The 51,937-nt window shown below is 44.0% G+C and overlaps 1 long non-coding RNA gene across 1 annotated transcript; it reads right to left on the bottom strand.

Annotated features, from left to right (window-relative positions):
• Window positions 1–18,319: 18,319 nt before the first annotated feature.
• Window positions 18,320–32,434, bottom strand: LOC143958940 (uncharacterized). Its single transcript, XR_013270148.1, has 2 exons — window positions 32,365–32,434; window positions 18,320–23,334 (listed from the first exon to the last, which is right to left on the bottom strand). It is a non-coding gene; the product is annotated as an uncharacterized LOC143958940 (long non-coding RNA).
• Window positions 32,435–51,937: the final 19,503 nt, after the last annotated feature.

The raw sequence follows: 51,937 nt of genomic DNA, 5'->3' as shown, positions 1-51,937 counted from the left end.
TAGGGGAATCTGCAGCTATATGTGACTTTAACTGGTTAATCCAGTATTCTAAATTTCTGGCTACACACGCTGTGGCCATTGCTGGTTTTAAATTGCTCATAACTGATTGCCATGATCTCTTGAGCAAAAGATCCATGCGTTTGTCCATCGGATCTTTCAAAACTCCCATATCCTCAAAGGACAGATCTGTGGACCTTGAAACCTGGGAAAAGGCGGCATCCAGTCTGGGCACCTTGTTCCATACTGCTGCAGGGTCCTCCTCGAAAGGAAAACGCCTTTTGTGGGCTTTGGAGAAAAAGGGCTTTTTCTCTGGATCCTGCCATTCTTTCCTAATGGCCTCAGAGATGACCGGATGAACTGGGAATGTTCTGCCCTTAGGCTCATCCAACCCAGCATACATGCGGTCATGGAGTGATAATTCCTTTTTCTCCTCACTTAAACCAAGCGTAGCATGAATGGCTTTAAGGAGCCCATCGACCTCTTCAAGGGACAGTTTGAATTTAGAGGGGGCTACCTCAGAATCCTCCAACTCCTCTTCCGAATCTTTAACGGAAAGAGCAGTGGACTGCTTTTCCCTATCTGAAGGGTCTTCAGGCAGAGATTCTAACACCGGGATTGAGAGAGACACCTGGGAAGACTCTGAAGTGGAAGGCTGACTAGCAGCCGGGTTTGCTAGTGAGTCACGAAAATTCTGGATCGTGGCGTACAGCTCCTTCTTTACAGAGGCCACCAGATCCTCACATACAGAGGCAGATTCCTCTTTAACTAAAGAAGTAATGCAGGGACTGCATAAGGTTTTCTTCCAATTTTCTCCCAGCTTGGCCCTGCAAGAAGGACATCTTTTCTTTGGGTCAGAGCTCTTAGCCTATGAAGGAAAAGACAAAAAAGGGAAAAAAACCAGGGAACCCTTAGTGAGACCCAGTCTCAGCTTTGATAGGGATCACCACACAGGTGCACTGAGAAGAAACCAGTCAGCTTCTAGTGCCCAGACAGGCCCCTTGCCACCAGGGGGGAAAAAAGAAAGGAGAGAGCGAGACCAAACGCCAGGAAATAGAAAAAGAAAGGCAGACTTTAACTGCTGCCTCTTACCTGGGCCTTGCTGGTGCCTGTGCCTGTCCCCACCGCTGCAGACGCTGAATCTTCCATAATCAGCTGTGCAGAGATCCACTTGTGGCTAAACGCCGCCTCCGGAGTCACGCCGTGCAGCTGCACCGGACCGGAAGCGGAAATAGGCACCAGCACCTGTCCTCCCTCCTCCCCCCTGCGTCCACGCCGGAAACGACGTTTCAGCTGACCCGATGACCCGCTCTGTCACTTCCGGCGCGACCGCCGAAAGTGCGGGCCACCGAGTCTTCGGCTCTCTCCGAGCACAAGAGGGGAAGAGGAGCCCGCTTGCTACCGCTGACGAGGCGTGGGTAGGTCGGGAGGACAGCGGGTCTCTAAAGGAGGAAAAAAAGGGAAAGAAGCCTAGTCCCTCAGGAACACCTAAGAGAAACAGACTCCTTCCCAAAAGGTGTTCCCTCCGGGCCGGAGGAAACACAAAAACTGATGTGTGGTAGGGAGGCGCCTCCCTTTAAAGTCTGGAGGAAGAAGGTGTTTCCTAACGAGGAGGGTGGAGTCGCTATCTCTCAGGTGCTGTCCTGAAAGACGCCTTGGGAAAAGTTCGATTTTGGTTTCATCTGACCAGAGCACCTTCTTCCACATCTTTGGTGTGTCTCCCAGGTGGCTTGTGGCAAACTTTAGATGAGACTTTTTATGGATATCTTTGAGAAATGGCTTTCTTCTTGCCACTCTTCCATAAAGGCCCGATTTGTGCAGTGTACAATATGATTGTTGTCCTATAGACAGACTCTCCCACCTCAGCTGTAGTTTTCTGCAGTTCATCCAGAGTGATCATGGGCCTCTTGGCTGCATCTCTGATCAGTCTTCTCCTTGTCTGAGCTGAAAGTTTAGAGGGACGGCCAGGTCTTGGTAGATTTGCAGTGGTCTGATACTCCTTCCATTTCAAAATGATCGCTTGCACAGTGCTCCTTGGGATGTTTAAAGCTTGGGAAATCTTTTTGTAGCCAAATCTGGCTTTAAAACTTCTACACAACAGTATTACCGACCTGCCTGGTGTGTTCCTTGGTCTTCATGATGCTCTCTGTGCTTTCAACAGAACCCTGAGACTATCACAGAGCAGGTGCATTTATACAGAGACTTGATTACACACAGGTGGATTCTATTTATCACCATCAGTCATTTAGGACAACATTGGATCATTCAGAGATCCTCGCTGAACTTCTGGAGTGAGTTTGCTGCACTGAAAGTAAAGGGGCCGAATAATTTTGCACGCACCACTTTTCCGTTTTTTATTTGCTAAAAAAGTTTAAATTATCCAATAGATTTCGTTCCACTTCACAATTGTGTCCCACTTGTTGGTGATTCTTCACAAAAAATTTAAATTTTATATCTTTATGTTTGAAGCCTGAAATGTGGCAAAAGGTTGAAAAGTTCAAGGGGGCCGAATACTTTTGCAAGACACTGTAAATGAGAGGTGCTTTTCATTCTGTCTTTTTATGCATCCACCACAGAACCGGCTTTGCTCCGGAGAAAAACCTTCGCCCCGAGTACACAAGCATTACAGACTTCCACCTGTGGCCCTTTCCTCCCACATTGGTCCTGCATTACATTTAATTGAACTACATATGGACCCTGTTGGATATCATATCCACTTTTGCAAAACTTTATGATAAGTACTTGGACTTGTTTATACACAGCCCTTTACAGGGGTTCCCCCTGAGCGCATGTTATATTTGTTTATTCGTCCTGTGGAGATGTTTTTTCAGAACTGGGAGAAAAGTCAGGATCGAGGGAAAGATGAATGCAGCAATGTAAGGAGACATCCTTGATGAAAACATGCTCTTGAGCACTCTGAACCTCAGACTGTGGTGAAGGTTCATCTTCCAACAGGACAACTACCCTAAGCACATAGCCAAAATAACAAAGGAGTGGCTACGGGACCAATGCTGAGTGTCCTTGAGTGGCCCAGCCAGGGCCCAGACTTAAACCCAATTGAACATCTCTAGGGAGATCTGAAAAGGGCTGCGCACCAATGCTCCCCCATTCAACCTGATGAAGTTTCATAGGTCCTGCAAAGAAGAATGGGATAAAGTGCACAAAAATAGATGTGCTAAACTTGTAGCATCATACAAAAAATTACTCGAGGCTGTAATTGGTGCCAACGTTTTGAGCAAAGGCTATGAATACTTATGTACATGTGATTTTTTTGAATTTTTAATAAATTTGCAAAGATTTCAAACAAACTTCTTTCGTGTTGTCCTTACGGGGTATTGTTTGTAGAATTTTGAGGGAAAATAAAGGCTGCAACATATCAAAATGTGGAAAAAGTGAAGCGCTATGAATACTTTCCGGATGCACTGTATATCACGTCCACAGCCACCCATCTAAGGTTTTAGTTACCTCCTCATAAAAAGAAATCAGATTTGTTTGGCAACGTCTGTCTTTCATCTGGCCGTGGTAATTTCTTTACATATCTGTGTTTCAATCCACCACAGAGGTACCTTCACTGAAACAATTACTACTACTGTTAAAACTATCAAACCATCTAATTTCTCATTTGCAATAACTGGAGATAAAAAAAAAAAATGATTTACTGTCTTTTTTCTGTCATCTGTGAACTGCCTTCTGTATTCTACTGTTATGGGGGCCTATAAGTCCTTTCATTTATTTCTTTTAACTATCGATACAACGGAAATGGCTTAATTTCAACCCACCTTACTGAAGAAGGGGAAACATTCCATAGAAACATCTGTGCCTACTTGGTGACAAAGTAGTATTTTTGGAAGATGGGCAGGCTAAATTCTTGTAATTTAGATTGCACTAGGATAGTTCTCTTTATTCTTTGTTCCTCCCTGCTACACAAAATTAGTTATGTGATTTTAGTTCTTTTTGATTTTTACATTTTTTTTTATTTATTTTGTTTTAACTATTTTACTTTAGTTGAGGGGACAGGAATAGGTATAGAACAGGGATATGCAATTAGCAGACCTCCAGTTGTTGCAGAACTACAAGTCCCATGAGGCATAGCAAGACTGATAGCCACAAGCATGACACCCAGAGGCATGATGGGACTTGTACTTTTACAACAGCTGGAGGTCTGCTAATTGCATATCCCTGGAATAGAATACCATTTATAATATCTTGGGGTAAAATCTTTTTATTTTAATAGATTTTATCATGCTCAAAGGGGAAATTTTATATTTGTGGCCCTCTGTAAGCTTTAAATTAATTTACTTTAGTAAAGGGGGCATAACTAGAGGAGAACAGATATTTTGGGTTTGGATTAAATAGAAATGTTATGCTGTATGGTTTCCACAGAAATTTAAGGCGTTCCTTCTGGGCAGCCTGTTGCACAGTATATAAAAATGGGAATGTATACCTCCTGTGTAACCTATAGGACGGAATACCCTGGCAGAATTTATGATTTCTTCGCCATTTTTTCAGAGAATATGAATGATAACACAAAAAACTTTTTTCACTCATGTCATTTATTATCAATCAACTGCGTTTACGCTTTTTAAATCTTAATGGCAACAGAAACTACTCCAATGATCCTGATCAAAAGTTTACATACCTCAGTTCAGCTCAATACCCCCCTTTAACATCAATGACAGCTTGATGTCTTTTGTGGTATTTCTGGATGAGGCTCTTTATCTTCTCAGATGGTAAAGTTGCCCATTCCTCTTGGCAAAAAGCCTCCAGTTCCTGTAAATTCTTGGGCTGTCTCGCATGAACTGCAAACGTTTGAGATCTCCCCAGAGTGGCTCAATGATATTGAGGTCAGGAAAATGATATGGCCACTCCAGAACCTTCCCTTATTCTGTGTAGCCAATGACAGGTTGACTTGACCTTGTGTTTTGGATCATTGTCATGTTAAAAAATCCAAGTGTGTCCCATGTGCAACTTCCTGGCTGATGAATGCAAATCCAGTATTTTTTGATAACATACTGCATTCATCTTGCCATCAATTTTGACCAAATTTCCTGTGCCTTTGTAGCTCACACATCCCAAAACATCAGTGATCCACCTCAAGGTTTCACAGTAGGAATGGTGTACCTTTCATCATAGGCCTTGTTGACTCCTCTCCAAATGTAGTGTTTATGGTTGTGGCCAAAATGCTCAATTTTGGTCTCGTCACTCCAAATGACCTTGTGCCAGAAGGTTTGAGGCTTGCCTCTGTTTGGCATATTGTAAGCGTGATACTTTGGGGCATTTGCATAGTAATGCCTTTCTTCTGGCCACTCGACCGTGCCTACTTATTGTGCATCTTGAAACAGCCACACCACATGTTTACAGAGAGTCCTGTATTCACCTGAAGTTATTTGTGGGTTTTTCTTGGCATCCCAAACAATTTTACCTGGCAGAAATGTTAGTTGGTCTACCTGCCTTTGGTTTGGTTTCAACAGAACCCCTCATTTCCACTTCTTTTTTTGATCAAAACGGATTTTATTAACAAACAAAATCATACACAGGTCATCACATAAATCACAAAAAGAAATACATAGTCAAACAACTCACACAGAAAAACATCTGTTACATAACATGGTCACATATCCCAGGAGGTAGTAAATATCCCATTACTCAATCATGATACCACAAAAATAGGGCAAAATCTTAACTAAGCAACCGTCCCATAACCAGCTCCAGGGGCGACAGCCCGGGGGTATCAAGCCATGGTCCCCACAATCTCTCAAAGCGTCCCGCCCGGCCTCGGTGTTGGTAAATATACTTTTCCATACTCAATACATTTCCCATCTGAGTTATCCATTCCTTCAGCCTCGGAGGGTCACTCGCTCTCCAGTGTTGAAGTATGAGTTTGCGCGCCTGAAAAAGGGCTCTCCCCAGGGCCTCCCTAACCGGCGCCCCCAATGAGGGATCGTCCAGCACACCCAAAAGGCACACCTTCGGATCCTGTGGAATCCGCACCTGGAAGGCCCCGTTAAGAGTTGCAATGACCCCCGACCAATATAAGTGTAGTTTGGGACAACGCCAAAGTAGATGTATGAGGTCCCCCCTATCCCTGGCACATCTGGTGCAGAGGTCACCCTCCCCAATCCCCATCCTATACAGTCTAGCTGGTGTTCGGTGCACCCTCATAATAATATATAGTTGCGATAAGCGCTGTGCCGTGTTCAGTGAGCAGCCTTGTATTGCCTGTAAGGCTTCCGCCCATTGGTCCTCCTCAAACACTCCCACATCCCTCTCCCAGGAGGCAATCACCCTGGCGGGGAAACCCGGCATAGATGCATTCAGTAACATATTATAAGAACTGGATATAAAACCTTTAAAACTGGTAACTTCAGTCACAAACCGAAAAATTGGGGTAGGAGATTGCCTCCAGGGATTGTTTCCAGCTTGAGCCTTAACAGCGTGGCTCAATTGCAAATAATAATAGTACATACCCTGAGGGACGCCATATCTTTCCCTTAATTCTGCAAAAGAGAGCAGTGTTCCCCCAGAAAAAATTTGAGACATAAGAGTCACTCCACAGCGCCTCCAACGTTCAGCACAAGTCAAATCGACCATCTCCCCATAGTACCGATTATGCCATATCGGGCTATACTCCGTAAAGCCCTCCACATTCTGCAGTTGACGTGTTTTATTCCATATTTTTTGAATTAGGGCAAACGTTGGAAAGAGTCTATTAGACTTGGCGAACGAAAGAGTCTCCAAACCCGCCACCACTCCATCCGACCCCGTGCCATGGCTCAGAAGGGCAGCGGCTGGGTTCTCCACCCCCTCCCCCCCCTCCCGGCCATCCACCACGGAGCGGGCAATATGCTGCAATTGCGCCGCTATGTAATACAGCCATGGGTTGGGCAGAGCCAGCCCCCCCGCCTCCTTCGGCTTCTGAAGCTGCTCCAAACTTATCCTAGGAGGTTTGTTAAGCCAGATAAATGATCTGAATAGGGAGTTAATAATTCTAAATAATTTAAGCGGGATCACCATGGGAGTATTATGTAAGATATACAGTAATTGTGGCATAAAAATCATTTTAATAAGATTCACCCTGCCCACCAGTGACATCTTCAATTTAGCCCACACTTTCGCTTTATCTCTGATCCTGCCCAGCAACGGGGAAAGGTTCAGTGACAAATAATCACAAGGTCGCGGGGTGACCCATATCCCCAAGTATTTAAATTTATCAGCGACTGGAATATCATACCGCGTAGGATCCCGAGGGGAGGGAGCATCCAGCAACATAAGATGTGATTTGGTCCAATTAATCACCAGACCCGAAAAAGACCCGAAGTGCCGAACCACTCTCATAGCCTCAACCAGAGAACCTGAAGTATCCCCTAGGAACAACATAGCGTCATCTGCATAAAGCATCAGTTTTTCATGTAACTGCCCATATTTAAAACCCGTTATCAAGGGGTTGCTTCTCACCAGAACAGCCATAGGCTCTATGGCAAGAGCAAACAGCAGAGGTGACAGAGGGCACCCCTGCCTGGTTCCCCTAAATAAAGGAAAAGGAGTTGACACCCTCCCCGCCTCTCTAATGACCACCGATGGGGAATTATACAGTAGCTGTACCCAGGATAAAAAGCCAGGCCCAAACCCAAACCGCTCGAGCGTTGCCCACAGATATCCCCATTCAATGCTATCGAAAGCCTTATGGGCGTCGAGCGACAGCAATGCCCTGTCCCCCATATTATCCGCCCGGGACTGCACATTAAGAAACAGACGACGAAGGTTAATTGCCGTAGACCGCTCAGGTATAAAGCCCGATTGGTCCGGGTGAATGAGGGAGGCGATCACCGTGTTCAATCTCCGAGCCAGCACTTTAGCAAGGATCTTGATATCATTCTGTAGCAACGATATCGGCCTATACGAACCGGGGTCAAGCGGATCTTTCCCTGGCTTAAGAAGCAGCACAATACTGGCTCTTCTCATGGACTCCGGAAGGCAGCGGGATTCCCTGGCCAAATTCAGGGTACGAAGCAGTTGAGGCAGTAGTACTTCCCCAAACTGTTTATACACCTCTATTGGGATACCGTCATCCCCCGGGGCTTTAGAGTTAGGGAACGAGTTGGCAGCCAACAACATCTCCTCTAGTGTAATAGGCTCCTCAAGAAACTCCACTTGGGAATCCGCCAAACTCGGTAGCTCTATCCCCCGTAGAAATTCCCGAACTTCAGCCAGATTACGTGTCGACTTGGACTCATAGAGTTCCGAGTAGAAACCTACCAACTCGCTCATCACCAAATCCGGAGTGTTAACCAGCCTGCCCAACCTGCCACGTACAGCCCCAATAGATGGGGAGGACCGTTGAGAGTGCACCAACGTCGCCAGCAGCTTGCCCGTCTGCTCCCCCTCCTCAAAAAAAGCCAGCCTATTAAAAAATCTCTTTTGGGTCGCCTTGGAGGCATCCATTCTATTAATAGCATCCTGTGCAGCTACCCAGGCCTCCCGGGTGGTCCCTCCCGAGCCAGCAATATATTCCGCCTCCAGTCGTCTAACCAACTGGTCCGCTTGATCCCTCTGGGCAGACGTAGCACTTTTAATGGCGTTGACCTCGGTTATGAACAGCCCCCGTAGGAAGGCTTTAAAAGCATCCCAAACAACGTTGGTGTCTACAAATGCCTCATGTCTCTGCCAGTAGGCTTCTATATCCGCTTCAAGAGTGTTAGTGGGAGAAAGAAGATGTAACCAAAAAGCATTAAGTTTCCATGGGGCCCTCTGCAAAGTAGAAGCCGGGTTGACCGTTATATGTACTAACAAGGGGGAATGATCAGAGATACTTCTAGTCAAATACTGCACTTTTTCCACATGTTGGAACGCTGCATCCGAGCACAGACACATGTCAATCCTAGACAAAGAAAAATGCGTCTTGGAAAAGCATGAGAATTGCCGCTCGGTAGGGTTCCTGAGCCTCCACGGGTCCAACCAGCCCACCTCCCCCAGGAATCTAGCCAAGGACGTGGAATGCACACCCCCCACCCCCCGGAGGGGGGGGGTGTCTATCCAAGCCAAGGTCTAGGACACCATTAAGATCACCCACCAACACCATAGGGGTCCCCGGGTTAGCTAGCAAAAAAGTCAATAGGGCACGGAGAACCGGGGGACTAAACGGAGGGGGCACATAAACCGCAGCAAGAATGAATTGTAAACGTGACACTCTACACATCAAAAATACATATTTCCCCTCTTGATCAACCTCCAATGCCATCAGCTGGAAATCGAGGGCACGATGCACCAGCACACTCACCCCCCTGGAATAGGAGGTGTGTGTGGAGTGATGCGCCCAGCCCACCCATGCAAACCCCAGGCACGACACCGTTCCCGGGGTCAGGTGGGTCTCCTGCAACACACAGATACCCGGCATATGCTTTCTGATGGCCGTGGATACCATAGTACGTTTCAGGGGATCCCCAAGGCCCCTCACATTCCAGGACAATATAGGAATAGCTGTCATCCTGGCACATCAGTTAAATGGACTATACAGAATAATTCTTCCATAGATACAGTATACTGCATTCGGCATACCCAGCTCCCACACCTCCCAAGACCACCCACACCTCCATGGAAGGAATACCACAATATACAGTCCCGAATAAGTGCATAAACCAGGCAGCATCCCCAATGACAAACCCCATCCAGGCCCCCCCTCCCCCCCCCAGGGACCATGTGGCAGTCTGTCTGCTGGGCTTGACCCGGTGCATTCCTCTGTGTGATTCTTCCGCAATAATATAATGATGACCCCTCGCCCCCCTCAGGAGCGAGAATAATGCTAGAAAGAAAAAAACCAAACTGGAAAAACAACAAAAAAAGTTTAAGGGTATAAACATAACCCCTCACCGGTCCATGTTGCAACAGGCATACCACGGCCGGTGGTTTCGTATCAAAAGTGCACTCCTGCAACGAAGGCACCTTCTTCAATAACATCAATAGCGCTTCCAAGTGTTCATTTCTGTATAAACTGCTCCCGGCCGATCATGTTACCGGCCCCTAATCAGCCAATAATTGCAAAAGTCCTCAGTCAGAATAATCACTGATTTGTAATCCAGAAAAATGTCCAGCACAGGCCATAGCCAGAAATGCCACAGGATCAATCCACCCCCTCCTCGTTCGCTCCATCCTGACGAAAAAGATGCTCATTCACCTCAAGCCACGCAGAGGCCTCTGTAGCGGACTCAAAGAATTGAGCCTGCCCTCCTGCAATCACACGGAGCTTGGCGGGATACAGCATGGCGTACTTGGCGCCTAATCGTTGCAGCCTCCTTTTCACATCCCCAAATTTCGCTCTGCGCCTCTGAACTTCCGCTGAAAAATCAGGGTAAAAAGAGACCCTTGCCCCGTTGTATTGAACACCCCTCTTCTCCCTGGCCAAACGCAGTATGATTTCCTTGTCCTTGTAATGAAGTAACTTGGCCAGCATGGTGCGGGGGGGATTGCCCGGAGGTAAAGGCCTAGGAGGGACCCAATGAGCCCTTTCGATGGAATAAAAAGGGGAAAACGCCTCACGGCCAAAAACTTCCACCAACCAGTTCTCCACAAATTCGGTAGGATCCCTACCCTCCGTTTTTTCTGGTAATCCAACAATGCGGATATTACTCCTTCTCAAGCGGTTCTCAATGTCCTCATGCTTAAGCTCATTAGCATTCGCGGCCCTGGCCGTGATCTGTAATTCCCTGACCATGGGCACCATTCTATCTTCCACTTCACTAATCCGGCCCTCCACCGCCGTTGTGCGCTCCCTCACTTTCTGCATGTCATGTCTGATCAGCCCAACCTCCTCTTTCAGGCTTCCAAAGTGTTCCTGCAGAGTCTGTACCGTTGCTGTGCATTTCTGCACCGCTCGCAAAATTTCGGCCAGCGTGGGTTGTTCCACAGTGTCTTCCTCCTCCAACACCTCCATCTCAGGGGTATAGTGCTCCCCCTCAGCCTGCTGGGCCCGCTCAGAGGGTTCCCCCGTTTGTTGTGCCCGAAAACCAGCGGGGGTGGCGTCCAGCTCTGCATCTTCCCGGGGCCTCTCCGCCCCCTTCAACTTCTGGGCATAATAAAGGATATCTTTCCCCTGGGCTTTAGGGGTCTTAGGGAGCGCCTTACCCTTCTCTTTGCTGTCCCCTCGTGCGCGCTGTGATGACGCGGCGCCATCTTGGATATTCAGCACAGGGCCTTCGTCTCCCCTCGGCGGCTTGCGGGCCGGCATGGCAGCTCCGGAGCCGGCAACTGAGCCAGATGATGCCCGCAGGATTCCCCGAGGCGGTGGAACGGTTCCTCGCCCGGTACGAGCCCCGGTTCGGCCGGGAGAAGGATCGTGTTCAGGATGAACTCAGGGAGCTCTGTGAGACACGTCCGCTCACATGCCGCTCTTGGCCACGCCCCCCTCATTTCCACTTCTTGATTAGTTTGAACCCTGCTGATTGGCATCCTCGAAACCTTGGATATCTTTTTATATACCTTTTCTGTTTGATACAGTTCAGCTACCTTTTCCCACAGATCCTTTGACAATTATTTTCATTCCCCATGACTGAGAATCCAGAAACATCAGTGCAGCATTGGATGAAAGATGCAAGGGTTTATCAGTAGTCCAGAAACTCATTGACCTTTTACAAGCAAACAGATCACAGGTGAGCATGGTTACCTTTAATAGCCATTCAAACCCCTTTGTGTTAACTTGTGTGCATGTTATCAGGCCAAAATCCCCAGGGTATGTAAACTTTTAAACAGGGTCATTTGGGTAGTTTCTGTTGCCGTTATGATTTAAAAAGAGTAAACACAGTTGATTAATAAATGGCTTCAGCCAAACACTAACCATGAGCGAAAGAAAAGTTTTTGTGTCATTTATATTCTCTGAAAAATGGCCAAGAAATCATGAATTCTGCCATGCCTTATGGACACAACTGTATAGCTACTTGGGAACGAACAAAATGAAATAAAAATAAATCATTAGGAGCACCTGCTATTCCTGTGAAAATGTTTAGAAAAACCTGCTGCTGCTAATATACCAATTTGTGTTCCCACAAAATTCTACAAAATAAATAAATAGATATGCGGTGAAGCACTGCCAAAACAATAAATAAACCTATGTGAAGTGTAAGTGTAAAGATACACAATATGTGATACCAAAACAAATATTCAAGATAAATTCACACATCATACACCGATGAAGTCATGTGACTGATGTTTGCTTTTAGGCCAAAAAGTGACATTTTGGTCTCATCTGACCAGAGCACCTTCTTTCACATGTTTGCTGTGTCCCCCCCACAAGGCTTCTCACAAACTGCAAATGGGACTTCTTATGGCTTTCTTTCAACAATGGCCTTCTTGCTGCACCATAAAAGCCAGATTTGTGGAGAGCATGGCTAATTGTCGTCTTGTGGACAGATTCTCCCACCTGAGCTGTGGATCTCTGCAGCTCCTACAGAGTTACCATGGGCCGCTTGACTGCTTCTCTGATTAGTACTCTCCTTGCCCGGCCTGTCAGTTTAGATGGACACGTGACCAAAGTCCCCAGGTCATAATATTTTGGTGATAATTTCTCTTTAATGAGACATCAGGGGGTTTGAAACACCCCTGATGTCTCACCAGTCCTACAATGAAGCTGATGGAATGCAAATATTGCATTCCATTAGCTGTTTCTCAGCCATACTGACTGGAGAATGAAACACAGGGACCCAGTCGTGACATTTTACACAGTTGCTTCAGGTCAATAATACTTGATCTCCAGTATCTGCACTGCTTGTGTGGTCTATTTTAGCCAGTTGAGACAGGTAGGGGTGCCTGACAGAAATGAAAGTAAGCTCACTAATACATTTCTTGGGTTCTACATCATTTCATTACAAGGCTTACTGTGTTCTTATTACACATACATAGTGTTTTTTTGGGCTCCACCTACTCAGTATCCATTCTGGTTTGTGGGTATTCTCTACATGGTTTTCATGTTATGACATTTAATCAATCTGCCACTGAAATGATTTAAAACTAGAAGCAAGAAATAAATGTTGATGGTAAAAAGAGGAATCTGTGATTATGGCCTTAGAGACAGAGTTTCAGAGGTAAAAAAGCCAAATAAAAAAAGAAAGGTTGAAATAGAAAAACAGACCCTTAGCCGTAGAGGAGTCCAAGTTTGAGGTGTTGCATCAAAAAGACAAACTTTAGATGTAGAGCAAATTAAGGAATGCGGGAGTAGTGACCAATGCCTTCAAACAAACATAGGGCGAGAAATTTAGTTTCCGATAGGACTAGTGGAATAATAAACAAAAAAGGTTATCACTTCGTTTTAAATCATTCTGGTTTGCTAACATGCAGCAGGACAAACACCTGTTTGGTGAAGAAACAGAAAGCCAGACTACCACCTTTAACCTCCCTAGCGGGAGGTTGGGATTTCAGCACCACGAGCGGTAACCCCGAGCCAGACTCGGGATCGCATCGCTGGATGCAGGGAGGACACAGGGAGATTTACTTACCTTGTCCCCTGGATCCAGCGATGTCCTCCGCTCGATTCACACAGTGCCGAATGCCGCCGAGCTCCGTTCCCTGCGACGTTACAGCGCAGGGGAGCGGAGATCGGCGCCAAATTCAAAAAAGTAAATGTACACAAAACACACACAGCACTGTAATCTTACAGATTACAGTACTGTATAAAAATTACACACCCCCTTTGTCCCTAGTGATCTGTGGAGTGCCCTGCATGCACTTTTATATTATACATAGTTACATAGTAAGGTTGAATAAAGACACCAGTCCATCCAGTTCAACCTGAGCGAGTGCCTACAATTGTCCCTATCCCTTGCACACTCACATTGGTCCATACCCTCAAGGAGCCCACTGTTTATTATGCCTGGAATTTGGAGATTGTCCATAGCAACCAGAAAGTGTCCCTTTTTCAGTGTTTTAGGATTTGATTACATTATTGAACAATTTTTATTATTATTTATTATATTATAAACTTTATCATACCCGGGATGTCTGCTAGACTCTGGTTTGAACAGATTTAAGAGAGTTATTCCTAAGAATTACAGGACTACAATATAAAATGCCAAATTTCCATGCAAAATAATTGTACTGCTTTCAGCACCTAAATCCAGAATGAATCATACCGCCAGGGAGGTTAATGGACTGGCCACCACAGTATTCATAACTTAACCCTGACAAGCTCTTGTAGGAAAAGCATCACTGTAAGGTCAAACAAAAAAACGTTGTACAAGCCAGCAGCAATTTTAAAGAAATGAAGGAATGGTGTCAAGATTTCACCAAAAAAAATGTCAACACCTGACAATATTTTAGCAAAAGTTCTGCAAAGTTGTAATCGCTGTAAATGGATTTACATGTATGAACATTTACACAAAACAGAAAAAACAAAAAACACCACCACAGAATTAGAGCTTTAAATCTGTTGCTACTGATAAATGTAACCATTTGCTGGCAGTCACCTTATAAGGCAATTCGGCATTGCGCCGCTTTAACAGACAATTGCATGGTCATGTGACGTTGTACCCAAACAAAATCGACGTCTTTTTATTCCCACAAATAGAGCTTTCTTTTGGTGGTATTCGATCACTCCTGCGTTTTTTATTTTTTGACCTATATACGAAAAAAGAGCACCAATTTTGAAAAACAAAAGAAGAGTGACAATTTTGAAAGAAAAAGCATTTTTTTTACATTTTGCTATAATAAATATCGCCCAAAAATATATATAAAAAAAATTTTTTTTTTCCTCAGTTTAGGCCGATACATATTCTACATATTTTTGGTATAAAAAATAAATAAGCGTTTGATTGGTTTGCGCAAAAGTTATAGCGTTTACAAAATAGGGGATAGTTTTATGGCATTTTTATTAATAATTTCTTTTTTTACTAGTAATGGTGGCGATCTGCGAATTTTATCGCGACTGCGACATTATGGCGGACACGTCGGGCATTTTTGGGACCAGTTATTTATACAGCAATCAGTGCTATACAAATGCACCGATTCCTGTGTAAATGACACTGGCAGTGAAGGGGTTAACCACTAGGGGGCAGGGTAAGGGTTAAGTGTGTCCTGGGGCGTGTTTCTGTGGTGGGGGGGGGGGACGTGGCTACATGTGACATGTCACTGATCTCTGCTACCAATCACAGGGAGCAGAGATCAGCGACACTGTCACTAGGCAGAACGGGGAGATGCTGGTTTACATTAGCATCTCCCCATTCTTCCTCCCTGTCAGACGATCGTGGGTATTCCCGCAGCGATCGAGTCCGTGGGACCCGCGACCCGACTCATGGAGGTCCCAGCCAGCGGCGCGCACGCAAATTTAAAGGGACATACCTGTATGCCCCATTTGCCTTTCTGTGCCATTCTGCCGACGTACATCACCATGCGCTGATCGGGAATTTGTTAATGAGTGGCCACGTCTTATTAAACTCCCTTCTGTGGAAAAGTTTTATCTTTTTGTGGAGTCACCAGTATGGGATTTGTAAATTGAAGTCATATCCCTTCTCTCAAGCGTCTCTTACTAAAGACGAATATGTCCCTACTGAGACATAGCTTGTGGCTTTGGATATCAAAGCATTATATAGGATATTTCCACATAGGAAAGGATTGGAGGTAGTTGAAAGATTTCTGTTGCAGTTAGGTCAATAGCAATAGAAATATAATTTTGTTTTGGACTTGAGTATCATTTTCGCACATAATGTATGCGTTTGGTGGCTCCCATTACCTCCAGGTGCATGCTGTGCACTGTCCTATGCCATTCTTTATCTAAGGGAGTGGGAGAACAGTTTTTTTTCGTGGTGAATCTGTGCTGCGTGGTACAGGAACATTGACAACATCTTTATGTTGTAGGATGGCACCCAGAAACAACTGGATGCATTTGTGGAATTATTGAACCACAACTATGACCTTCAATTCCCGCAGATCTTTTTTTGGATGTACATATCTTCAAAATGTAGATGGCACCCTTGCTAGTACAGTCTTTAGGAAACTGACAGCAGTTAACACTGTTACATGGAAGCAATGCACATTTGACTCCTTTAGTCAGGAGCATACCGTAAAGCCAATACTGGTGTCTATGATGCAACTTCTCAGATTTGGTGGATTTTTAAAGAGAATGTCTGCTGCAAAAGGGATATAGTCAGGGTTTCCTTATGAAAGCATATAACAGAGCCAAACTAAGATCTAGGGAATCTGTTACATGTAAGCACAAATCCCAAAGACTTAGAACAACATAACCAGTTAAGTAAAATCATAAAATACTGGCATTTGCTCAACGTAGAACCAAAAATTTTGAGTTGCATCATGGAAGCCCCTGAATATTTATATAAATGTGTTTCGTCAATTAAAAGATAACTAAAAGTGATTGTAAACCCTTACAACCAACTTTGACCTACAGGTAAGCCTAGATTAAGGCTTACCTGTAGGTCCAAGAAACATCTCCTAAACCTACACGGTTTAGGAGATATTTTCCGAAAGACAGGCACTGCTGTCTACGGCGCATGCGCCATAGACAGCTGCGCGCAGGCGCACTGAGCGCGCCGCGGTCAGCGGTGATATGCCGCGAGTGGCGGCTCCCGTGCGCATGCGCGGAAATGACGTCATCGTGGCCTCGCCAAATGACAGCGGTGGAGCAGCAAGATGGATGCGCCGGACTACAGGGGACAGCAGTGACTTTGCTGGCTCCTGTGTCAGGTAAGTGACACATAATGGACTACTATGCGATGCATAGTAGTCCATTATGCTTTACCTTTGCAGGGAATGAAAGAGGAAGTAAACTCATCAGGGTTTACTTCCTCTTAAATAACTTAGTAAAGAGTCACTATCTGAAAAGTAAATGGGGTCAGCTATGTTTAAAAACAGTCACATACAAGTGTGGGTCATACAAATACATTAACTGACAACATGAAATATGCAGCTGCTCCTGTGGCTGTTTTATTACTCTGCAAGTCTAGCCTGTCATTCGAAGTTAGGAAGTGCCAGTAAGAGTCAGGAAAGGGGGTGGACTGAAAGAGGGGGCGTGGCATGGGACAGGGGTTTGGGTGAAGTCTTGTGAATGTGTGTTAGACAGATAAAATCCACGGTGCTACATGGATAAAGTTGATACTGCCAATGTTTATAGGTGATATAAAAGAACAGAGAACAGGACAAGCAAAAGAGAAATACTGTAGACTTGTGGATTCAATCAGCAGCCATTCAATTGCCTCATCAAATTCACAAAGCTGTGCAGGGGGATCTGCTCTACAGCCTCCAAGTTTACACATCGTTTAGATGCAATTCTCAAGTCATTTACCTGTTGATCACATCAATTCAGTAAAATACAAAAAGTCATGTGCAATTTGAGTAAGCTCATGGTCGCTGAAGCGACCATGAGTTTAAGGCTTGGGAAATTCAGCTGAAGTAAGGGTTACCACTTTGACCAGCTGCAGGCAGTTCTTACTTTGGGGGCAGCAAATGGGTCAATGTTTCTTTACATCACGTCAGCAGCTGAGCTTCTGATCATGTGACCACTGTGATTAGCTGAGATTGTAAGCAGTGACTGGGAGTTGCTGGTCGCAGTTTTTTCACAATGCTGGAGTCACCAAGGGCACTGCCAGTATAGAACAGCTGTACGCATATATGTGGCAGCATGGTTTTAAAGCCACAACAATTGTATACGGCTTGTGGTATCAAGTTAACATGAAATTTATGGCCCCCTCTTATGTAACCTTCATAGGCATATGATCAGAGAATCATGCAGTCATACGAGACGGTTTGCTATTACATTTAACTTAGTAGTTTAGTCCACATGGCGTTGCTGTGTTTAATCTATTTAACAATAAACCAACTCCTAAAAAATAATTGCTGTTGATTTTGCATATACGTTTTTTTGCATTCCTCTGGTTTACCTGTGGTTTTGTTCCTGGAGATTGCCTGTTTTCCCCTTTTTGTGTGGGTCGTCTCAGGATGATTTGGTTGCCTTTATATGATGGGAGGAACATAAAAAGTGTAACGTCCTTTTAAGTCAGGTAATTCTGTGAATAATTCAATGCTCTCTGGAAGTTATTGTAAAGAATATGTTGCCAACATAAATTGCTATTGTACTAAAACTATATAAAAGCAAAAGTTAACTTTCTGTCTGAAGACTGACAGGCCCCAACATTTTTGAACAGCTCTCAGCTACCAAAATGCCTGTACAAAATGGCTACAGACTACTTAATTAGCATTTTTTGAGTGGACTAAATTTGTTGGAAACATTACAAGTTTTGTTGCGTTCTAAAGGGTTAGGTAATGGATACAACCCATATAGCCAACAAGCATATCATAGATTAAAAGCATTAAAAAGGAAAAATACACACTGTTTTACATGTAAATCAATATTTATTTTAGACTTGCTTTTTGCTCCATGATGAAAAACAAAACAAAAAAAGGCAACAAAAAACCTACATACAGAATCAAAAACAAAAAACTTGCAACATACTAATGAAATTTAGATTTATACTAAATGGAAACAATTTGTGAATGAAAAATGGCAGCAGCGTTAAAATATTTTGTACACATATTGAATGGGTAATTAACACTTGAAGACAACGTAAATATTTTATTATCTTATATAAAAACTGTGGAGCATGTCACATCTGGCTTCCTCACAATCATTACCAACCTTGCAATTAAAAAGAATCTGCCATAAAGCACAGGCACCTATATTAAAAAGTCACTAATGGAAGCTCCAAACCACACAGTGGTTTCAGGGTAGTGACTTCACAGGGAGTAAAGCTGAAGAGAATACTCTTGGAAGAAAAAAACATTGCTATCATATAATGTTTTAACAAAGCATCATTAGGAAACTGATAAAAAAGAATGCAAATTAAAAAGTAATTATTTTGTGAAACTACTAAAAAGGAAAGAAAATTAGAGTATCCACGGTACAACTAAAATGTTTACTATTGCACGAATTGAGCTGCAGATATTCTACAAAACAGTTAATCTATGTGAAATATGTTTCATTCAGCTTTTAGCGCATTTCATATCCAAAGTATACCTGCAACTGTAAATTAATAAGTGACCAAGCAACATACCATTACTAAATATTCCCTTTAACTGAAATTACATAACCATGTACAGCATAGTTTAAACACATTGGTGTTAAAACAATTATGTTCCCTTGTATTTTATTATAAAAGTGCTGTGCAAAGTTTACTTTTATATTAGTATTCATTTTTCTACTTGCCATGGGATACCACTGTAGTCTTCTGTAGTATATAAAGCTGAATATGATAACTGCTCTGTTTGGAAACATTAAATTCATAATGTTATCAGTTTTGTATGTATATAATGAAAATATGAAGTTTATTCTAACCACTGCTAATGACTGAATAATAAAACTATGGAGTCAAATTCCCTGTAAGTGCAAAAATGTTGTACAATTACATAACAGAAAAAAAGATCCAATTTAGCCCTGCTTAGTTGGCAGTGGAAGAACTGCTTAATATTTCCAGTGTGCTATGTTTTTCTGTAAATGTATGCTCTTATATTCAGGGTAATACTGTGTGTGTCTCCAATGTACAAGGATTGGTTAGAATTACTCGGGATATAAACATCAAATGACTGTTGACTGGGACGGGTGACCATCTCATGTCTGCAGTGGCAGGTAAACACTCAGCAGCTGACAGTTCTCAGTGGGAACATTGACAGAAGATGCTGGAAAACCGCTAGTCTCTAGTTGAGTAACGAAGTTTAATCTGTTTTTTCTGACCACCACGCACTTCTCAACATGATCTACTGTCACATAGCAAATTGGAAACTCCTACTGCATAATTAAACAATATTTTTATTCCTGCTTAGCCATGTCATGAGAGCAATGGTCGTGGATTTTTCCCTTACCACATGAATGGCATGAATAACCAGGTTTTATCCTTCAAAGTACAGAAAAGTACTAGTTTATCTGACAGAAATGCACTCCGCTCCTAATACATACATAGCAGTGCATTTTCTGATCTGAAAGCGCAGGAAATGGATTTAGCCCTGCTCATTTGTCTCCTGGTAAACTACAGAACACCTCCTACTTATCTCTACCACAAAGGAATTCAGTGTTTTGTAGTCCACAATATGAACTAAATAGGACATAAAACAGTTATGAATTATTAATATATATAATAAAATCCTTCCAATGGTATGACAGACCAAAAGGGAGCAAATAGAGGTAAAATTTGTATATTAGCATGTACATACATTTTATTACCAGGCTTAGAGGTTACCTTTAGTAAAAGTAATATGGCAAAAAAAAATTAAATACAGGCAGCTGACAGTACATGTCAGTCAAGCTTGGACTTGCCCTCCCTTTATATTACAACAGGATCACAGCCTGCCAAAAGCAAGAACTCCCATTAAATTATGTGATACATGGTAAGTATACTTTCACAATTGTACTGTTACCCTGATTGCCCTAGACCTAGCCTAACAAAAAAAAAAAAAAAAAAAGACTCGACTCAGAACGTGAAGATGGTGGCAGGCCTTTGGAATTGGAGTTGTAAGTATGCATCTAGCTGCCTTTTGCCATTATCTTTTTAAATACAGACATAATAGTCCAATCTTGTTAAGATACAGTTAATTAGGTCTATAAAAGTGTACTCTATTAGAAAGGTGAAAGATTTAAAGTAGAAATCTATCAATCAGAGAAAACAAGTTGTCAATGTAAACAATATGAACCAACTCAATATCTATGTCCTTATATAACAAATGATACTGGGGATAAGATGTGTCTAATGTAGAAAAATGCATGACAATATAGCATAAAATACACATCGTCCCACCCTATTGATCAATGTTAATGCATTAGTCGTCTAAAAATATGTTCTAGTTATTAAAGAGTAAAAATAACACTGTGCATTCAGGAGTCTTCCCTTAACATGATAAATAAAAAAACACAACTCTCAAACTTTGAAACATGCACAAGTGCAACATATTGGCCTAAATACTGTCCGACAGTACATTATAAATTGTATGAAGTAGAAACTGTTAGACCCCTTTTCAAACTGAAGCTCTGCTAAAACGGGCACTAAAGCTTGGTCGTTTTTGCAGAACTTTTTGGGCGCTAGTGGGTCGCTTTTTTTTTTTTTTTTTAAGGTCACGAGGACAGTACTGAATCCACTGAAGGTGGATTTTGTATAATATACACTAACCCAAAATTACTAATAACAGGCCAGCAGAAACCATATTTTTTATCAGAACAGCATTACTGTGTACCTCTTGCCACAGCAGACAGCTTTTAGGCTGAATAGATTGCAAATGGCGGTAATCAATTCTTTTTACGGAATGTCTGGGTCTTCTTAGCTCCGGCTGTTTGGGACCCAGGCCTGGACTGGACTGGGACAAAAATTTGGCCCTGTACTATATCCAGACCAGCCCACTTTAATTTAGCGAACGCACAAAAATAAGTGAACAAGTGAAGTGGGAGGGCCAACATCATGTACGAACATTGCTACAGCTTCATTGGCTGAAATTTCAGAAACCAGCATTGCCAACCCGGATGGCCACCCAAGTCCCCCTTCACTGGCCATTAGCCGTTCTACTTTATTTCTCTTATAGGCAGGGCTGGCCCAAGACATTGTGCTGTCTGGGTCCAAGACTAAAATGCTGCCCCCCACCCCCCAAAAAATAAAAATCACGCCCACCAAAAGGGCCCCCACATCCATTATTGTATATCATGAGAGGGTGAGAGAGGGAGTGAGAGAGATGGGAGAAAGGGGGGGGGGTGGGTTGAGGGAAAGGGGGTGAGAGAGAAGAACTGAAAGACTGCGAGAGGGGGCTGAGGGAAAGAGGGGAGAGCTGAGAGACCACATAGCACTGTCCCTGGGGTGCTCTTGCTGCTATACTCCTTCCAGTGGTTCAAGGGGGCTAAAAGACAGAGGGGGATGGGCTGAAAGACCACATAGCACTGTCCCTGTGGTGCTCTCGCTGCTCTGCTCCTTCCAGTGGTTTCTTGCCAGCCTCTGCCTCTCGCCTGTCCTCTCCCAGTCAGCCTGTCCTCCAGCCTCGAGATTCTGGGAGCACCGGGGTGGCCTTGCCCGCTCTTGTTCGCCTCTTTGGTGGTCAGGGAGGGTGTGGAGCTCTTCTCCCTCTCGGGCTCTCACATCTAACTGCCCTTTTCGCTGGACCCCTTGCCCGAATCCCCGCCACTGTTTGCTGCCATGCTCCTGCCGAACTCTGCATAAAAACCGGGCCACTTAGCCATTGGACCCCTGTGAAACTGCCAGCAGTCCTGATGGCCAGTGCATAGCTGTTGGGACAAAATAGTAAATCAAGGTTGAGGGAAACAGCCATGAAGCTTGCACCTTCAAAAATATATCAAAAGCCATCTCTCTAACCTGACATGTCCCATGTAAAAGAGAATGTCACTTTACTTAGTCAGGACCCACTCATACTTATCTTCTCAATGTCAGTGTCCCCCACACAGCAAGAAAGTACGCATAAATAAGGAAGTGTGGGTACTTTTTCTATAACACAGTGCTTCTTCCTAGGGAGAGGAGAGACTCGACCCTATATAAGCTCCAAACACAAAATATTGGTTGAACTAGATGGACCAGACTATAACAGTCCGAGAAGGAGCTTACATGATTAGGACTGCAATGGAGTATGGGGAAAGAATGGACAGGATAAAGGGTGGAATTTTGTCGCTTTGTCAAGAAGGAGCAAAGTGGCATTGTTTCCTAAAGTGGACTTTCGCTGACATAAATCTGTAGTGCTTATATTTTTTATTTTGTGAAGTTTAAAAAAATGTTTGTTTACCTTTTTAAGAGAAAAACAAAAATGTTTATATAATCAGTGCAATTTGTATTTGATCACTTTTATACTAGACTAAATGAGAAAATATTCCTGAAATGTCCGATTTTATCATCAGCTGTTAGATAAAACTATATATCTGTATGAAACTTTTGTTTCTGCTGTTTGATAAAACTATATAACACTTTTGTGTTCTCATCTTAAAATGAATGGGTCATTGCACATTTTTACTTACATGTACTGTAAAAATAGAACTAGATGCATAAAAACAAGTTAAAACTGTACATTTGTCCTAATCTCATAAATCGCACATTAAATTTATCCTTCCTAAGGGACAAGTTATATGTACTCTACATAAGCAATGATAGGAGCTCGGAACACTCTGCTACCACAGACAAGGGTAACAGCTGATTAATCATAACATGCTCAAAACACCAAAATCGCCAAACTGATACAGGATGCAGATGAAAACAGATCCTCTCTATAGGGTAATTTAACAATGAGGGACTTCTATGTGTCCATGAAAAATGCATCTTCTGAAACACGAGGGAGGTCGTTCAATGGAGATGGAAAATCCCTAGGTTGGACACAAAACTGTAAAAGAAAAAAATCATTGTTATTATAAAAAATAGTCAAGAACCTTAACCACTGCACAGTAGTGGCTTACATATGAAAAATTCTGTCCAGGAAAAGATTACTGTTGCATATGACAACCATATTTTTTTTCAAGATATGCACTACAAAATGGTGATGCTGACTTTTTAACCCTTTCATGGCTAAGCCCATTTCTGACATTTGGTGTTTACAAGTTAAAATCAGTATTTTTTGCTAGAAAATTACTTAGAGCCCCCAAACATTATATATATTTTTTTTTTAGCAGAGAATCTAGAGAATAAAATGGCGATTGTTGAAACATTTTATGTCGCACAGTATTTGTGCAGTGGTGTTTTAAACGCAACTTTTTGGGGAAAGGGACACTTTCATGGATTAAAAAAAAAACAAAAAAACAACCACCCCATTTTTTTGGTATAATGTGAAAGATGATGTTAGACAGAGTAAATAGATACCAAACATGGCACGCTTTATAACTGCAACCTTTTACGGTCACCAGGTTAGACTTAACAGAGGAGGTCTAGTGCTAGAATTATTGCTCTCACTCTGACGATCGCGGCGATACCTCACATGTGTGATTTGAACATATGCGGGCGCGACTTCCACATGCGTTTTCTTTGCTGCGCAAACTCGTGGGGACAGGGGAGCTTTAAAAAAAAATAAAAAATTCTTATTTTATTTATTTTTACATTATTAAGTTGTGTTTAAAAAAATAAAAAATAATAATTTGATCACTTTTATTGCTGTCACAAGGAATGTAAACATCCCTTGTGACAGGTACTCTTTATGGAGAGACGGGTCCTCCTTTGCACTTCGAAGTATTCAGATCGCCATTTTCTGAATACTGTATATTTTTTTTTTAAACTGTCGCCATTGGCAGCCAAGTAAACAGGAAGTGACGTTGCTTCCGCGTTTACAATTAGGAGGCTGGAACCAAGCCGCCTTCCACATAGACTGTCTGAAATGATAGCAGAGGAATGACAGAGCAGACACACATTACACTAGGTGCTTTGGATAAGGGCAAGTACACAATATAAAAGGCTTTGCTATGTTCATTTTTCATTTCAGAAGTTTAGAACTACCGTATATACTCGAGTATAAGCCGAGATTTTCAGCCTCTTTTTTGAGGCTGAAAGTGCCCCCCTCGGCTTATACTCGAGTCATCGCTGTCTGCCCGCTCGATCAGCGTGTCGAGCAGACAGACAGCGGCCATTCTGATTCAAAAGCCGCGCCTCCGGCTCCGCCTTCGCCTGTGATAGGCGGAACACTGAATTTCCCAGCAGCCTGTGTTCCGCCTATCACGGGCATCCGCTCATCCTCGTACTACGGACGAGGATGATACGACGTCCGTGATAGGCGGAACACAGGCTGCTGGGAAATTCAGTGTTCCGCCTATCACAGGCGAAGGAGGAGGCGCGGCTTTTGAATTTTACAATGGCCGCCGACGAAGAGGGCACGGGACGGAGGCAAGGCAACGCACGGCACGGGACAGGACGGGACGGGACGGGACGGGACGGGACGGGACGAAGGCAAGGCACGACACGGGACGGAGGCTCGGGACAAAGGTAGGCTGGACACACACACACACACACACACACACACACATGGAGACACACACACACGGATGGATGGATGGATGGAGACACACACACAGGGATGGATGGATGGATGGATACACACACACACAGGGATGGATGGATGGATGGAGACACACACACACAGGGATGGATGGATGGATGGATGGAGACACACACACACAGGGATGGATGGATGGATGGATGGAGACACACACACACAGGGATGGATGGATGGATGGATGGAGACACACACACACAGGGATGGATGGATGGATGGACACACACACACACAGGGATGGATGGACGGACACACAGGGATGGACGGACACACACACAGGGATGGACAGGCATGTCTCACCCTCGGCTTATACACGAGTCAATAAGTTTGCCAGTTTTTTTGGGGGTAAATTGGGGGCCTCGGCTTATATTCGGGTCGGCCTATACTCGAGTATATACGGTACTTTAATTTTAAAATGCATACATATAAACCTTCTTAAAATCTCATATGGGAGCTCTTTAAAGAGGAAGTAAACCCTGATGAGTTTACTTCCTCTTTCATTCCCTGCAAAGGCAAAGCATAATGGACTACTATGCATCGCATAGTAGCCCATTATGTGTCACTTACCTGACACAGGAGCCAGCGAAGTCACCGCTGTCCCCTGTAGTCCGCCGCATCCATCTTGTTGGTGGGGTCTCGCAGCTCCGCTGCTGTCATTCGGCGAAGCCACGATGACGTCACTCCCGTGCATGTGCACGGGAGCCGACACGCGCGGCAGCTCCGTCGCTGAGAATGCGCGCTCAGTGCGCCTGTGTCTACGGCGCATGCGCCGTAGACAGCGGTGCCCGTTTTCGGGCAAATATCTCCTAAACCATATAGGTTTAGGAGATATTTGCTTGGACCTACAGGTAAGCCTCAATCTAGGCTTACCTGTAGGTCAAAGTGGTTTGTAAGGGTTTACAACCACTTTAAGCCCTAACTGTGATATATCAAAACATAGAACACGAAAAAGAGAAAGCATATCAGAGGCTACTTATTACAATTTATTTTGGACATAAAAAATAACAATTGACTGTATGTGTCCGCTTTCCCCTAAGGGGGATCCCCTAACAATCCTCCCACCAAAAACCTGACACTTAACCCAAACAACCCCCCCACTAAGGCCCACCCCCCAATCCAGCATCCTGGAACAAAAACTGTCCCGTGTCCCCCCTAATCCCCAGATAGAAAAGAATCTCTGACATCCCGCTTTTGAAGAGCTGTATAGAAAGTGAATGCTACTGAGCCCAGTTCTGGATATGATGAATAAAACCAGCCACTAACAATACTCAGTTAGGACATGGCATTTAAACAATGCTTAATTGGTACTAAGGGGCCCAAACTGTGCCAAGAAAACATCCCCACACCATTACACCACCAGCCTGAACCATTGATAGAAGGCAGTATGGATCCATGTTTTTATGTTTACGCCAAACTTCTGACCCTAGCATCTAAATGTCGCAGCTGAAATTGAGACTCATCAGACCAGGCAATGCTTTTCCAATCTTGTACAATTTTGGTGAGCCTGTGCAAAATTGTAGCCTCAGTTTCTTTGTTCCCTTAGCGGACAGCAGTTTGCTCCTGTGAGGTCTTCTTCTGCTGTAGCCCATCTGCTTTAATGTTCAATGTGTTGTGTGTTCAGAGATGGAAATCTGCATACCTTGGTTGTAACGAGTGGTTATTTAAGTTACTGTTGTCTTTCTATCATCTCAAAACAGTTTGCCCATTCTCCACTGACCTCAACAAGGCATTTTCCTCCACACAACTTCTGCTCACTGTACATTTTATTTTTTTCAGACCATTCTCCGTAAACCATAGAGATGGTTGTGCGTGAAAATCCCAGTTGATCAGCAGTTTTTTTAAATACTCATACCAGCCGTCTGGCACCAACAACCTTGTCACTTAAATCCCCTTTCTTCCCCATTCTGATGCTCGGTTTGAAGTTCAGCAAGTCATCTTCACCACGTCTAGATGCCTAAATGCATTGAGTTCCTGCTATGTGATTGGCCGATTAGCAATTTGTGTTACCAAGCAATTGAACAGGTGTACCTAATAAAGTGGCCAGTGAGTATATGCACTAGAATATTTTAAATATCTGCAAAATTTAAGATTGTAATGATATTTGGATTTTTTGATACCATATTGATTTATTGCTTTGTACACCCATAAGCTAGTATATAGGAAGTGTACCTGTTTACATAAACAGGTCTTTCAATTTCTTGTCTTCAAACATTCAGTGTGCTACAAATATACACCAAGTGTAAAATCTCTCTCTTCATATATACCTTTTATATATGTTGCCCATTGGAATATACTGGCTAATGCCATTACCTAAAATGTTCTTAATCTCCTCCCGACTGCCTCACCCAGATATACTGCGGCAGAAGGGCACGTACAGGCAGATTAACCTACCTGTACATTGCCCTTTAAGAGGCGGCTTATGGGCACCTGCCAGGAGCTCCGTGAGCGTGATCGCAAGCCCCGCGGACATCCGCGGGGATACCCGCGATCGTCTCACAGAGAGGAAGAATAGGGAAATGCTAATGTAAACAAGCATTTCCCCGTTCTGCCTAATGACACTGATCACAGCTCCCTGTGATCGGGAGTGGTGATCGGTGTCGTGTCACACACAGCCACACCCCCTAGAGTTAGAATCACTCCCTAGGATACACTTAACCGCTACAACGCCACCTATTGGTTAACCCCTTCACTGACAGTCACATTTAAAAAGTGCCCAAAATACATCCCTGGCAATTACAGACCAGTTAGCCTAACATCAATAGTATGTAAACTCTTGGAGGGGATGATAAGGGACTATATATAAGATTTTAGTAACGAGAACGGTATCATTAGCAGTAATCAGCATGGATTCATGAAGAATTGTTCTTGCCAAACCAATCTACTAACCTTCTATGAGGAGGCGAGTTGCCAGATAGATAAAGGAAGGCCCGTAGATGTGGTGTATCTGGATTTTGCAAAAGCATTTGACACAGTTCCCCATAAACATTTACTGTACAAAATAAGGTCTGTTGGCATGGACCATAGGGAATGGTCAGGGGTGGGTAGTGGGGTCCCCCAGGGTTCGGTGCTGGGACTAATCATATTTAATTTGTTCATAAACGACCTGAAGGATGGAGTAAGCAGTTCAATCTCTGTATTTGCGGATGATACTAAGCTAAGCAGGGAAATAACTTCTTCACAGGATGTGGAAACCTTGCAAAAAGATCTGAACAAATTAATGGTGTGGGAAACTACATGGCAAATGAGGTTCAATGTAGAAAAATGTCAAATAATGCATTTGGGTGGCAAAAATAGGAATGCAATCTATACACTGGGGGTGGAAAAGGACCTGGGTGTCCTAGTAGATGATAGGCTCAGCAATGGCATGCAATGCCAAGCTTCTGCTAACAAAGCAAACAGAATATTGGCATGCATTAAAAAGAGGATCAACTCCAGAGATAAAACGATAATTCTCCCACTCTACAAGACTCTGGTGCGGCCGCACCTGGAGTATGCTGTCCAGTTCTGGGCACCAGTCCTCAGGAAGGATGTACTGGAAATGGAGCGAGTACAAAGAAGGGCAACAAAGCTGATAAAGGGTCTGGAGGATATTAGTTATGAAAAAGGTTGCGAGCACTGAACTTATTCTCTCTGGAGAAGAGACGCTTGAGAGGGGATAGGATTTCAATATACAAATACCACACTGGTGACCCCACAATAGGTATAAAAAATTTTTTGCAAAAGGGAGTTTAACAAGACTCGTGGCCAAGAAAAGAGGTTTAACCTTAAACTACATAGAGGGTTCTTTACTTTAAGAGTGGCAAGGATGTGGAAGGGAATTCCACATCCTTGCCATGTGGTGGTCTCAGCAAGGGGCATTGATAGTTTCAAGAAACTAAAAGATAAGCACCTGAACGACCGCAACATACAGGGATATACAATGTAATACTGACATATAATCACACACACATAGGTTGGACTTGTGTCTTTTTCAACCTCACCTACTATGTAACATTTACACAGTAATCAATGCATTTTTAATTGTGGGCTCCTTGAGGGTAGGGACTGATATGAGTGTGCAATGTACAGGGATAGGGACAATTGTAGACACTCACTCAGGTTGAACTGGATGGACTATGTAATTGCACTGATCGCCGTATAAATGTGAATGGTCCCAAAAAATGTGTCAAAAATGTCTGATGTGCCCGACAATGTCGCAGTCACAATAAAAATCGCTGCTCGCCACCATTACTAGAAAAATAAATTATATATATATATATATATATATATATATATATTAAAAAATGCCATAAAACTATCCACTATTTTGTAGACGCTATAACTTTTGAGCAAACCAATCAAACTCTTATTGCGTTTTTTTTACCAAAAATATGTATAAGAATACGTAAAGGCCTAAACGGAGGGAAAAAAAAAGGTTTTTTATATATATATATTTTTTGGGGATATCTATCCGCTTCCCGACCGGCGCACGATGATGTACGTTGGCAGAATGGCACGGACAGGAAAATGGGAGTACAGGTACATCCCTTTGAATTTGCCACCATGCCATCGCGTGCGCACGCTGGTCGGGACCTCCGTGAGCCCGATTGCCATTGGGGAGGAAGAATGGGGAGATGCCGATGTAAACAGTATCTCCCCGTTCTGCCTAGCAACAAGCGACACTGATCTCTGCTCCCTGTGATTGGAGCAGAGATCAGTGATCTGTAAAACACAGCCACTCCCCCCACAATTAGAAACACGCCCCTAGGACACACTTAACCCCTACACTGCCCCCTCCTGGTTAACCTCTTCACTGCCAGTGTAATTTACACAGGAATCAGTGCATTTGTATAGCACGGATTGCTGTATAAATGACAATGGTCCCAAAAATGTGTCAAAAATGTCCGATGTGTCCGACATAATGTCGCAGTCACAATAAAAAAAAAAAAAAAAAAAAAAAAAAAAAAAAAAAAAAAAAAAAATCGCTGCTCGCCACCATTACTAGTAAAAAAAAAAAAAGTTTTATAAAAATGCCATAAAACTATATTTTATAAACGCTATAACTTTTGCGCAAACCAATCAATATTCGCTTATTGCAATTTTTTTTACCAAAAATATGTAGAAGAATAGGTATCGGCCTAAACTGAGGAAAAAGTTTTTTTTATATATTTTTGGGGGATATTATAGCAAAAAGTAAAAAATATGTTTTTTTTCAATATTGTCACTTTTTTTGTTTATAGCGCAAAAAATAAAAACCGCAGAGGCGATCAAATATCACCAAAAGAAAGCTCTATTTGTGGGAAAAAAAGGACATAAATTTTGTTTGGGTGCAATGTCGCACGGCTGCGCAATTGTCAGTTAAAGCGACACAGTGTCGAATCGCAAAATGTGCTCTGGTCTTAAGCCAGCAAAATGGTCCGGTCTAAAAGTGGTTATTATAGCAAAAAGTAATAATGCATTTTTTCAAAATTGCCGCTATTTTTTTTGTTTATAGCACAAAAAATTAAAACTGCAGAGGTGATCAAATACCATCAAAAGAAAGCTCTATTTGTGGGGGAAAAAAGATGTCAATTTTGTTTGGGACCCACGTCGCACAGCCGTGCAATTGTCAGTTAAAGCGATGCAATGCCAAATCGCAAAAAGTGCTCTGGTCTTTGGCCAGCCAAATGGTCCGGGGCTTAAAGCATTTCCATATTTTTTGGGTTCTAGAATACCTTCCCATTTAATGTCCGACAGTATGGAGAGCAGTTTGGTAAAGTTTGCTCCCATAAAATGTATAATACTTGTGCTACCATCGTGTCTGCTTTTCCTGTGCTTTACAGTGAACATAATTACCCTGTGATCCTCGTTTCCTATGTTATTCCTTACTTTCACATCTGCATTGTTTGTGAATAGTAGGTCTGGCAGAGCCTTGTTTTTAGTTGGGGCATCCACCAACTGACACACAAAATTGTCCCCCAAGACATTAAAGAAGTGCCGAGCCTTAGAAGAGTGAGCAGTTCAATATCTGCATAAAGTGCCCCGTGATGATTACATTACCCTGCCTTGCCACAATTTCCAACTGAAGAGAGATCGATCTCCTCTTCATCCTTCAGGGTAGGGGGCCTGGAGTATACTGCCACTATTAATTTTCTATTTGTTTCTTCTCTTTGAAGTTCCAGCTACAAGGCTTCCACCTCTTCCATTGCGCCATTAATTAATATCATCCCTCACGGCAAATTACTCTTGACGTACATGCACCCCTTCCCCCTCTTCTATCTACCAAGTCCCTATGATACAGGAAGTACTCCTGGACAGCTGCAAGTCAGTTGTGTGCTGTCAAACCAGGTGTCTGTTACTCCCACAAAGTCAAAATCGACCTCATGTATGAGTAGTTCCAATTCCTCCAACCTTCTAGCATTATTGAAAATGCCTTTTATAGTTTTGTAGGGCCGCATTTTATTTTATCCCTGTTCATTATGAAGCTGCAGTAGGATTCTGCCAGCCCACACGTGTTGAACAGCAGTTACATTGACCACTGTTGTACTTCCTGCCCTTCATTTACTATCTGGAAATAGTCCCCAGAAGCCTTGTCACGGTTTAACCATTTGCCGATCACGCTGTAGCTGAATGACAGCTACAGCGCAGTCATTCATTTCTGGGAGGGTGATTCATTAAAACGAACGGCATCTGAAATTTGCATTGTGCATTTTATAATTTAAGCAGATAGTTTTGAAATCCAGGCAGAATTGCTACGAGGGACTGAGGTTAGTGATTGAGTCATACTCTGAATGATATAAGGCTTTTAAAGGTGTATGCCAAGGCTCAGTGTTGGGACTCTTAACCCGGGTACACACTAACAATTTTTTCCATGCAACCCAGTTGGTTGCACAGAAAAAACCTGACAGCTCTGGTCCGAGCTGCTGTACTAACCATGCAAGATTAGTTAGCGATCTCCCCTGCTGAGCTATGGTGTTCAGATAGAAGGACGGCCCCCTGCCAGATCACTCTGATCAGTGCTCTCTGCGACTGGCTGAGCGCGCTGAACGGAAGCCGGTCGGCTGTGGGTTTTCCGGACCGACATACAGGCCAAATGTCAGATTTTTTTCTTTTTTAAACCCGGATGTTTTCTCCTGACGTTCAGCCCGTGTGTATGGGGCTTTACTTTTTAACATAATTAAAAATAATAGAGTTTAGGGTTAAAAGTACCATTTCATTGTTTACAGATGAAATTATGTAGTACAAAAACATCTTTACAGGATGTCTCCAATGTAAAAGCTGACCACAATGCACTATTTAATTGAGCAACTATGTGGCAAATTAGGTTTAATGCTGATAAAAGAAATTTATGCACTTGGGGTTAACAACAGGAGAAGGAGAACAGATGCAAAGAGCATATAAAAAAGTTACAGCACATACCTTTTAAAATGTAGTCAGTTAGCAATGTTGGAACTTTTTCGCTATCCTCTTTCATTGCACTGAGAACTGACAACAAAGAAAAAAGATATAGTTACATAAAAAAAAAAGTTTTTTCAGAGAACAGTAAATAAAATTATAAAGCATTATCAAAGTTGCACCAATACAGGACAAAATTATTTCTGGTTTCTCAAAGTCATCAGATACTCCATGGATCAACATTTTACAATGCTATTTTCTTATAAATGAATAGTCATTTATATTATTATGTGCCTTATTTAAAATTCGGTCATTTTTTTTCACAACCTGAGTTTGAACTAACTTCTGTTGAACACTATTCCACATTTTTATAGCTTGAACTCTTTCTGTATGTGAAGGTTAAACCCTAAAGAACATACTAGTAGTCTTTTTTTTTTTTCTTTTTTCGTTCAACCCAGCGTGCTGGTATGCGAGTGCGAGAGCACGTGTGGCACTGGAGCTCTTGATCCCGTTTTATCTACGGGCTTAGCCTGCATTACCGGGTGACTTCATTCCCCACATTGGACTCGGGCACACTCCCTGACATTGCCACGGTTCCTCGGCCTGGTTCAGATGACAAACCTCGGCACCCCAGATGTTTCAGAACTACATTTCCCATGATGCTCAACTACACTGCGGAGTGCACGAGTATCATGGGAAATGCCATTCCAAAACATCTGGGGTGCCAAGGTGCGCCATCACTGGCCTAGAGCAAGCAGCGCAACACCCACTCTAAACCGTCTACCCCCCCCCCCCCTCCTTGGCTGCCATCTTGCTCATAAGGCCTCCACACACCACCATGTTGGCACACAGACCTCCCCGGGCACAGACATCCTGGCTTCTATTACTACCAGATCATAGATCCTAGACTTGGTACTCACAAATGTGGATTGACTGATGTTGGAGGTGTGAGAAAATGTGGGTTGTAGTGATCACCAATGTCTTGAGCTTAATATACAAAAGCTAAAAAATTTGATACAAAAACAAAAAAAGTTTGAGATTTCAAATAGGACAATTCTTTCCGAAATGGAGAAATTTCTAAAAAAAACTAAATTAATTGAAAGGACGGAAGGAAGGAAGGAAGGAAGGAAGGAATTCTTTCCCCTGCTGTAGAAAATTGGATCATGCTGTGCTGGGGTTTTTCGCCTTCCACTGGATCAACAGTGGTTATAGAATTGGGTATATGGGATTGTATGATATCTTTTTTTTTTTTTTTTTTTTAACTGGATGGACTTGTGTCTTTTTTCAACCTGACTAACTATGCAACTATGAAAGGTTGGAGTAAAACAACAGGAGTAAGTAATCCGTGGCCAGTATTAAAGCCTTCCACCGTGGAGGCAATTACATTTCAGGAAAGATGGTAAGAATAAACAGAAGAAAAAAAACAAACAATATGGTTCACTAAAGTAGGATAGTAAAGGAAAACAAATCAGCATATTGAAAGTTCAAGGAAATAGGAGATATAGCTGACAGAGAAGAGTATAAAAATAGAAGAAGGCCAAACATCAGTACTGCCAAAGCACAAAAAGAGGAGGAAATTGCCAAATCTTTTGAAAAGGAGATAAAACCATTTTTTAGGCACAACAGTGATAGCAGGAAATAATACAATGAGATCACTAAAATGAAAACTGGGCACAATACCTATGTTGAGGGAGACCTGGATGTAGCAAACCATTTAAACAATTACTTCTGTTCAGTGTTCTCAGAAATAAATAGTACTAACAAGAAGGCCTTATGCACACGGGGCTTTAGAAAAAAAAGGGCTGCAAAGGCACTACCAATGCCAGGAAAAAGCGGCTGTAAAAACGTGCTTTTAGAAGATTTTTGCACTGACGTTAATGCGCATTTAGCCATGCTAGCTTTTAGAAGAGTTTCTCTGCCTCTATTCAAAAGCAATGGTTTCCTATGGGAGCCTATTGATTTGACTAAAAGTCACACCAGTTGGGTGCGGCTTGTGTGCTGAGGATCTTGAAGGGGGACCCCTCGCCAAAATGAAAAAAAAAAATTTGGTCTGGGGTGGGGCCACCCTGTGACATCATCCGGAGGCCATGCCCCTTGTGATGTCACCACCCCATCGTGCACTGGGCGGTGCTGTCACAAGGGGCGGGGCCTCCAAATGACACACCCCATGTCCATATAAGCAAAAGCACACGGTGGCCATAGCATTACACAGAGAGAACGCGTTGAGACAACATCGGAAGAACAACAGAGGGAGAAGACAGCAGATAGATTACACCCAGCAGAGGCAGAAGACAGCACAGAGAGGAGAACCAAAGAGGGGAGAAGACATCAGTGAATAGAAGAGAAGAACCAGAGAGGGGAGAAGACATCAGCGGAGGAGTGAGAAGAACCAGAGGATAAAGACATCGCCGGAGGGAGAAAAAAATCGGAAGAGACGCTGGAGCTGCCTTAATAAAATTACTTTAAAACCTGTGTAGTGTTTTCATTCTTGACATTTTTTTGGGGGTGAATGGGTAGGAGTACATTTGTCTCCTTTGTCAGCCGCACATGCTCCAAAACGTGGTACCTCCCCCCTTTTCTCCACTGACACCATCAGCCTTGTGTGTCCCGCAGTGAATACATAGTTAGTAAGGTTGAATAAAGACACCAGTCCATCCAGTTCAACCTGAGTGAGTGTCTACAATTGTCCCTATCCCTGTACATTTCCCACTCACATCGGTCCCTACCCTCAAGGAGCCCACAATCCAAGGTCCCCATTCATATACCAGGGCCAATTTATTGGACAGAAGCCAATTAACCTACCTGCATGTCTTTGGTGTGGCAGGCACAGGGAGAACATACAAACTCCAGGCAGGTAGTGACGTGGTTGGGATTCGAACCAGCGACCCTTTTTACTGCTAGGTGAGAGTGCTAACCACTACACCACTGTGCTGCCCTAAATACAGGCTTCCCTGCTGCCTCCTCTCTCCAACACGTATGAGAATGCTTTACAGCTGCTGGACAGCTCTACACTGCTCTCTACCACTATGCTGAGGATGGACACATGCCATAGATGATGACTCCTAAATTGATCATGTCTTTTAACACTCAACAATCTTGTAAGTGCTTTTAACCCTTTGTGCACTTTATTAAATTTTGCATACTGCACTTAAAAGGTGCTTTTCTTTTCCTTTTTTAGATCTTCAGAGTTGCTCCTCTAACCAAAGTGCTGCCAGAAGTTCCACTGTTAAATTTAGCGTTTGTAAAATAGGATGGAATACCGGACCTTGCAAGAGAAGGTCTGGAAGTGGTGGTAGGGTCCATGGGTCCCCTACCGCCATCTTTATGATCTCTGCAAACCAAGATCTCCTGGGCCACAAGAATCGCCGACTTCCCTTCCTGCTTGATCCTGTGAAGAAGTCATGGAAGAAGCAAAAAAGGAGGGAATGCATAAATCATTGAAAACTAATTCCAAGGGAATACCAAGGCATCTGTTCCGCATGCTAGCGGATCTTTTGTTCTTGACACAAAGTTATCAATTTTTTTGTTGAACCTGTACTGTAATAACAAATCTACGTCTGGAATCCCTCCATCTTTGATTTATTGTCAGGAAGATATCGGGGTGAAGAGACCAGTCTCCTGGGAATAACTGCTGGCGACTCAAGTAGTCCGCCTACCAATTCTCTAATCCTGGAATGAAGACTGCCAACAGGCAAGGTACAATGTTTTGTACCCAAGTTAGGATATGATTCACCTCTCTCTGGGCTCCACGACTTCTCGTGCCCCCTTGGTGATTGATATAGGCCACTGCTGTGGCATTGTCAGATTGGATCTGAACAGGACAATTCCCTAATCTCCATAATCGCTAAAATATTGATGGGCAAGGTCATTTCTGATCTGGGCCATTTCCCTTGGACAGTTTGCCTCTTCCAGGACTGCTCCAACCTGAAAGGCTGGCATCTGTTACCACCTTCCAGGTAACTGGTAGGAAGTATTTTCCTTTCTGCAGATTCTTGGTTATCAACCACCAACTGAGGCTCTGGCACACCCTTGGAGACAAGTACATTGGGAAATCTAGAGCTTGGACCTTCTTGTTCCAGGCAGATAGGATACTGTTTTGCAGCAGTCTCGGAAGGAACGGCCTTGAATGAAGTCACCATCTTTCCCAACAACTTCATGCAAATTTGAATAGAAGGATTGTTCTTTGCCTCGAATACCTGAAAAAGCTCCCTTATGGCACCGATCTTCGCCTGGCGGTAAGAATAGCCTCTTTTGGGCTGTATCTTTGATCAGACTCAAGTATTCCTATCTCCTTGATGGTTTTAAGGAAGATTTCTCTAGGTTGAGAATCCAACCTAGGTATTCCAGGTAGTTGACTGTGGTGACCATACTTTGGTCTAAGCAGGCTACTGAGTGGTCTATCAAGAGCAGATCGTCTAGGTACGCTAAAATTGTTATACCTTGAGCCCTTAATCTGGCTAGAGGAGGGGCCAGAACCTTTGTAAATACTCGAGGAGCAGTAGCTAGTCCTGGATGAAAATGCTTATCTGGGTGATCCCACTCAGAATACATAAGCTTTTCCAGCAATGAATAGATAGGAAAGGCACGTGCAGCTTGGGAAGGCTTTAGCGAACCCAAACAAGAAGTAGGCTTGTCGACCGACTCAGTTAAGGGTAGCATAAATGTGGAGCGGACCAATTCAGTAAGAGTTTGGACCATTAAGTAGATGTGCGACAGTCAGGAAGGACAGAGTCTGAAGTGCCAGGGAGGCCAATCCTGAGCTGGAGCATCCCAACATTGGTGAAACCAGTTAGGGACCAGCACTGCTGGAGCCGAGAGACTCTCCTAGCTGCCAGGGGAAGAACTCCTCCAGTAAAGGGGGGGGGAGCGAAGGATAGACAGTTTCTGGTGGTAGGAGATTCTCAATTCTTAGGAAAGAGAGAGCAATCTGTGACAAAGACTTGAAGTGCCGAACTGTATGCTGTCAACCGGGCGCTCGAATTCAGAACATCACGGATCTGGTGGACAGATTACTGGGAGGTGCTGGGGAAGACCTGGCTGTCATGGTGCACGTTGACACCAATGACAAAGTCAGAGGCAGATGAAGTGTCCTAAAGTAAGATTTTAGGGACTTGGTAGCTAAATTGAGGAAAAGGACCTCCGAGGTAGTATTCTCGGGAGTACATCAAGCCACACTAGAAAGGCAGAGGGAGATTAGGGAAGTAAACAAGTGAGGAGCTGGTGTAGTAAGGAGGGATTGGGGTTCCTGGAGGACTGGGCTGACTTCTGTCGGTCACCAGTACTATAGAAGGGACGGACTGCACCTAAATGAGGAGGGTGCAGATGTGCTGGGAGTAAAGATGGCCAAAAAGTTAGAGGGGTTTTTAAACTATGCGACGGTGGGGGGGGGGGCAGGGGTACTGGGGACCAGAGGTAGAGATAGTCAGCACGGAACATAGTCCAGAGGGTAGTATTGGGGGCATTAGTGGTAGGTTGACTAAAGCACATAAACCCAAGGTAAGTATAGTAAGAAGTCCCAGTTGCAATCTCGGAAGACCCAATAAGAGGATTGTATGCAACTGGTCTAAACTACATGGCATTATCTGGTATGCGGGCCGTGGATTCCCCACTCTTGCTGGGCTTCCACCTTTGGTCTCACTGATGTCTGGCGTTGGAAACACCCCCACCAGCGGAAGCATACTTGCCAGTCAGCCACTTAGGCAGCCATGTCCAGAATAGACCTAGTCTATGTCAGTGGCCCACTCCTTGCCAGGGTGCAAGAGATCTCTATCTTGGCACGGAGATCACACTCCTAAGTCTGAATGTCTGTCCTGCTCTCACCGACTGTCTGTGGCGCTTGTCACGTTATTGGATCTCGGATGATAGGATTGCTATTAATGCTGAAGTGGACATGTGTAGCCAACCCCCCCTGCTATTTATCCGGCCTCTAGTTGGGATGCCTTCAAGGTTCACGCACGGGGCTATTACTAGCAGTCTGGACTAGATTTGACCCAGGCGGAACAGAGGGCCACTAATTATGAACAACAGTATGTACGCACTAGGGAGGAGGTAACACGCAGAGATCTACAGTGTGCTCTGCATGAGGTAAGGCTGCTGAGGACAAGCTTGGCCAAAAAATTTTTACTTCACAGGGTTTTCAAACACACTGACACAGACATCAGTAGTCCGGTCATATGTGTGCCCCGGAGCATAAAAGCTCACTAACCACCTCTGGAGCTGAGGTTTCCTCGTGGCCGGCCTAGCGCGGAGCTGTGACCTGCATGCGCTCGATAGCCGGACTGGGGAGACTACAATGATAAGGGTATCCAGCCTGTTACCCAGACGGCTGTTGATAGCAGATCACAGGATCTATCATCTTGTGCAAAAAGCCAAACTTCTGCAAAAAAAAAAAAAAAAGACGGACCAATGGTCCCGTCAGGGTTCCTAGGTTCTTCTCCTTCACTAGGTAAAATAAAACTGAGGACTGCATGGCAGGCTGGAGGGTTGTTACCTAAGGGACCACCCCCTGGGCGAAAGTTCTGTGTGTTACATAACAAGTAATGCCTAGTATTCTCCTAAAGGTGGGCGTAACAACCCAATGGCTCAAAGAGAGGAGCTGTGTTGGTCGGTGAATATAAGAGAAAATAGGTTTTCTTCCTAAATTTTTGTATGTCTTAGGGCACTCACCGATTCCCATCCCAGTTTCCTTCTTTAATAAGCTTGACCAGACCATTTCCTCATTTTACCCCCCCCCCCCCGCGTGGCCAAGGCCAAACTATAGCTTTTCTTGATTGAAGGTGGTCTGTCCCTCCATAACTTCAGGAAGTTAGGCTGCACAGCTGGCTACTGTGCCGTGGTGGTTCACCCAAGATATTTCCAACCCGGCGGTGAATCTAGAGGCGGCCATCTTGGGATCGTACTCTGAGCTCAGCAATCTTGTATATCGCATGCCCAAGAGTGATCCCCAGATGACCACTCCTATGAAGACAATGCTAATGGCCTGGAAGCAGGTTACTCACCTTCTTAGCGCGACGAATACAATTTCTCCACACACTCCGCTTTGGGGTAATCCCTCTTTGCCTCATCTCAGGTCCATACCTGAGCCCAAAGTTTTGGCTACATTCCAAATAACCAAATTGAAACAAATAATGTCAGGAGGGCGCACTCTCTCCTTAACCACTTCAATACCAGGAACTTAAACACCTTCCTGCCCAGACCAATTTTGAGCTTTCAGCGCTGTCGCACTTTGAATGAAAATTGCGCAGTCATGCTACACGGTACCCAAATGAAATTTTGATAATTTTTTTCCCACAAATAGAGCTTTCTTTTGGTGGTATTTGATCACCTCTACGGTTTTTATTTTTTGCGCTACAAATAAAAAAATACAGATTAAAAAAAAAAAAAAAAAAGTTTTTTTGTTTCAGTTTCAAAACTTTGTAAATAAGTACGTTTTCTCCTTCACTGATGGGCACTGATGGGGCTACACTGATGGACACTGATATGTGGCACTGATGGGCGACACTGATGGGCGGCACAGATGGGCATGGATGGGCGGCACAGATGGGCATGGATGGGCAGCACAGATGGGCATGGATGGGCGGCACAGATGGGCATGGATGGGCGGCACAGATGGTCATGGATGGGCGGCACAGATGGTCATGGATGGGCGGCACAGATGGTCATGGATGGGCGGCACAGATGGTCATGGATGGGCGGCACAGATGGTCATGGATGGGCGGCACAGATGGTCATGGATGGGCGGCACAGATGGGCATGGATGGGCGGCACAGATGGGCATGGATGGGCGGCACAGATGGGCGGCACAGATGGGCATGGATAGGCGGCACGGATGGGCGGCACAGATGGGCGGCACAGATGGGCGGCACAGATGGGCGGCACAGATGGGCATGGATAGGTGGCACAGATGGGCACGGATGGGCACTGATAGGCGGCACGGATGGGCACTGATAGGCGGCACGGATGGGCACTGATGGGAGGCATTGTATTGTTATACTGTACTAATGGATGCCAATCAGTGCCAAATAATGCATGCGAATCAGTGATGCCCATTGTGGGCACTGATTGGCATCCATTATGGGCACTGATTGGCATCCATTGTGGCACTGACTGGCATCCCTGGTGGTCTAGGGAGGATTACCTTTTGCTGGGCATCCCTGGTGGTCTGGTGGCGTCCCTGGTGGTCCAGTGTGGGCATCCTCGGGGGGGCTGTGCTGATAAGCGATCAGCACAGACCCCCCCCTGTCAGAGGAGTAGCCGATCGTCTCTCCTCTACTCGCGTCTGACAGACGCGAGTGAGGAAAAGCCAATCACCGGCTCTTCCTATTTACACTGTGATCAGCCGTGATTGGACACGGCTGATCACGTGGTAAAGAGTCTCCGACCGAGACTCTTTACCGAGATTGTAGTTGCCGGGTGTCAGACTGACACCCCGCAACAACGATCGCCGTGATGCGCGCCCCCGGGGGCGCGCAGCGGCTCATAATCCTGATCACGTCATATGACGTCCGATCAGGATTATGCAACCACTTTGCCACCGTCAATTGCCTATAGGGCGGGCGGCAAGTGGTTAACAGAGCTTAACCACTTCAGCCCCGGACCATTTGTCTTTAGTAAAAAAAAAAAAAGTGTCAATAAGCGTATATATTTATTGGTTTGCGCAAAAGTTATAGTGTCTACAAACTAGGGTAGATTTTCTGGAATTGACGCAGCTTTTAGTTTATGACTGTCCATCTCATTTCTTGAGGTGCTAAAATGGCAGGGCAGTACAAACCCCACCCCCCCAAATGACCCCATTTTGGAAAGTAGAAACCCTAAGGAAATTGCTAAGAGGCATGTTGAGCCCGTTGAATATTTTATTTTTTATCCTAAATGACTGAATATTGACAACATTTTTTTTCACAAAAAGTTGTCACTAAATGATATATTGCTCACGCATGCCATGGTTATATGTAGAATTTCACCCCAAAATACATTTTGCTGCTTCTCCAGAGTACGGCGATACCACAGGTGTGGGACTTTTTGGGAGCCTAGCCGCGTACGGGGGCCCCCGAAAACCAAGCACCGCCTTCAGGATTTCTAAGGGTGTAACTTTTTGATTTGATTTCACTCCTCATTACCTATCACAGTTTTGAAGGCCATAAATTGCCAAGATGGCACAATCCCCCCCCCCCCCCCAATGACCCAATTTTGGAAAGTAGACACCCTAAGCTATTTGCCGAGAGGCATGATGAGTATTTTGCAGCTCTCATTTGTGAAAATGAAGAAAGAAATTTTTTTTTTTCAATTTTCAAAACTTTGTGACAAAAAGCAAGATCTGCAAAATACTCACCATACCTCTCAGCAAATAGCTTGGGGTGTCTACTTTACAAAATGGGGTCATGAGGAGGATTGGACCAAGGGCTTACAGTAATGCATCCCACTTATATTGGCAAGGGACCACTTTGTCCAGCTAACAATTTTTACATAGTGTATACTATACACCCGCTAGACTTTCTAGAATCTACTAAGAAGTGACAGATACTTGCCCCAAATGTAGACAGTTGGTGGGAACATTCATTCATATGGTGTGGGAGTGACCCCATGTTCAATCTTTTGGCAGGGGGCGGTTAAAGATGTGAATGCACTGGCGGGTCTCTCCTTCAACAGGGACACCCTTGTATTTATTTTGAGCATCACTGATGAGTTGAATACCACTAAACATACCAATATATTTGTTTTCTATGAAAACAATATCAACCAAATGGAAGCTCCCGGACCCTCAGCTCTCAGCGTGGAAGGTGCTTATTAATGCAGTTCTGCCGTTGTATAAACGTAACTACATGGGTCGGAGCTGCCCTCAAAAATTTGAAAAAATATGGGTGGCCTGGGTGCAGGCTAGGCACCTTACAGTTTAAGTTATCTTGCTCAAACAAGATATGGCTCACCACGAGGATACAAGGGATGATGGCAACGTATAACCCCCCCCCCCCCCCCGTAGATTGCCCTTATTTGTTTTTGTCACCTCTGGAGGCACGTGTTCTCTTTATTTCTGGTATTGTGTCCCCCCTCCCCTTCCTCTTCTCCTTTTGCCCCTCCCTTCGCCCTCCCTCTCCTACCCCTTTCCCTCTTCTTAAAGTTTACTGGACTACTTATCAGTGGGAGTACAAGAATGCTGGGTGGACATAAGTTTTGACCGCTTTAAAACTCTGATTGTTCATTTCAGGAGAATGAGAAGTCGATAACTGTGTTGGATATTGAGTAGAGAAGATGTCAATATACTACTATAGTTTTAGGGAAAAGTACCACAATTGCCTATATCAGCACTGTTGAAAAGTTACCCCTTGTAATGTCAATACATTGTTCTCATGTGTACTGTTTTTTTTAATGCAATAAAACATTCCTTCTGTAGAAAGAAAGAAAAAAAAAAACCTATGTGGCATGTTCACCAATGCCAGGAGGCTGGTAGACAAGATGGGTCAACTATAGATACTGTTGTACGAGGAGGATTTGGATTTTGTGGGAATTTCAAAGACTTGGTTCAACAGCTCTCATGATTGGCTGGCAACCATTCAAGGGTATACCCTTTATCGCAGGGATAGAAAGGGTAAAAAAGGGGGAGGGGTATGCCTGTATATCAAGAATAATGTAAAAGTGAATGTGAGAGACGACATCACTAAGGGAGATAGGGAGAAGGTGGAATCCTTATGGGTAGAGCTCCAAAGGGATGAATCTAAGGGGAAAATAATACTGGGAGTATGCTATAGGCCCCCTAACCTGAGGGAGGAGGGGGAGGCGGACCCATCACAATTAGCAAGGATAGGAAGTGTTATCATAATGGGGATTTTAATTATCCAGACATAGACGGGGCGGAGAGAACCACAGATTAGTCTATGTTCCTAAATGTCTTACAGGACAATTTCATGGGTCAGAAGGTAGACGCACCAACTAGAAATAAAATTGTTACTAGATCTACTGATTACCAACAATGCAGACCTAATCACGGATGTGGACATACAAGGCATTTTAGGAAACAGCAATCACAGGTCAATTGGCTTCAGTATAAATCACACAAATAGAAAACATAAGGGAAATACAAACACTGAATTTCAAAAGATCCAACTTCCCTAAAATATGAGCCTTGCTAGAAGATAAAAATTGGGATAAAATCTTAGGAACATAGAACACGGAGGAGAGATGGGTTCGCTTTAAGAGCATATTAAATAAGGGCATTAGCCAGTGCATCCCATTGGATAATTAAATTAAAATAGCGAACAAAAGTCCTGGATGGCTTAACGCCAATGTAAAAATGCATATAAAAGCAAAAGAGAAGGTCTTCAAAAAATACAAGGTTGAGGGATCATCAGCATTCAAACTTTATAAAGAATGCAACAAGAACTGTAAGGGTGCAATTAGAGCGACTAAGATAGAACACGAAAGACACACAGGGGAGGAGAGCAAAAAAAAATCCCAAGAAATTCTTTAAGTAAACATTAACCACCTTCAGACCGGACCATTTTGCTGGTAAATGACCAGAGGTCTTTTTACAATTTGGCACTGCGCTGCTTTAACTGGTAATTGCGCGGTCATGCAATGTTGTACCCAAACAAAATTTGCGTCCTTTTCTTCCCACAAATAGAGCTTTCTTTTGATGGTATTTGATTGCCTCTGCGATTTTTATTTTTTGCGATATAAACGTAAAAAGACCGCAAATTTTGAAAAAAAATGATATTTTCTACTTTTTGTTATTAGAAAAATCCAATAAACTCAATTTTAGTCATACATTTAGGCCAAAATGTATTCAGCCACATGTCTTTGGTAAAAAAAAAGTCAATAATTGTATATTTATTGGTTTGCGCAAAAGTTGTCACATCTACAAACTAAGGTACGTTTTCTGGAATTTACGCAGCTTTTAGTTTACGACTGCCTATCTCATTTCTTGAGGTGCTAAAATGGCAGGGCAGTACAAAACCCCCCCAAATGACCCCATTTTGGAAAGTAGACACCCTAAGGAAATTGATAAGTGGCATGTTGAGCCCATTGAATATTTTATTTTTTTGCCTCAAGCGATTGAATAATGACAAAAAAAAAATTTTTTTTTATTTTTTTTTCACAAAGTTGTCACTGAATGATATATTGCTCACACATGCTATGGGCATATGTGAAATGACACCCCCAAATGAATTCTGCTGCTTCTCCTGAGTACGGGGATACCACATATGTGGGACTTTTTGGGAGCCTAGCCGCGTACGGGGCCCCGAAAGCCAAGAACCGCCTTCAGGTTTTCTAAGGGCGTAAATATTTGACTTCACTCCTCACTACCTATTACAGTTTTGAAGGCCATAAAATGCCAAGATGGCACAAAACCCCCACAAATGACCCCATTTTAGAAAGTAGACACCCCAAGCTATTTGCTGAGAGGCATGTTGAGTCCATGGAATATTTTATATTTTGCCACAAGTTGCAGGAAAATTACAAACTTTTTTTTTTTTTTTCACAAAGTTGTCACTAAATGATATATTGCTCACGCATGCCATGGGCATATGTGAAATGACACCCCAAAATAAATTCTGCTGCTTCTCCTGAGTACGGGGATACCACATATGTGGGACTTTTTGGGAGCCTAGCCGCGTACGGGGCCCCGAAAACCAAGCACCGCCTTCAGGCTTTCTAAGGGCGTTACAGTTTTGAAGGCCATAAAATGCCAAGATGGCACAAACCCCCCCCAAATGACCCCATTTTGGAAAGTAGACACCCCTAAATTTAGGGGTACACTAGTGAGACTAGGTAATAAATGGCGGGTGCCCTGAAACTATAAAAAAAATAACTAACCAACCAGCGTCACCTGTAACAGTTATATGGTGATCACTGGTGAAAGGGTTAACTAGGGAGCAATCAGGGGGCTTTATGCGGTAGTATATGGGGGTCCCTGGCGCTATAAAAAGCTGCGGCGAACCTAAATACCTACCTGCCTAACTAGCGTCACCTGTGACACTAATACAGTGATCAGAAAAACGATCGCTTATTAGGCTGGGTTCACACTGGAGCGATGTGGGAACGTTCCCGCATCACATGCCTCCCGGCGGCAGTTCACACTGCCCTATGCGAACTGCTGGGAGTGTCAGTGAAATGTTAATGACACCCCCAGATCAGTTCGCATATCGCAGTGCGATCTGCAAACTCGGATCGCATGGTGTGAACACCCATGCGATCCGATTCTGCTGCGGACCAAAAAAAGGGTCCCGTGCGAGTTTGCGGCGGGTGCGACACGAATTCAGCCATACTATCTGTATGGCTGAACTCGAATCGCATAGAGATCGGATGTGATTTGCACTGCAGTGCGGTGCGAATCACATCCGTTCTCATAAACCGCTGCAATGTGAACCCAGCCTTAGTGACACTGGCGACGGGGGGTGATCACGGGGTTAAACCTTTATTGGGGGGGTTAGGGGGGTACCTTAGAACTAAAGGGGGCTAACCCTAACTGCCCTAACAGTTACTACAGTCACAAATGACACCAATGCAAAAAAAAAAAAAAAAAAAAGCAATTGGTGTCACTGTGACTGGGGGGGCAGGGGTAATTGGGGGGTGATCGGGGGGTAAAGGGGGGGTGTGAGTGTGCCTGGCATGTTCTACTGTATGTGGGGTGTGTTGGTGCAACTCACTGAACCTCTCTCCTCGGTGCCGGAACGAAAACTACCGACACGGAGGAGAGAATACATCACTTCCTCTCCTGTGTTTACATTACAGGAGAGGAAGTGATGTCACCGGACATTTTCATTCGCCGGGAGCGATCGCGAGGGGGTGGCCATGAATGAATGGCCGTCCCCTCGTCCGGGATCGCTCCCGAACGAATACCGACCGCAGCAGGCACCGGGCGGGGGCCCGATCGGGCCCCCGACCGGCGGGCAGGCAAGGACGTACATGTAAGCCCTTATGCCTGCCCGTGCCATTCTGCCGACGTACATCGGCGTGCGGCGGTCGGCAAGTGGTTAAAAAAGTGAGGACAGATCATATTGGCCCCATAAAGGAGGAGGAAGGTCATCCAGTTCAAAAAGCATGGGGAGATGGCGAAGGTATTAAATGTATTCTTCTCCACAGTCTTCACGAGGGAATCAGGGGGCTTTAGTAACCAAAACTGCAGTGTTCATCCTCGTGACACATCACAGGAAGCACCCTCATGGCTGACAGAGGATAGAAATATAAATAAACTTGGGAAACTTAACATATAAACTTAACTAATAAATCACGGGGACCAGATGGCTTGCACCCAAGGGTACTTAGGGAACGCAGTCAAGTAATTGCCAGAGCACTGTTCCTAATTTTTAATGACAGTCTACTGACTGGAATGGTGCCAGCAGATTGGATAAAAGCCAATCTAGCACCAATATTTAAAAGGGGCCCAAAATACATCCCTGGGAATTACAGACCAGCTAGCCTAACATCAATAGTATCCAAGTTTTTTGAAGGGAAGATAAGGGACTATATACAAGATTTTAGTAATGAAAATGGCACCATTCGCAGTAACCAGCATGGATTCATGAAGAATCATTCTTGCCAAACTAATCTATTAACCTTCTTTGAGGAGGTGATTTGCCATTGAGATAAAGGAAGGCCGTAGATGTTGTGTATCTGGATTTTGCAAAAGCATTTGACACAGTTCCCCATAAAGTTTACTGTACAAAATAAGATCCATTGGCATGGACTATAGGGTGAGTACATGGATTGAAAACTGGCAACAGGGGCGTGTTCAGAGGGTGGTGATAAATGGGGAATTACTCAGAATGGTCAGGGGTGGGGGTAGTGGGGTCCCCCAGGGTTCTGTGGTGGGACCAATTCTATTTAATTTGTTCAAAAATGACCTGGAGGATGGGGTAAACAGTTCAATCTTTCCTTATTTGCAGACGATACCAAGCTAAGCAGGGCAATAACTTGACTGCAGGATGTGGAAACCTTGCAAGGAGATCTGGACAAATTAATGGGGCGGACAACTACATGGCAAATAGTTTAATGCAGAAAAATGTAAAATACATTTGGGTGGCAAAAATATGAATGCTATCTATACAATAGGAGGAATCTAGGATGAAAAGGACCTGGAGGACCTAGAAGATGACAGGTTCAGCAATGCCAAGCTGCTGCTAACAAAGCAAAAAGAATATTGCATGCATTTAAAAAGGGGATTAATGCCAGGCATAAAGCAATAATTCTCCCACTCTACAACACTCTGGTCCAGCTGCACCTGGAGTATATTGTCCAGTCCTGGGCAGCAGTCCTCAGGAAGGATGTACTGGATATGGATCAAGTACAAAGAATGACAACAAAGCTAATAAAAGGGTCTGTAGGACATTAGTAATGAAGAAAGGTTGTGAGCACTGAACTTATTCTCTCTGGAGAAGAGAAGCTTGAGAGGGGATACGATTTCAATTTACAAATACCATACTGGTGACCCCACAATAGGGATAAAACTTTTTCACGGAAGGGAGTTTAACAAGACACATGGCCACTCATTAAAATTAGAAGAAAATAGGTTTAACCTTAACCACTTCCCGCCGACGGTACGTCCTAGGACATCCTTGGCTTTGTGCGGGCATTTCTGAATGATGCCTGCAGCTATAGGCAGCATTCAGATATAGGCTTTTTCAGCCAGCAATACCCTACACCATAAGAATGATCATAGCGGCTGTTCCGCTTGATGGTTCTTACCGACAGCAAGAGGGGACACCCCCCGCCGCCCTGCGGTGCTTCTACCGACTCACGGCTTCCATCGGTGAGTCAGACTCCGCCGGCCCCAGATGGCAGAGATTTCTGGCATACCAGATGGTGCGCCGGAGTGTCTATGATCATTGGGAAGCCGGGCGCGATGTTATGACGTCACTCCGGACTCTGCATTCAGACATTTTTTTTTTAAGTGTCAAAAAAGAAAAAAAAAAAAGAAACGTAAAACGAATAAAAAAAATATAAATTTAAAGCGTCCTTGTCCCCATGTGCTCGCACGCAGAAGTGAACGCATACACAAGTCCCACCCACATATGAAAACTGTATTCAAACCACACATATGAGGTATCGGCGTGAATGTTAGAGCGAGAGAAATAATTCTGGCCCTAGACCTTCTCTGTAACGCAAAACATGTAACCAGTAAAAATATTTTTAAAGCCTTGCCTATGGGGATTTTTAAGTACTGAAGTTTGGCGCAATTCCACAAGCATGTGCAATTTTGAACCGTGACATGTTAGGTATCTATTTACTCGCCATAACTTCATCTTTTACATTATGCAAAAAAAATTGGGCTAAGGTTTTTTTTTGTTTGTTTTTTTTAAAGCGTGAAACTTTGCCCCCCCTTCAAAAAAAATTCAAAAAATTGCTGTGAAAATACTGTGCAAGATAAAAAGTTGCAACGACCGCCATTATATTCTCCAGAGTCATATACATATATATATATATATATATAACCTTTGGGGGTTCCAAGTAATTTTCTAGCAAATTATTTTACATGTAGGCGAGAAATGTCAGAATTGGCCTGGATGGGAAGTGGTTAAACTACGTACAGCAGGGGTCTCAAACTGGCGGCCCTCCAGCTGTTGCAAAACTACAAGTCCCATCATGCCTCTGCCTGTAGGAGTCATACTTGTAACTGTCAGCCTTGCAATGCCTCATGGGACTTGTAGTTTTGTATTTTCACAACAGCTGGAGGGCCGCCAGTTCGAGACCCCTGACGTAGAGGGTTCTTTACTGTAAGAGCGGCAAGAATGTGGAATTCCCTTCCACAGGCGGGGTTGGTCTCAGTGGGGGGGCATCAATAGTTTCAGAAAACGATTAGATATAATTGTATTTTATTTTGTATGTATTGCCCTCAGTGCACACGGCACTAATGTTTTCAGTACGTGTTTGCATTCTTTCGAGTCCTCATTAGAATTAGCCTGCCTCTTGTTACCATAAAAGTACAATTGTAATATTAATCTGATACCTACGTAATTGTGTATAAAAACATTCAATTGCGTCATAATAAAGCAGAACAGTTATTCGGAAAGATATGGAGTGCATCTTTTGCGTCTGTTCCCTACTGCATTAGTTATTAATTTGGAACCACTAATCAATATGAGGATAGGAGTTACCTAGCTATAAATTTCCAGGTGAGATGGCGAGCTTTCCCTAGGAGGGGATTTACAGGTAACCCTGAGAATCCAAAACGAGGAGCTTGAGACAATCTTGGAATTTCTGATAATCAGCCGGCTGAGGTAAGCCTTTTGCTTACATTTGAATTATCAGACTTCCTTGATTGGTAAGGCATTTTTGAGACAAAAGGGTACCTATTTTACTCCCCTTAATTGAACTGTATTAATTGGTGGTTATATGTCACTGTCTACTGTCTATCGGAGTGTTATAGATAAGAAAGGGAAGAATAGTGCGGTTAACAGGTTATATGTAGTATACATCTGCTAGATAAAGTAGTTTAGAGGCAAGAGGTTATAGGCACATGTAGGGAAGACTGGCCAGTCATTATGGGCATTAAATTAGGGAATGAAGGGTAAGAGACCCTCAAAAAATGCCCAGCGCAAGAGGAGCACTACAAAGAATTACCGCTCCAAGGTAATGACTTATCCCAAAACAGCTGTCTCCACAATCCCACAGGGTGCTGGCTCGGTTTGTAACAGGAACTGAAGTAGCTATGATTAAGCACCATGTTCGGTGTGAAACATGTCAGCGGCTTTGCAGTTAGTCTGTTTACCAGCCTAGATGCTATGATTTTAATGACATTTTTTAAATAAAGTTGAATAATTCGGAGTGCGGCTATCCAGCTACATCTTTTCTACTGCAAGAGGAGCACTATAAAATATATGAACCGAAGGTGTGGTTCCACCTATACTGAGCTCCTACATAAATGGTTAGAGTGGACAGGGGTCCACAACGGGTAACTGGGTTATCAAGTCCACAGGGACTAAGAATATTGCAGAGTAAATAGCTAGAGAAACAGCCATCTATGTGAGGTAGATGGATTAAGAATGACAATTAACGCTAGACAGAAAAGGGGCATTTTGATGTTAAGTTGTGGGATGAATTTGGGGTCAGGCACTAAAACTAGTAAAGTTAAAACAGATAAATGAGGGATGCGGGCGGATCCGAGAGTGAGTGAGTGAGAGAATGTGAGCGCTGGACGTCCGGATTTGGTCTCCCCTCGCTCCCCCCCCATGCGTAAGAGAAGGGAAGGAGGACCGGCCTCGCTGTGGAGTCGGTGTCTTGCACAGCTCAATGTAGCGGCCCTAGTCCCCTCGCTTTGAGTCCGTGGAGATCACCACGCTGAACGCCGAACGCTGAAGAGCTCGGCGATACTAGCGGGTGCTCTCGCGGGAGTTTCTGTACCAGCACAAGCCCAGGACCTTTTGTGGCATCGGGAGAGAGCCGAACGAGCCAGCGGGAAACCCAGAGATACCTTCTCAAACAGAGTTGGAAAATCGTGTGACCGGCTGCAGCAACCCGGCGGTGCGTACCGCGAAGATCCTGATGATGATGGTGGCCTGTGGATACTAGTGAAGAAGCCTATGGCATCTGCCTAGGCTAAGGGTAAATCGGAAGCGAGCCGGGGGGTGCTGAAGCCGGTTGCCGGCATTTAAATGACCATATAAATGTCTAATACAAAGGTTTAGTAGCTATTACCCCACTAGAACTCCCCTGCTGGGAGGTATAGGTTGCTGGCTTCTTGGTGCCACTGAGGCTTTTTGAACGGCCCAACAATCCTGCTTCCAGGAGGGATTTGGGGTAAGCCCTCTCTCCCCTCTTCCTTTTTTTTTTTTTTTTTTTGGGGCCGTATGGGGGTGTTTTTTGTGTGATGAACTGTGCGATGAACTGTATTAACCATTCTTGCAATTTTAACGCAGCGCTAAGCACCAGATAAATTGTGGATTGAACATCCTCCTCCCCCCTGCTTATATGGTCAGTTTGTGTGGTCAGCCTGCTGCCCTTCTTGATCAGAGGCCACTGCAGAATTTTGGCTATTTCGTACGGATTTATACTATACTACCATATTATACTACAATACATCTACACTAACCTCTTTTTTTTTTCTTTTTGGGAGTAACTTTGTCGTAACTTAGTAATTCCACTATTACTCCTATAATATAATATACCCTAGGTAAGGTTTATTGCGATTTATTACTTCTAGCTGCCAGCTATGCTTAGTAAGCGGGCTAACGAGGATGGGCTGATGGGCGACGGGATTCAAAAAACCCGGGCAGCTAAAGAAAAAGCAAACCAGGCATCTGCTATAGCGGCAGCAAAACTGGAACGCTTCGCTCACGCAATTTCTCCTACCAGAAAGGGGCCCCACCAGACAGCAGGGCAGCCAAGGTCGCAGGGGGGTACCTCAGAAAGGAGAAGCACTACTCAATTAACATCTAACCCAAGCCGATCACCTAGTGGTAGCAAGACGCATGACGCTGCTATAGCAGCAAGTAAGCCAGTGCATAATGCAATAACCCCATCGGAATCTCCTCTGACAGAGGATGGCGAACCTACACTGCGGGACATATTGCAAGCGGTTAACGAATGCAAGGTGTCTATAGGCGGCCTGGACAATCAGTTAAGCAGCATTAAAACCGAACTGCACTCCTTGGGCCAATTACTGAGC

This window comes from Lithobates pipiens, unplaced genomic scaffold, assembly GCF_037356315.1.
Source record: "Lithobates pipiens isolate NorthernLeopardFrog02 unplaced genomic scaffold, aLitPip1_a1.2 Scaffold_66, whole genome shotgun sequence".
In the NCBI taxonomy this organism is placed as follows: domain Eukaryota; kingdom Metazoa; phylum Chordata; class Amphibia; order Anura; family Ranidae; genus Lithobates; species Lithobates pipiens.
Note: the sequence above shows the minus strand (reverse complement) of the source record. Positions and strands in the feature narration are given on the sequence as shown.